The 72,089-nt window shown below is 40.6% G+C and overlaps 1 protein-coding gene and 1 long non-coding RNA gene across 3 annotated transcripts; both read left to right on the plus strand.

The window, feature by feature from the left end:
* Positions 1 to 6,175: 6,175 nt before the first annotated feature.
* On the plus strand, positions 6,176 to 32,069 carry panx1a (pannexin 1a). Of its 2 annotated transcripts, none has more exons than XM_082180677.1 (7): positions 6,176 to 6,393; positions 19,410 to 19,885; positions 23,204 to 23,328; positions 23,976 to 24,184; positions 24,453 to 24,954; positions 27,303 to 27,459; positions 30,824 to 32,069. In XM_082180677.1, exons 2-7 carry the CDS (start codon positions 19,702 to 19,704, stop codon positions 30,898 to 30,900), a joined length of 1,254 nt encoding a protein of 417 aa, XP_082036803.1. In that variant the 5' UTR covers positions 6,176 to 6,393; positions 19,410 to 19,701; the 3' UTR covers positions 30,901 to 32,069. The 2 variants fall into 2 exon arrangements, with proteins under 2 accessions (XP_082036803.1, XP_082036802.1); XM_082180676.1 differs by having other exon boundaries at positions 19,413 to 19,885.
* LOC309505361 lies at positions 17,998 to 18,441 on the plus strand. Its single transcript, XR_014208401.1, has 3 exons — positions 17,998 to 18,064; positions 18,163 to 18,227; positions 18,328 to 18,441. It is a non-coding gene; the product is annotated as an uncharacterized lncRNA (long non-coding RNA).
* Positions 32,070 to 72,089: the final 40,020 nt, after the last annotated feature.

The following is a 72,089-nucleotide window of genomic DNA, read 5'->3' on the forward strand; positions in this document are numbered from 1 at the left end:
TCTCAGACTTTCTCTCATTCAAAGTCAGTTAGATGCTGCTATTTGAGCCTGTGTCGTAAGTGATAACAAGCTATTTATAGTAAAGCACAGTGTCTCAGTTGGAAATTATAGACACAATAGCCTAGAAATCTAGACGCACCCTAGCGGCAGCAAAATGTATTTTGCAGCCAGGGCAGTCTAGCAACTCTCCATAGACTTTAAGGGCTGCAAAAACCTAAATTGGGTCAGGCCAATCACGTCGCATATAGAGTATGCGGGGCGGGCTTAATATATGACGACAGAGTTGCGACGGTTCCCTGGCTGCTACTTGAAAACAAAGAATGACGGCTGCTGGAGAACAGTCTTTCGAATCGGTTTTGGCCGCGACTCTGTAGGACTTGGAGTTAAGTTTTTCTTTGAGAAAAGAGCAAAGAACGGCACTTAAGTCATTCTTAAAAAAAGGAAGATGTGTTCGTAGTTTTGCCGGCCAGATATGGCAAAAGTTGAATCTATCAACTAGCTCCGCTGTTGGGAAAACGCTCTGGTTGGTTGAAGCGCTGTCCTATTGCGTGCAGAGGGAATTTGAAAGACAGCCGTTTATCCCGCCCCTCGGATTGAGCGTGTCTATGGTGAGTTGCCAGACCAAACATCTTGATGTAGGTCTGGCTTGCCAGGCTAATAGACACAGAGATGTTAAAAGAAATGATACAGGACAATTGGTGGTTAAATGTTTCAAGAAATAACATACAGACCTTAAATGACAGAAGTGACCATTTTTATTTGTTTATCCCATGACCAGTAACTTCTTTGTCTCATCTTTGTCTCCATGTACAGGGCTGATGGTTCCGGTTATTGATGTAACAGAAGATTATACTGAATGGACGGTTGTAATAACTAAATTCACTGAGTATAATCTCAGCATTGCTATGTTGATTTTTAAAGATGTCTAATGGATTTTAATGATTTAAATACTGCTGTTATTAATATATGTCTCCATGTTTTGACATTATTAGGCATTCCAAATGGCTTGAATGGACTTTCCTGAAAATTTAGTTCGGGAAAAGAGCGGTTACCAGTGGGCATGAGGTGATTTCTCAAAGAGGGGTAAGATCCTTTTTTGGCCAAACGGTTACAGCAGTCTGCCCAAAAATGTGAGCTCCTCCATGCCTGATCACCAGGAACCGCATTCCTTGGATGGCTTTGTTTTTCATTGCGACAAGTTTCCATAATTTGATGTAACTATGCCAGGGGTCAACACCCTGAGATCATGAGGGTCTTGTCATTAATTCTGTGGAGAACATGACAAAGCTTATTTTTTTAGATTAATTTATAGTAGAAACATGATGTTGGTTACCTTATGGACAAAATTTTATAGAAGTTTCAGATTCAACATTACGGTGAATACCTGAATCCGTGATGGCTGTGTGATATTGAATTAATATGTCTGTCATAGTTTTCACTTTTTGCAGATCATTAGACATGGCATAGGATAACTAATTGTTTAAAGATGAAGATCGCTTATGCCAATTCAAGAGAAGTCTGGATAACAGGGGATAAATTAATTCAGCATTCAAACTAAAGATAACTTTAGAAATGATCTTAGCATATTAACATATTGATAAAACCTAGAATGGAAATAAAGAGTGAAATAGGGGATTTTATACTACACCAAACACAACCTTACAAACAATGAACACCCGTTTACTGATTTTCAACCCCAAGGGATGGGATCCTTTAACATCAACGTTTGTTTTAGTTTGTTGTTTTGGCCAGGAACTGGTCTGGTATAAAAAATACTGCCTATGAGCATTTTTAGCACGCGTTCAAATGAAATATGGGGCTTGAGTGTTTGTAAAAAATAAAAAAAATAAAAAAATCAGATATTATAAAAGTGCCACAATTGTCCCACTATCACGTGCAGGACTGATGAGTGGTAATTTGCACCTATGAATGGGTCATAGAACTTCAAAATGAGTTTTAAATTCATGATTTAATAATGAGATTTTTATTCAAGTAAGGTTCTAATTCTAGATGTTTATGTATAATATGCAGTATACAATGCTTGCCAAAATGGGCTTCCAGCTGAAAGTCAGCAGAAAGCGATCAAAGGGACAACGAAGCAGTGGTGGGCTCGACACGCTGCACAACGATCTCAATCTTACTGGTTCGATCATCAAATGGTGCCAGCGATCCAGAAAAGCGGGCCCTGCTACTATGTGGGATAAACGCTAAAGAAAAAAAAAAGAAGAAGATGTAAAATAAGAAATAAGGACAACTGAAGCATTAGAAGCAGACAATTTATTGTGCGGTTTGAACAGTACATTAGTAGTAATAGGCCTAATAATAATGAACAAAACTACAATAAAAACATCTGTTTTAAACCAAGATTAAAAATACAAGTTAACATTAAAATCATTAACAATTAAAAATCAGTCAGCACTCTGAATTAATAAAACACATCGAAAAACACAAAAGTTTCGGTAACGCTTTAGATTACAGCCCGGAAAGTACTGCGTAATTAAAATGAAAGTACAGTGTAACGTTCGGTAATTACAGTGTACCTATAAAGTACTTACGTGTAAGTATAGGGGAACAATACGTAAAGTCTTGGGAATAAAGGTGTAACAACCAGGAAAATACTGCGTAATTAAAACGAAATTACAGTGTAACTTTCGGTAATTACAGTGTACCTATAAAGTACGTACGTGTAAGTATATGGGAATAATATGTAAAGTTTTGGGAATAAAGGGGTAACAACCAGGAAAATAACAAATTATTTAGGCAAATTATTTAGACTGTAAGTATTCCATGTAGTTACAGGGTAAGTATGACATTGCGGGCTGTAAATTAAAGTGGTGCTTCTTACCCTCTTGTTTCATGTAGTTACAGGGTAAGTATGACATTGCGGGCTGTAAATTAAAGTGGTGTTTCTTACCCCCTTATCACACAATCTGATATCACTCGGAAAACTTTATAAAAAATAAAAAAAACTTATTTCAAAACGGATTTACAGCACTTTCGCTTGCTTGGTTTCCTCCTCCTCTTGTTCCTCTTCTTTTTCTTTCTTTCCACTGATTAATCTTAAGAAGGAATCCCATGACATGTCTCTTGCTATTCTGTATTATGTGTTAAAAGAAAATAGCCTACAGTAGGCTACAGAAATGTCCTCACCATTTACTCATCTTTTACCCTGATGTCATCTGAGATGTATACAAATTTCCTTCTTCAGATTAACACAAACAAAAGTTTTTAGAAAAATAAATAATCTCTGTAAATGCATATAATGCAAGCTCATGTGTTCCTTAAAGTTGACAACAGCACATACAACAATAACTACAGTAATCCATACGACCCCAATGGATGAATCAATGTCTTCTGAAGTGAAACGATAAACGTTTTTAAGAAAAATACCAAATATTTAAAAATTTTAAACTGTAGACTATCGGTTCCGACCACCTGTCACCCTCATGAGAGGGTTGAGTTAGTTTACGCTTGAAAATTTAAAGCTTGACGTAAGCGTACCGAAAAACCGAATGTCGAATTATTTTTTTTTTTAATGTTTTTATTATTGCTCACAACAAAATACAAACAAAAACAGATAATACTAATGAAAAACAAACCATGCAGAAGAACAGAGACACCAGTTCTCGCGCGAGTTTCACATCAAACTCCCGCGAGGATGCATTGGACGCTTAAAGCTTCAGCAAACGCGAAGCCATTCAAGCCGACCCTATGAAGCCGACTCTCATGCACTCGCTGGTGACAGTTGGTCGGTAGCGAAAAGATGAGTAAATTATGAGAACATTTCTGGGTGTACTGTATTTTCTTTTAATACATAATACAGAATAGAAAAATACTCCTTCTTATGATTAGGCAAATCAGTGGAACGACAGAAAAAGAAGAGGAGGACCAAGAGGAGGAGGAAGCCATGCAAGAGAAACAAAACAGGACAAAACATGCTACTTTCTATCAGGACTTTAGTATTTGAAATGAAAAGTTGATTTAAAAAAAAAAAAAAGAATAAGAAGTGTAATATGTTGTAAATCTGTTTTGAAATAAGTTGTTTTTCAAATAAAGGTTTTCCAAGTGATGTCAGATTGTGTGTGTAGGCCTACATGTGTTTTTATTGTACTTACCCTGTAACTACATGAAACAAGAGGGTAAGAAGCACCACTTTAATTTACAGCCCGCAATGTCATACTTACCCTGTAACTACATGGAACAAGAGGGCAAGAAGCACCACTTTAATTTACAGCCCGCAATGTCATACTTACCCTGCAACTACATGGAATACTTACAGTCTAAATAATTTGCCTAAATAATTTGTTATTTTCCTGGTTGTTACCCCTTTATTCCCAAAACTTTACATATTATTCCCCTATACTTACACTTATGTACTTTATAGGTACACTGTAATTACCAAAAGTTACACTGTAATTTCGTTTTAATTACGCAGTATTTTCCTGGTTGTTACACCTTTATTCCCAAGACTTTACGTATTGTTCCCCTATACTTACACGTAAGTACTTTATAGGTACACTGTAATTACCGAAAGTTACACTGTACTTTCAATTTAATTACGTAGTACTTTCCGGGCTGTAATCTAAAGCGTTACCAAAGTTTCTACTCTAGATATTATGGGTGTGACATCAATAGATGAGGGTAGTGGCGGTGGGTGCTGGCAGCCACATAACATGGAGCAGGAGCAACAGCACTTGTGAAAAATCCTGCAAGAAATGACAAGTACAAATCAATCACTGAGGCAAAAAGTCAACAAATTATCTAAAACTCACATTATCAAAACACTTTTAATTGAACCTGTCTGGCCACAGGAGGGCTGCAGTTAGTCACTTGGTCTGTACATGGTTAAGTACTGTACTTGGTTACACCTGATGGAGTTTGAGTTCCTTGCCAATGTCTTGCTTAGTCGGGGACACTTAATATTCAACAATATTATTGATCTGACTGCGTTGGCACCATTGTTTGAGACCTGAACTGAGCTGGATGATGACATCACTGTTTTCTCCAGAGCTGCTGTATAGATTAATGAACTAAATTAATTACTTATTGTAAATAATTCAAAAGAGACTTCAATGAATACTTTGTATAGTTAAATAAACGTGCAGGTAACATACAGGCAAGTACTAAACTTAACTCTCCACAACTGCGTGAGTCTCCCCTAGGGGAACGCCCCTCGTACATCCATAAGGGATGTAGCAGAATGCCCTTAAAGGTATAAAGCCACATTTACATGTGCACATGTATCTCCCCTTTTAAGTTTTGTTTCTTTCTCTGAGAATACACAAGATACCGAAGATATCCTGACTTTCTTTTTCAAGACTCTCACAAGTCTGTCCAACAGGAAGGGAAGGGTAAAAGTTTGCTTCTGCATGTTTACAGACACCTCTACACACCCCTGCATTTTGAGTTGGGTCCTGTAATTTCCCATTTTATACTTCAGTCGCTGTTTCCAACCAGACCATACACTGGAAGAGCCAGGTTCTTTCAGACAAGGGTGCTTCTTGATCAAGGCCTCTGCAATTGAGCATCTCTGGAGAGACCTGAAAATGGCTGTCCACCAACGTTTACCATCCAACCTGACAGAACTGGAGAGGATCTGCAAGGAGGAATGGCAGAGGATACCCAAATCCAGGTGTGAAAAACTTGTTGCATCTTTCCCAAAAAGACTCATGGCTGTATTAGATCAAAAGGGTGCTTCTACTAAATACTGAGCAAAGGGTCTGAATACTTAGGACCATGTGATATTTCAGTTTTTCTTTTTTAATAAATGTGCAAAAATGTCAACAATTCTGTGTTTTTCTGTCAATATGGCTGTGTGTACAATAATGAGGAAAAAACTTAAATGATTTTAGCAAATGGCTGCAATATAACAAAGAGTGAAAAATGTAAGGGGGTCTGAATACTTTCCGTACCCACTGTATATACATATGTGTGTGTCTTGCTATTAATATATTTAAAGAATGCTTTGTCTGCAGAGCATGGGTGGTGTGCGGAAGGGTAGCACATGATGTGGGCATTCCTGCTCTTCATAAGGCTGAGGAATTGTAGATAAAAATTACCACTGTGCGTGTGCCCATCGAAGATTAGAAGGTGGGGCCGGGGGTCCTCATTTGGGAGTGCTCGGATAGCGAGCATAGATGTGATGGGTTGTCCTCAATGCCGAGTTCCTTCAATAATTTTTCATATTGATGAAACCATTAGCTCAACACTTGCTCATTTAGTCCTGCAGCTCTTGCAGCTGACAGCGCTTCTGGCTTTCTCATGCTTAGATTTGCATTGCGTTTCAAGAAGTTTTGGAACCAATAGCAACCTGCCTTGCCGGTTTTCTGTGAAAACCCACTGATGTTATTCTCTTTGGCGTACTGGAGGGCTAGCTGCTGGACATCCTTTTTGGTAAGTGGGAACCCTCTCTCGGACATTAGCTTCAGCACTGTGGCAAGCTCTTTTTCAGCTGCTTCTGGGAGGATTGTTTTTTGACCAAAAGCATGGTCTATGCCAGCGATATCTCCACTGATACGCCTTTGCAGCGTGGCTCGTGGGATATCCCAAGCTCTCGCATAGTGTACATTTGCTTTTAGGCCTCTTTCAACTGTCTCCCTATATTTACCTAATGCTCCTGTCATCCTCTCCTCTACCCACTGATTGTATTTTTTGCCCTTTCCTTGGCAGACATCCTTTCCATATCCTTTATGTGCCTTTTGACCCTCTTCTCTCCTTTCTGATCCTTTCTGTTTGACATGATCTCTGTAAAAAAAATAATAAAAAAATTCAAAGATTACTTCAACGCCTGTCACTTCGATATTAAAATGTATTTTTCCCTTTTCAGGGAGTGTGAGCCCATGTCTGCACAACTATATTTGTGTGTACACATACCTCACTAACATGTACACACAAACATAGTTGAGCACACATAAACACACATCACATACAAACACATTTAGAAGGTAAAATGCGAAAAAGGTATGTCACAAATGCAATAATACAATATATGAAGTACTGTATATAGTACTTTTCAATAGAAACTAGTTCTTTTTTTATTCAATACTAGTACCTATTAAAAAGACAATAGTACTTATTCATTAGATGCTAGTGCCTATTAAATTGGTACTAGTACTTATGTATTAGATACTAGTACTTATTAATTAGATACTGGTACCTATTAAATAGATACTAGTATTTATTCATTAGTACTTATTTCAATAGTGACTAGTAACTATTCTTTTGTTACTAGTAACACTTTTTTTTTGCCATTTGTCATTCAGATATCAACTATTCAGTTCTGACAAGTATGTATTCCAATTGTGTCTAGTACGTATTTATTTGATACTAGTAGTTCTCTTACGAGAGGTACTCTCGTACTGCGTAAATCTTACGCTAGGGGAAAATCTCTTTTCCGCGAGATACTGAAGCCAAAAAATTATCCTTAATTTTGAAATAATGTAAAACGCGTTGCGGCAGCATGCAGACACAGGCGAGACGGCTTGTGCGCCTATTGGCTGCCCTGCGGCAACTGCAGCAGCCTATCGATAAGGCCCACTCGTGACGTCAGCTCCAATGGGGGCGCTTCGCGCCCAATACGTCACGTCCCGCCAGAATGGGCGTGGTCTAGGGCTATAAACATAGCTTCGAGAGGCTAGCTCACTGATTTTTCATCTCTTCAGCGAAGCTCTCGCATCGCTGGATCCGGAGAGAAGCCGCGCCGTCTGAAAAGCCTTTCAGCGGGACGAGTCGACACTCTGAAGCCGCTGGCCGCGCCGCCTTCAGTCGCCTTCCTGCTGCGCTATCCGGCGTTATATCCTTTCTCTGCTACTGTGTTTTGTGTATGTGTGTGTGCTCGCCGCCGCGACACACACTCTCATTGCACTAAAAGAGCAATTTTTCAAGACGCCCCTTTCCTGAGGATCACGCAGCTCTCGCGCTCGCGCTCGCTGACGGCGACCGCCCTCACTGCGAGCCAGTTACTGCCTGGTGACTCTGAGGACTCACCTGGCATCCTTCTCCGAGACTGCTCCTCCGCCCCCCCCAACCCGCAAAGCTCGCCGGTGCGCCCGCTTGCCTTGCCTGCTTGGGGGATGATACCTGCTCTCCCTCTGTTCGAGCCGCGCAAACCGCGCCGTTCACAGGGGATGTCAGGAGCGGACGGTCACGGGGCTAGCTTTCTCTCTCCCTCTGTTCGAGCCGCGCAAACTGCGCCGTTCACAAGGGAGGCTGGAAGCGGACGATCGGGGTTAGTTTTTCTTTACGTTACAAGAAAGCTACCCTGCCCTTGCGCCCCATTCACGCGTCACTCACCGGCGAAAAGACAACTCAGTTCCCTGATTAGGCGACTGGAAATATCAATATTGCAGCAAACGAGCCTGTTGTAACACGCACGCTTGCAAGCAAACGCCGAAGAAAACATGTTGACGCTCTCTTATATGCTCATGCATCTATCTGTGGCTCAGTGGCGGAATCTTAGGTTTTTCGCACGAGAGACCGGGGTTCGAATCCCGGTCTAACGGCAGATATATTATGCCGCCAATGCTTCGCTCTGTCAGTTCCCTGAAAGGCGACTGCAGATGTGCATTTTGCAGCCAACGAGCGCGCTGTACAACCCGCTCGCCTGCACCCAAACACCGTTTCTATGGTTCCCGTGCGTCACTGGCGAAAGGAGAAAAGGGTGTTTTTAGCCCCGCTGCGGCCGGGCCGACCTCCACTCCTGACACATTTCTCATTCCCCTCTTAAGTTCAGGTGACTGGAAATGTCAATATTGCAGTGAGCGAGCCTGTTGTTTTGCACGCACGCCTGCAAACAAACGCCAGCATGTTGACGCTCTTTGATAATACTCGCGCTACTGAATGTCTATGTGTCTTCCTCTGTGGTCCAGTGGTAGATCGTCAGATTGTCACGCGAGAGACCCGCGATCGAATCCCGGGTCTACCGGCAAAACACACTTTTTGCCGTCAATTCTCGCTCTGGCAGTTCCCTGAAAAGGCGACTGCAGATGTGTATTTTGCAGCCAACGAGCGCGTGGTACAACCCGTTCGCCTGCACCCAAACTCTGTTTCTATGGTTTCCGCCTCTGAAGTTCAGACGACTGGAAATGTCAATATTGCAGTGAACAAGCCTGCTGTAATACACGCACGCCTGCAAACAAACGCCAGCATGTTGACGCTCTCTGTTTCTATGGCAACTTCTCGCTCGTTCAGTTCCAGTAAATGCGACTGTTCCAGTGTATTCTGCAGTAAACAAGTCGGCGAAACAGCCCGCTTGCCTGCACACAAACGCCGCTTTTACGGCTACCCAGATAAATCCCATAAGAGTGTATTTTCTGGTGTCCCGGCCACGGCCGATGGTGTTACGAATGTAGACGAAATTCCTACACACAAACACAGCCCGTCCCACAGGGCTCGCGCACATGAAATCGACCCAGGTCGATTGCGTATTAAACGTGGTAAATGTGCCCACTGCCCAGTGCCCACACTACGTTCCGCATATCTAAAGGTTTCTGTAAAAACAAAACCAACGTGCATTCGCTCTGCTCAGGCGGACAATGCTCTCAGTGTTGTAAATGTGCCCGCTATCCCGCGCCCACATTCACACATAGACATGACAGGTCCTACGGGACTCGCCCAGCCCTCCCCTCTCGGTTGACCACCGCAAAGGAGTCGAGCGCGGGCAATCTGCCCGCTGTTATCAGCGCGCCCCCTGCCTCGAAGCGCGACGCTTATGTTACAGCACACCGAAGCCCCTCTGTCGCTGAGCGACCAGAGCGCGCTCCGCATTCAGCCCCTAGCCATTCGTGCAGATGCATGGGCAAGGCTACCCGGGGGTTTTGAAGTGGGTGCTAGACATTATAGAAAGAGGCTATTCGCTACAGTTTCGCCGACGCCCTCGCCGCTATGTGACGCGCGTCGAAGCTACGGTAAAAACAGAAGTAGCACCACCTACTTCGAGCCGAAATTTTGAAACTGTTGAGCAAAGGGGCCATAGAGCCTTTATCTCAAGCTCAGAGTGAAGGAGGGCTATACAGCAGATACTTCCTGGTACTGAAAAAAGACGGGGGTCTCAGACCCATACTAGATCTAAGGCAACTGAACAGAGTGCTTGCGAAGCAACAGTTCAGAATGCTCACGACCAGAAAAACCCTCACGCACATTCGCCGAGGAGATTGGTTTGTGTCAATAGATCTGAAAGACGCATATTTTCAAATACAAATAGCGTCACGTCACAGGCGACGTTTGAGATTCGCCTTCGAGGGCCAGGCATATCAGTGCTCAGTCCTACCGTTCGGCTTGTCTATAGCCGCTCGCACCCCTCAGACTACAGGGCATGCGAGTATTGAACTACTTGGACGATTGGCTGATTCTAGCTCAATCTCACTCGGTGCTCATAGAGCACAGGACCATTTTGCTCGATCACCTCGAGAATCTGGGTCAATTGGGCGAAGAGTTCTCTGTCTCCCAGACAGATAATATCTTTTCTGGGCACAGAACTGGACTCGCTGTCTATGATAGCGCGACTGTCACCAGAGCGCGTACTAGACATTCAGCGCGCAGCGAGCTCTTTCCGCTGCGGCGCATCTGTCCCGCTCAAGAAATTTCAGAGGATGCTAGGTCTCATGGCCTCAGCATCATCAGTACTTCAGCTGGGCTTGCTTCGCATGCGCCCGCTACAGTTCTGGCTGAAAGCGCGAGTACCGCGCCGAGCGTGGGCTTCCGGTCTGCTTCGTCTCAAGGTCAATCAGAAATGCATCGCAGCTCTGAAACCTGGGAAAGCAAACGACTTGTACCAATCAGGTGTTAGCCTGGGGACTTCCTCGAGTGTGAAGGTAGTGTCTACGGACGCCTCCACCTTGGGATGGGGAGCACTGCTCAAGGGCAGACCGTTCTTCGGCCAATGGTCAGAACGGGAGAAGCTTCTACACATAAACTGCCTCGAAATGTTGGCAGTAGACAACGCACTGACGCGTTTTTGTCCCTAAATACGAGGACACCACGTCCTGGTCCGCTCGGACAACATGTCAGTGGTGTCCTACATAAATCGCCAGGGCGGCCTCAGGTCCCGAAACCTGCACAGGCTGACAGAACGCCTCCTGGTGTGGGCTCAGCGCAACCTGCTCTCGCCGAGAGCAGCGCATGTGCCAGGGCTCCTGAACGTAGGACCGGACAGACTGTCCAGAAACAATGTTCCGACAGGCGAATGGCCTCTACACCCACAGACAGTCCAGCTGCTGTGGAAGAAATTCGGCTGAGCGGAAGTAGACCTGTTCGCGTCTCAAGAAAACGCTCACTGTCTGGAATTTTTCTCCAAGAGCAGGGACGCGCTGGCTCACGTATGGCCCCGCCGCCCGCTCTATGCCTTTCCTCCCGTCTTTCTCCTGCCTCAGGTGATAGAACGGATCAGAGAAGGATGCTCAGTGCTACTCGTAGCGCCGTTCTGGAAAAACCAACCCTGGTTCCCAGTTCTGATGCAGCTAGCAAGCACTGCCCCATGGCCAGTGCCAGTGAGGAGGGACCTCCTCTCTCAGGCCAAGGGCTCGTTTTGGCATCCGCGCCCAGAGCTGTGGTCCCTTCATGTTTGGGCCATCAACGGGTACCCGCTGACCTCCCCAAGCGGAGTGTTAAACACGATCACGCAGGCTAGAGCTCCGTCTATGCGACGTCTCTATTCCTCGAAATGGTCAGTGTCCTCCAGCTGGTGCACAGCTCGTGGCGTGTCGCCCCTAGACTGTGGGGTGACGGAGGTTCTCTCCTTCCTACAAGAGCTGTTGGACAAGGGCAGGACCCCTTCCACGCTCAAAGTGTATGTGGCGGCCATAGCAGCGTTCTCAAAAACAACGCTGGGTCAGTCAGTAGGAAGGAACGATTTAGTCATCGTCTTCCTTAGAGGAGCTAAGAGACTGAATCCTCCCAGACCTCCCTCAGTCCCTGTATGGAACCTTTCTACAGTGCTGGAAGCCATGAAAGGTGACCCATTCGAGCCTTTACAGACGATTGATCTTAAACACCTGTCTTTCAAGACAGTGTTTCTTCTGGCTCTCGCTTCAGTGAAGCGCACAGGGGACTTACACGCGCTCTCAGTAAGCGCGACGTGTATGGAGTTTGGGCCTAATGACTCAAGAGTTATACTCAAACCTAAGCACGGTTATGTTCCAAAATCCCTCAACACACCGTTTAGGGCGCAGGTCATTCCCTGTCAGCCTTACCGGTCTCTGACGAGGAAGGAGACGCAAGCTTCCTTTGCCCAGTCAGAGCATTAAGAGCTTATGTGTCTCGCACGTCTGTTTTCAGACAGACAGAGCAGCTCTTTGTTTTCACTCTACGGACGTTCTAAGGGACTTGCCGTGTCGAAATAGAGCCTATCCAGTTGGATAGTTGATGCTATAGCGCTGGCTTATACCTCTAAGGGCTTACAGTGCCCATTTGGAGTCAGAGCACACTCCACGAGAGGCGTGGCCTCGTCGTGGGCTTGGTCTAGTGGGATTGCCTTGCAAGATATCTGTATGGCGGCAGGCTGGGCCTCCCCGTCCACATTTATAAGGTTTTATAACCTAGAGGTTCCCGCCTTGCAGGCTAAGCTGCTTTCGGTCTAAAATCGGTACTGTCTGCCCTGATGTGTTCGGGCCAGAATACTGAAACTGCTTGAGCAAATGCTCGCTGTTGGATCGCGCAGCTCTATGGGCAGTGTGTAAGACCCACTATATTCGTCAGTCCAGGCCGGGGGTCGCCCTGACTGTACGACACATCATCAGTATAACTGCTCCTTATAAGATGTTATATTATTACAGGAATGATGCTATTCTAGCCACTCTTTCCTGGGCTCTCTGTGAGTCCCTTATGATCATGTACTATATGAGCCCGGGCACTTGCCCTTGGGACTTTGGTGCTGGATCTTAGCATGCACGGCGTTTTACACTGTTTCCCCTAGCGTAAGATTTACGCAGTACGAGAGTACCTCTCGTAAGAGAACGTACTCGGTTACTAACGTAACCTCGGTTCTCTCTAGAGAGGAAACGAGTACTGCGTATCTTGCCGTGCCTGCACACGCTCTGGTTCGCTTCGGCGATGAAAAACCAGTGAGCTAGCCTCTCGAAGCTATGTTTATAGCCCTAGACCACGCCCATTCTGGCGGGACGTGACGTATTGGTAGTATCTAATGAATAAGTTATTAGATACTACCAAATTTTGAATAGGCGCCAAGCCGTCTCGCCTGTGTCTGCATGCTGCCGCAACGCGTTTTACATTATTTCAAAATTAAGGATAATTTTTTGGCTTCAGTATCTCGCGGAAAAGAGATTTTCCCCTAGCGTAAGATTTACGCAGTACTCGTTTCCTCTCTAGAGAGAACCGAGGTTACGTTAGTAACCGAGTACGTTATTTATTAGGTACTAGTACTTATTCAATAGATACTAGTACTTATTCATTAGATACTACTTATTCATTATGATACTAGTACCTATTAATTAGATATTAGTACTTAGTAATTAGCTACTAGTACTTATTCAATAGATACTAGTACCTATTTATTAGATTTATTCCAAATGTTACTAGTAAGATTTTTAATTCAACTCTCCAGTGGCCGTTCTGACTAGTCATAACATAAGATGAGTAAAAAAGCAGCTGTGACTAGTAAAATAAGAACTACTATAGTATCTAATATAAGTACTAGTCACAATTGGAATACATACTAGTCAGAACTGAATAGTTGATATCTGAATGACAGATCCCCATAGAAGTCAATGGCAAAAAAAAAAAAAAAAAGTGTTACTAGTAACAAAAGAATAGTTACTATAGTCACTATTGAAATAAGTACTAGTATCTAATGAATAAGTAGTATCTATTTAATAGGTACTAGTATCTAATTAATAAGTAGTATCTAATAATAAGTACTAGTAACTAACAAATAAGTACTAGTATATAATAAATACGTACTAGTACCAATTAAATAGGTACTAGAATCTAATGGATAGCTACTAGTATCTTTTAAAAAGGTATCTAACAAATAGGCACTAGTACCTAAAGAATAAGTACTAGTACTTAATGGAATAGATACTAGTATCTAAAAAATAAGTAATAGTAGCATGGAAATAGAGACTAGTAGGTTTTAAGGATTAAATACGGCTTGCTATATAAAACCCTGCGTCTGCCCTGCACCCATAAAGACAGTGATGCAGTGATCCATTGAATAGTTGTCCAATTTTCATGTGTGGATGGACTAAGGAATAGTCACTCAAAATTCATAATTATTTTGTTGTCTCTTCCTATAGTCTGTGGGCCAGTATTAATTGCAAAAACTGCACCTCTTCTGTGGCTAATATTCATTTCATAATGATCATTTCTCTGTGAAGTCAAGCAGCAAATGTTAAGTGGTAATGTGCAAATACTACTGGCCCATTTTGGGGTGAACTAATATACAAGACTAGTCTTACATGTCACTGTTTATAACACAGAGCGTTCATCCTTTGTTGTGACGCTTAGAAAAATATTGGGGGCATAAATTAAGAGTATACCCACTTCTCCAGGCACCGTCACTGAGCATATCGGATTATCAAAAATTGTTAAGTGTGTGTGTGTGTGTGTGTGTGTGTGTGTGTGTGTGTGTGTGTGTGTGTGTGTGTGTGTGTGTGTGTGTGTGTTGTCATGTAGGCTATAGACTGATTGTCTTGGCTTGCATCCATGAAATATTGTAATGTTATAGGCCTACTGCATATTGAGAAAATTAAGATCGGTATTGCCTTTTCGGTCGCATTTTACTTTACAGCATGTGCTTTTAAACGCTTTAAGGCGAAATGTATTCGCTGGTTATTGTTGTATTGTAGGCTACTACTAATTATTAAGTATAGGCTACTTTAACTCGTCAAACATTTATTTTAATATTTCCAATTGCAACATTTATTTCCAACTGGCACAAAAGTGTTAGGCTACTGAGATTTTACTGGTATGGCTATAATTGATTTTGTTCATTGATGAAATATGGCTAATATTCTGGGGAATCTGTTATATTCTATAGAAGTTCAGCTATGAAATGTAAAAGATGAAATCTGAATGAAGCTGTTGATGTGAAGCAATAACTGGTGTTATTGAATATGTGTGTAGCCTTCTTTATTTTACAATAGGCATATGCCTAAAACTACTGTAGTTAGTTTTACAGTAATTTTACCGTGGTATAAAATACAGAAGCTTGCTGGCTATTTGTTGCCAGTACTGTTGATTTTTTTGTCATTTTGTTTACAGTGTAATGATGAATGACTACTTGTTTGAAAATTTAACCTAAGTAAACCAATTAAAAAAATGTATGATAATTTAAAAAGAATAGTTTGACTAATGAAGTTTTGGTCTAAACCAACTAAATTGTGTCAAAGTAAATTAAATAGTGTGTAAAAATGTCTTCAATTAACTAAATGAAGTAAGGTCAGCCTAATTATTTGTGTGTGTGTGTGTGTGTGTGTGTGTGTGTGTGTGTGTGTGTGTGTGTGTGTGTGTGTGTGTGTGTGTGTGTGTGTGTGTGTGTGTGTGTGTGTGTGTGTGTGTGTGTGCGCGTTTGGTTTATATTACATTGTGGGAACCAAATGTCCCCACAAGGATAGTAAAACCTGAGATCACCTCCATTGTGGGGACCAGCCAGCCATGAGGGAAATGGGTTAATAAACATACAAAATTATATATTTTTGAAAATATAAAAATGCAGAAAGTTTTCTGTGATGGGTAGGTTTAGGGGTAGGGTTAGTGTAAGGAGATAGAATATACAGTTTGTACAGTATAAAAACCATTAAGTCTATGGAGAGTCCCCACAAAGATAGCGAACCAGACGTGTGTGTTTACATCAATGTGGAAAATGACTTTCATCATATAAAAAATAAAGAAATAAAGAAATATCAAACTTAAGTAATTTTACCTTGCCAGAGAAATCAGGTTACATCTACTGACAGTAATGCTTTAGTAAAACCTTGTTTTTCAGGTAGGGTTTCAGTTATTCAGTTATGCAGTTCAACAAAACCAGTCAGTGTAGATGTTACCACATGACATACATTTTCTAAGAACTGACTAAACATTTTTTTCAGTGTAAAGTGTTACCCAATATTGTCCCCATATTCAGATATCCCTCTTTGATTGACTAAATGAAATATCGAACAATAAACATAATAAAGGTTTGAATGTCTGGTTTGTTTGGGTTCCTGTGAAATGAAATGAAGAAGTAAACACTGTAAATGATTTCTGTTGTTTTCACAGTATTATTGCTGTATTTTCAGTGAAAGTTTACTGTAGAAACAGTTTACAGTAAGTTGCTGTCAATTTTATAGCTTTTACATTATTTTTGCTGTATTTCCAGCTTTGTCACCGTATAACTATTTACAGGAAAGTTGCTGTCAATTTATGCTTTTCTTTGGTGGGGGGAAGAAAATAATTACAGTAATTCTTATACTCCTGTTAAATTGATGACAGTATATTCCAACAGACAAGCCCGACAGAGGACATTTTTTGGTTTATTGAGGTTATTTCAGCTTAGGAATTTTATAATACATCGTTTCATAAGGTAACCCATATATTAAGGCATTTAGAATATAGTTAAAAAAAAGTTTAAGTTTGCTTGAGTGTTTTTTCTTCTTTTTTTTCTTTATGGTTGCCAGATTTGGTCACAAATCCAACTAATCTCAAGCCTAAAATGTTTGAATGGGAGATGTAGTCCCATCCAGTGATCAATAATATAGGCAATATAAAATAGATAGAAATCGATTTCCATGATTTATTATTATTATTATTTTGCTTTAGATTTACACACTTAATTACATAAAGAGCGAATCGCACGGGATATACACCTGGCAACCAATCATCTAACCGTCAGCCGTCAAACTCGAATTTTCCATTTCATCCTGACTGACTTCGAGGACGGAGCACGCAGAACCAGCAAGAACTAGCCAGGTAAGATGTAAAATTGTATTCAAAATCTTAAAAATTTGTATTTCTAAATGTTCCACCACTACAAATGTGAAGATATTCGTTTTACCATTAACTGTTAAGTATCCTAATCGTGGTGAGTTTGAAAGGTAAAGTTAAGGTAACGTTATAGCTTTTTAACGCGAACATTCTAGCCAGTAAACGTTAGCCAAATACTAGTTATCACAAGGTTTGATGTTAATGTCAGTTATTATTTTCAAGTTTAGAACAAAGTAATCGAAATGTTCTTGTTTCTGAACACTTGTGTGTAACTTAACGTTAACGTTACACTGTGTGTGTGTTGCCTGTCGCGATCGAGGCCTCATACAACATGTTAACATATAACGTTATAACATAACCCTACCGGTAAGTTATGTTCTACACTAATTGAATGGACAACCACAGTGTTATTAGTCATATTATACATTTTATAACGTCAGTACGATGCACATTTAAAGTGAATACACAGGCAGAGAAAGTCCCGCCCAATGAATTCTCGCGTCTCGGCATTTCAGTTATTGAATAAGGCACTAAAATTCAAATAAGTAATCTCTCTGTGTACGTCTATGCAGTGTTGAATGTGTTTTTCATGTCTTTCAGCGTGTACAGTTGTTCGAGATTGCAGTGTGCTGAGGATGAGTTTTGCTCCATTAAAAACAGAGGTAAGTCATTTTCAGTTATTGAATAATGCACTAAAATTCATAAGTAATCTCTCTGTGTACGTCTATGCAGTGTTGAATGTGTTTTTCATTTCTTTCAGCGTGTACAGTTGTTCGAGATTGCAGTGTGCTGAGGATGAGTTTTGCTCCATTAAAAACAGAGGTAAGTCATTTTCAGTTATTGAATAATGCACTAAAATTCATAAGTAATCTCTCTGTGTACGTCTGTGCAGTGTTGAATGTGTTTTTCATTTCTTTCAGCGTGTACAGTTGTTCGAGATTGCAGTGTGCTGAGGATGAGTTTTGCTCCATTAAAAACAGAGGTAAGTCATTTTCAGTTATTGAATAAGGCACTAAAATTCATAAGTAATCTCTCTGTGTACGTCTATGCAGTGTTGAATATATGTTTTTCATTTCTTTCAGCATGTACAGTTGTTCGAGATTGCAGTGTGCTGAGGATGAGTTTTGCTCCTTCATTAAAAACAGAGGTAAGTCATTTTCAGTTATTGAATAATGCACTAAAATTCATAAGTAATCTCTCTGTGTACGTCTATGCAGTGTTTAATGTGTTTTTCATTTCTTTCAGCGTGTACAGTTGTTCGAGATTGCAGTGTGCTGAGGATGAGTTTTACTCCTTCATTAAAAACAGAGGTAAGTCATTTTCAGTTATTGAATAATGCACTAAAATTCATAAAAGTAATCTCTCTGTGTACGTTTGTGCAGTGTTGAATATGTTGTTCATTTCTTTCAGCGTGTACAGTTGTTCGAGATTGCAGCGTGCTGAGGATGAGTTTTGCTCTTTGCTTGGCCCTGCCAAGTCTGAAGTGTTTCTAGTTTAATGAATTAAATTTTAATAAAGAATTTTAAACTTACTTCTGTGTGTTGTCATAATTGACGTAACATCTAAAAATCAGTAATGTAACTGTGTGAAATATTTTTTGCATACACAACTTTAGCTTTCATTCTTTTTTTAAGTGTGTAACAGATTGTAGTTGGTTATATGTTGTGTATATAAAAATACCATAATCAATTATACTGCATAGTAACTTTACAGTATTTTAAAATACAGTGCAAAAACAAGCACTGTAATTAATTTTACAGTATAAAAATGCTGTAAGTTATTATACGGTATGCTGTGAAGTACTGTTGTCAGATTTACAGTAATTTTACCGTGGAATAAAATACTGAAGCTTGCTGGATATTTGTTGCCAGTAAGTTACTGTTGATTTTACGTTAAATTTTTTACAGTGAATATGTTAGCTAAACAATCTTAGTCACCAACAATAGATTTATATTTTGCATTAAGGAAAGCTGAGGCTAAAGCAATCATAGACCAAAGATCAAACTCAAAGAAAAATATGGCAGGAATATTGGGATATTAATGACACAGGAAGACTTTTGTATAATATTCAAAGCTCTGTTGGTTTTGAAAGAGAGATGGTTAAACATCGAACTGAAGAAAGGGTTATCACTCATCTCACAGGATACTTCACACAAGACACTTCATTTTAGCCTATTAGATAGACATGTGCTTACATTGCAATTAACTAGAATCTTTCCAACATGTGATTATGGATTGTTGTGCAGTGCATATGAAAAGGAAAGATCGTTTTTTAAAGTGAAAACTAAACTTCAATAAAAAAAATAAAATAACAATAATAAACATCCTTGGAGCAGCATTGAGGAAATACACATTTTATTAAACTTTTGAAAGAAACAGGCCTGATGGAGCAAGTCTAAAAGCTTATGGTTAAATATTATTATTTTAATTATTATTATTTTCCCTTCTTCCCCCTTATCCTGCCAAATCTTCGGATCCACACTCCTGTCCAGTAGATGACAGTAAAGCACACAAAAACCCAAGAAGAAGAAGAAGAAGAAGAGGAAGAAAACGAAGAAGAACAACACATAAACAAGAAAGAAATGGTTTTGGAAATAGTGTCGTTGTTTGCGTTTTCACATCTAACGCCAATTACTGTATCCTTTCATACTTAAAGCTTTTTACCATTCAATGCCTGTTCAGGGGATGAGTACCTTTTGAACAGTGACCCGCTTTCTTCTTCAATCAATCGAAAGTTAGATGGATGTTTGTGATTAGATGTATGGATGCTAACAGAGGAAAGTCATGGCTATAGCGCACGCCGCCACAGAGTACGTGTTCTCGGATTTCGTGCTGAAGGAGCCCGCGTCCGAGAACAAGTATAAAGGCATCAGGTTAGAGCTGGCTCTGGATAAGATGGTCACCTGTGTCGCGGTGGGTCTGCCTCTGCTTCTCATCTCTCTAGCCTTCGCTCAGGAAGTGTCTGTCGGTATGTGCTCACACTCATCATCAGAGATTGTTACTACTTACTACTTACTACTTACTGTTTTACGTTACAATTTCCAACTGTTGATGCCGATATATTCAGTGTTAAGTGCAGTAAGTTAAATGCATATGACCTGCATTTTCCCTTAGTATTTTATCCTATGCTTTTGTTTTATCCAATATTGTTTTGTATTACATAAGCAATGACACATCAGTTTCCACACTGACTAAACAAAACAGGTTAAGTTATTTAAATGTATGTAAATGCTTCAGGGGTATTTGGCGTGTGGCCTTTTGACGAAGCTCCAGTGTGTGACAGCACAGATTGTTATGTTATTACATCAGGTTATATAATTATAAATCTATGAACTATAAAAAGTTCGATGTTTATTGTATTTTATCTCACAAAATTATCATTTTGTCATCTCACACATCTGCATTCAAAAGTTTTAACGTATTTTTATATCATCTCTGTAATACATCAAGTTCTGAAAGTATGGCATGGATATTCAACATTGATTGGAATTTAAAAATTGCAGAACAGCCCTGTAGGTAATGTACACTAAATGTAAATCGTAAAAATGTAAATGCTGTTTACACTGTTAATACTGGTAGCCAGTGGTTAAATTGGCTTTTATTGGGAGGGGGAGCCCTTGTTTACATGGTCATTATTCAAAATCGTGCCGTAAAATGACTTGTGAATGTGTTTTTACACCAAAGGGGCTCTTTTTCCAGTATTAATGTGGAAGGTAGGGAGTAGTTATTCAAACAAAGGGAAATACTTTACAATTCACTTACTTTATTATTATTTTTTACCTTTAATGTTAACAGGCAGGCAACGGATTTCACCCTCAGAAAATGTATGAAAATATGTAAACATCTTTTTAAACAAGAAAATTATGTTGATTTAAGAGAATCAGGGCCAATTTCTTTTTTAATCTCTTTCCAATTTCTTTTATGTTATGTTTGATTTAATCACACCGACACCTACGCAGAGTTTTATAAATAAGAACGTCCCAAAAATGATCCTACTAGGGGGGTTGAACCGAGAAAATGTTGATTTTCCTGATCTCGACATGTGCATTTTAAGGGGTTTTGAAAGGCCAAACAAATGGACAACAGTAGCTTTAAAAGCATGTCAGTGGTCAGTAGCATGACGTATTTTATCAGTGAACAGATTCTTAAACATGAGAATCAGTTTAAATGTCGCAATGAATGATCCACCCTACAAAATGGAAATGCATAATGTTTATGCTTATTGTTAACGATACACAATCACATATTCAAAACGGGAATGGCCTTAAAAAAGAAAGGATTCAAGGATTATTTTGCATAGATGTTACATTTCAAACAAACGCCAATGCCATCATTCTGTGTCCAGAGGCATATGAGCAATTAGTATGAGCATCAAAGATCAGTTTCAGCTACTTTTTCTTTCCTAAATTAATCTATATTTTTGGACTAATCTGTTCATTTAATCAATGGTTCAATTGCTCACTCATAAAGACAATCACTTGTCGCCGCCTTCTGTCTTAATGATGCAAGTTGCACAGACAAAAACAAGCGGAGTGATACAAACCGTGAAAAGTCCCAGTGCTGATACTGGAGAAATATTCCAACACATTCGTGGGAACGTTATATAAGTATATGTATACAATAATAATGGCAATATATTTAATAGGGTGCTTGTGTTGTTAAATTGAGCTTCTAGTATCCACTGTCCTTGAACAAACCTTGATTATTTCTGTCGGTCTTTTAAAACTTCTGTCGAAAAACAGCTGTTTAGTTTATATGTGTATTTTCTACTCTGAGGTGAATATCTCCGGACTGGAACTCATATTAGATAACATTCAGAATGACAGATGTGAATGCAAGAACCTTTTGTTATTGTGACAACCGGAACAAAATACAGATACTTATCTTTTATAGATAAGTATAATTGTGCTCTTGTGCGAGTGAGTTGCTGTGCTGACATTGTCTCATGAATGCGCAACTGTACACAACAGGCGGATAATAATAACAATAATAATACTATTATTACTAAATATCACCATTTAAAAAATAAATGAAATTCCTATATAAATAAGTGTTTCGATGTGGTCAGTAGGCATGAAGATGAGGGAGATTCAAAAACAAAAGAGGATTTATTAATTATCCACACACTCTGAATGAACACGCAGGAGAACAACGCAAACCACACAGTGCATAAACGAGAACTGACAAAGTACAACCGAAACACAGGACTATATAAGCAGCGGTAGAACAAAGGAAAGTAAACTAGACTAAACAAATGAGGACATAATCAGTAACCAGTGAAACCAACACTAAACAGAGCGAGGAAACAACAGAATGCCACAGTAAGGTTCCACATAACTGAACATAAACCTGACATTAAGCTTGTTGGGCGATTGTTTGTATAGCAGTCAGGCTCTCTTGGACTGCTGATGTTTCACCAGTATCAGTGCAGCTTTGTCTCAGCTGCTTCTAGACAGGCTGTCAGTCTGTTACGCCACTTGGTGGCGGTAAGGGACCATTCGTTCAAGTAATACATGTATTCAAAAACACTGATTCATTCATGAATTAAAAAAAAAAAGTTTTGAAATTATTTTAACATTGGGCTATTTTTGTAAGAATAAAGGATGTTTACATGAGAAATGCTAAGCAGGTGTGGTGATTAGGTTATTCTAAAATGCTACAAATTACATATTTCTGCCTAATCATATAACCAAAATCTACATTAGATTATTAATATCATAAATACATACATAGAGTATTAATATCATAAATTGTAGCTATAATAAGAAAAAAAAAAAAGTTTTCTAGAAGGATTTTTGATAATAGGTGGGTATGTAAATAGGAATCAAAGGGATGTGGATGGTCAAACCATGTAATGCCACAACTTGCATTTGACAACGCTGATCTATTCTCCTGACCTAATCAAAGTAATGGCAATAATTCCAGCTTCTAAATGTAAGCCTATCTATCCTTTCAAGCTAGTTTGCTGCAATGGTGACGTCACATGCACGGACAAGTCTTGAATATTACGAAAATTAATCTATGGTTGGATTGGTGGATTTCAAATCAGTAGGGGTTGAGGCAACAAAAAAAATGTTGTAACATGCTATTTTATGGATGGTAACTGTAATATTATTACTGAAATAGTAATTGTTTTACTTGTTTTACAGGCATTACTGCCCAACACTGATGAAGATCAATATTTCACATTGAGCTCCTGCTGATAATGCATTTCTGTCTCACTCTCAAAACACACACACACTTAGTCTCCATCTACTGTAAAACTGTTGATTCTCTTTTTTTCTAGGTACACAGATTAGTTGTTTCCCCCCTACAAAGTTCTCGTGGCGTCAGGCTGGTTATGTGGACTCGTACTGCTGGGCGGCAGTGCAAACACAGGACACGGGAGGCCTGCCGCTGTGGCTGCACAAGGTAAAGCCATAAACACATCTTCTCACACTTTTTACCAAGCTGTCCCTAGTGTTGTAGTCTAGGGCTGTCACGATTACTCGATTTAAAAAAAAAATCCTACATTACTTGTGTCGAGTAATCGGTCAAATTCCACAAGCGATGTATTTCACTGACATTTACATTTATTCATTTTTGCAGTGATTAATGTGATTATGAAATCACAAAGGCTGTGGTTTAATTAAAAATATTTACACATGTACAGCTAATCACACAGTGCATTTGGAAATGCAACTTGCAACTAATGAGAAGCATTTATACGTTTTCCATCAAAATAGAAGATCGATTGTTTAACATAAAAAAAAAAGAAGAAATTATTATGGTAACGCTTTATTTTGATGGTCCTGTTGAAAACAATAATTCATTTTCCTTGTTGATTAAATGTGGAATTTGTGCATTACTCAAATAAATTGTTAAAATAATGTTTTTCTCAACATAATACAGAAGTATAAAGAGGCTTAAGAGATTAGTCATAGAATTCACAAAATCCACCTTCACCTCATAATAATAATAATAATGTTATAATACAGAAAAATGAAATAATGATGATCATTAAAGTGTTTTAGGACAAATGAGCCTTTAAAATGGAACCCCTCTCCCTCTCTCTGCAGTTTTTTCCTTATATCCTGCTGCTGGTGGCTATATCAGTTTACTTGCCAGCGTTGTTTTGGCGGTTCACAGGAGCCCCTATGCTTTCTTCTGATCTGACCTTTATAATGGAAGAACTGGACCGTTCCTACAACAGAGCCATTAAACTGGCCAAATGCTATCACACTGCAGGAAAACAGGACCCACTGTCAGCCCGTGTGGACTCATACAGGTGAACTGAACACGCAAAGAGCAGAGAAAATGCCTGGTGGTCCTTCTTGACGTTTCACACTGCACAGAGCTGTCACACACTCACATGGCTTCACTCTGTGAGAGTTACTGGCATGCATACACAAACTAACCTTCTATCAGTAACTTTCTATAAATATCTCTGGCATTTTCACACTTTTTTTTTTTACAATAATCTCTCACCAATAATTCCTATAACATTCCTGTAACATTTAAATACTGTTATGCTTGCATGTTTGTTTTTTCTTTAGCTCTGTGATAGACGTTACCGAGAGCTGCTTTAAATATCCTCTGGTGGAACAATACTTGAGGACCAAACGCTTCTCTCGAGGATTACTGATCCGATACCTCCTCTGCCGCGCCATCACTTTCTTGGCCCTCATATTAGCCTGCATCTACCTTTGCTATTACATCCGTCTCTCCATCACAGATGAGTTTCAGTGTGACATTCGATCCGGCGTGGTAATCAACGACTCCTCAGTCCCTCCGGCCATGCAGTGCAAGCTAGTTGCCGTTGGCATCTTTCAGCTCCTGAGCTACATAAATCTTTGTGTGTATTTGCTGCTTTTGCCCTTGTGCTTGTACGCCATGCTGGTTCCATTCAGAAGGACCATGGGGTTCTTGAAGCCTTACGAGATGTTGCCCACATTAGGGGTGATGCAGTTTGGACAGGTGACCTGGGATGATCTTGCGTTATATCTGCTGTTTCTGGAAGAGAACCTCAGTGAGCTGAAGAGTTATAAGTGCCTGAAGGTGTGTTGATCAGGTTTGCTCTATTTGTTGTGTAGATTTTGGATACGGGGTGTTCATTTAAATTAACTTTTAATTGGATCGATTAATCTCAGATTTAGAATTTTAAGTCATTTATTTCACATTTTTTATAATTGCGTAGAAAAGTGTCAGGCTAAAGGGCCTTTCACACTGAGCACGATTAAGCGATGCAAATGTATGTCATGATGATGCCCTTGAATCGAAACAATAGATCCCTATGAAGCTGTTTACACTGGGCGCGATCAATCGCAGCGTGACCGGTGTTGTCAACTATTTTCAAAGGAAAGTAGCTAAAGCCTGCCCGAAAAGTCGCTAAATGTCGCTAGATGGCGTCATGATGACATCATCACGTCACTCTTGCATTCTTTCTTGCCTAATCCGTGCTCACATACTGTATTTTAATATAATAAAATAAATATAATATAATATAATACAATATAGTTGAATGTCCAATAAAGCTGTTCTCATTTCCTATGTTTTCTTTGTCAGACAATAGAACGAGTATTTTTTATGTGTAAAATGATCTGAATTGAGAGAGTTCGCAAACTGGATGAACTAAAGCTCTGTGATTAGTGAGTAATACAAGTGATAAGCACAAGAGAAGAATGAAAATCAAAATGGTCGAACTAATTTCTTGAAATATAAAACAAAGGAGAAGCAGATAAGTGATGCGTCCATTCACGTCTGTCAGCACTGTCAGATAGATTTGCCGCTAGGCGCTTTTTTTGAAAAAAAAAGTCACTAAGTTGGCAACACTGAGCGTGACAAAGCTAGATTTTTTTGACCAGTGTGTCGATTCTTTTCTTCATCGCCCCGCGATGAAACGAACCATCCAATTAGATTTGAGCTTATCCGAGCCTCTGCTGTTACACTAAAGTGTGAGAGTGGTGGTGCTTTTTTGCAAACCTGTGTAAACGCTGAAGAAAAGTATTCTGGAAGAGAGAAGAGAATGATGTTGAGTGTTATTGGTGTCTGAGAACAGATTTAATCTTACATATACAGATTATCATTTTCTATAAATTTTCCATAAGTCAGAGAGCTCATTCGCTCTAGAGCTGTCAATCAGATTATGTGATCATAACTCCTGTCCTTCCGAAAGACAACGTTGTGTTCATTTCTGAGTTCCGCACAGTTCTGCACATAAACAACTAAGAGAAACGTTTCTCCAGATGAAACATAAAGGCAGATAATGTTCTGTGTGTGTTTTTCATGCGGCATTTTTTTATATCAATGAAGAACGAGAAATGCTTATGTAAGAAATGCTAAGCATGGGTAGCATTCAGTTTGTTGTAAACCACTACAATTAATGTCCTTCTGCCCGTTATCTAATCAAAATCCACTCAATGATTACACACACTCAATGATGGTTTCTGTGTAGTACCAAACTTTATCTTAATTTACTGTTGTATGTTGTGCAGCGGACGAGGTTAAAGCCAAATGGGTAAACCTACGAGATACATACATGTGTTCTCGGTCAGTGCCCCCTATCGTACAGGCGTGAAGGCAATCAATCGGTTCACGTTCAATGAGAAAGCTCTGTTCGTCTGCGATTCGCTTAGCTTTATCGCATCGTGCTCAGTGTGAAAGGGCCTTAACACTATCAGCTCTGATTGGTGGGTATCAGAACATCTGCATATTTGAAACTTCGGTAACACTTTATTTTGATGGTCCCTTTAGAACATTCTGTAATTTTGCAACTACATGTCAACTAACTCTTATTAGAGTATTAGTAGACTGTCTTAATATCTGCCAACTCTTTATTGTGATGGTCCTGCAACAGACATTCAACTACATTAGTCAACTTATTCTAACCCTACCAGTCTACTAATACTCTACTAACACTCTAATGAGAGTTAGTAGACATGTAGGTGCAACGTTACTTGTAGTCAACAGAATGTGTTAAAGGGACCATCAAAATAAAGAGAAACCGAAACTTCAAATTGAGTTCAATTTGGCAGCAAAGACTTCAAAAGCTTGAGTGCAAGGAGCTAAAATGCTTCATCAAATGCACTGATGAATTTGGCTTTTATAATCTTATACTCTTAAGGCAGTTCATCCAATTACTATAAAAGCACTGTTCCTTAATTTACTGATTAGTTATAGTAAATTTGTGTTCCTGAATTTATAAGAAATTTCAATGTGAAGTGAATATAGTTAAGAAGTTACCATACTTTAAGCATTAATAAATTGTATTAATGCATTTGTTTAAATATATATTGGCTATTATTCTGGATATTGAACGAATCAGATCTATTGTATGACTATCAGAATTTATGTATTTTTTGGTTTCCTAGAGAATGTCTTGTAATAAGTGTGCTTTATGTATGCAGGTGTTAGAGCTGTTGAAAGAAGGGGGAGACGAGTCTTTTGACACCATGCTGCTGTTGCAGACACTGGGACAGGTAAAAACAGATGTGGTGGATGGCAGATTGCTAGAAAAGAACAGGAAAGTCTCCAGCAACATCAATGGTGACACAGAGATGAAAGGTATGTGTTTTTGCTGATTACTGTTACTATTTGATTTACATATAAATTCTCAAATTAAGACGGGCATTGTCTCTCTGAAGATGCCTGTGTTACCGAAAAAGGAGCGTGGAAGTGTTTCTTATGTGGCAAAAAATAAATAAAATCGGGCTCACAAGGCATTTAAGAGGGCAGCACATTCTAGTGAAGTTTTCCCAAAGATGCTGATATGTGAAAATAGAAAGTGTATTACCCTGGCCTGTTGATTCGGGTTTATGTTAGCTTACATGCTATCCATCATGCCATGCTCAATTCAAATCAAAGTTGGATATCCACTTTGTATGCTCTTTTGCTTCAAATCTCACACTTTCAGTCAAATACTTTATTTAACTTTAAAATGAAAAGACAATTTATCAGGATTTTTGCTTTTAATCTGGTCAGGTTTATTGTTATGTATTATTGCAATTATGGTGTTGTTTATCCACTAAATTAAGTATATGCTACAGCAGCTTCTCAGACCCCCCACTACTGCACATTTTGTAGGTCTCCCTCATTGGTCACACCCAATTGTTAGATGAGGGAGACATCCAACGTGTGTTGTGGTGGGGTGGGGGTCTCCAGGATGGGTTTGAGAAGCACTGTGCTACAGGAAGATGATGTCCTGAGAGATGCCCAAAATAATGTTTTTCGTTCATCTTTGAAACCCAAATGAACATATTTTAATGAAATCTGAGAGATTTCTGACCCTCCATTGACCGTCCAAGCAACTAGTCAAGTCAAGTCACCTTTATTTATATAGCGCTTTTTACAATACAGATTGTATCAAAGCAGCTTCACAGTGATAACATGAAGATAATACAACAAAGTTTGTTTCTAGAAGAAAATTGCGTCATCGTCCACCTTAAGTAAGGCAGATCAATAATATTGTTGAATATTAAATGTCCCCAACTTGGCAAGCCAAAAGCCAAGACAACAGTGGCAAGGAACCAAAACTCCATCAGTGACAGAATGGAGAAAAAAAAAAACCTTGGGAGAACTCAGGCTCAGTCGCTCAGTTCTCCTCTGGCCAACGAGCGAACAGTGTATGATTATGATTCAAGCATTACAGGTCAGAAGTCAGATTGGATCAGAACATTCAGAATATTATCCACTTCCATCTGGTTGGAAGTCGGGAGTCATCACGCCGGTGTGGAGACGAGGTTCTACCACTATGACTCTTCAAAAAGTTCATAAAGAGATCGTAAAACTAATCCATATGAATTTGAGCGGTTTAGTAAAAAAAATTTACGAGACACGATTGCTTTATATGAATAACAGATTTAGTTTCGGCTTTATATTGATCTCTGAACCTGAACATTTACATTGATTTCTGAACCTTTGATGTAAACAAATGTAAATTTTAGAAGTGTAACAGATACACTCATGTCACGATTTGATACAAATGGCAATAACTCTCGATACGATACTTTGATTTTAAGCCAAAATATAAAAGATAGTTTTTTTTATTATTATTATAATTAAAATAATATTTTTGTTATTATATTATTATCAGGGCTCACAAATATCCCCCAATTGCATTATTATACATTATATTCAACATTATATATAGTAGTTTAATGTAGTAATGTCACTGAAACTCCGTAAACTTAATTTTTTTCCTCACGCAATACACTCGCGCTTTCAATGCAGGCATTCGTTGAATCTGTCAAGTTTACTTTGACAAGTACGCTTCTGATGATCAGTGCAATCCATCACAGTTCGAATCGCAAGAAAGCATGTCAAAATGACTATTCCCAAACTGTAAATGGTTAGTTCATCCAAAAATGTTAATTCTGCACCTACTCACTCTCATGCAGTCCTGATGACTTGCTTAATTTAGTCCTAATTTGTAAGTCGCTTTGGATAAAAGCGTCTGCTAAATGACTAAATGTAAATGTTGTTTTCACGTATCACGCAAGCATTTGAACGAACGTGTTTACTACAGCAGGGGTTCCCAAACTTTTCCATGACAAGGCCCCCCAAATACCACTAGGTTCTGGCCAAGGCCCCCCTTTTGCAGGATGTGTTATTGAACCCATCGACAATACTAGGGCAAATGTAGAAATAAATAAATAAAACATCTAGGTGAACATCAGATTATGTGATGGTGTTTGATACCAGCCAATCAGAAAGATTATAGAGATGAACCTATTACAATTTTCAAGGCCAATTCCGATTTGTCATTGAGTTTGACCTGCCAATACAGATTTTAGCCGATTCTGATTTAATTTTTTCTAACCACTTTACAGCACACACAAATATTTATTTTCTATATATTTTTTTTTTTATAAAACACCACTTTTATCCAAACTGATTAATAAAAACAAGTTTAAATGGGTACATTTTCTATAAATATTTTTGAGTCTTCATTTTCTTGAAGCCTACTGAAGTTCTTGTTAAAACACACTATACATGCAAATTATGTGCATTTTTGGTACTTTTTGTGTGAAATCATAATTTATTTTGTCCATCAAAAGTGTGCTTTCACTTTAATTGAGCGTGAGCAGCGCAGCAAAAATAGACTCGCCGCCGAAACCCTCCGCTTCACTACGGCTCACAGCACGCGACGCTCCTGCTTGACGCTCACGCGCTGCTCCTGAACATGCACGGCGAAAACTCGCTGCGCTGGCTACTCACGCGCCGCTCGCGGTCTGAAACGGCCGTAATTCACAAGGTTTCCTACATGTGCGTTCTGTGTGCACGTGTGATGCTGATGTTGCGCGATGTTAATCATGCGGCGCCCGAGTGCATTTGAATCAGCATTATGTCAGACTGAAAATCACGTGAAAATCGGCCAATTCTGGTCACCAGCCGATCAATCAGTTAATCTCTAAAAGATTAGCATTAAAAGTATAATGTTCAGATAGGCTATGTAACAAATTATTAAAATGTTATTTTATAACAATACTCATATTAACACATTTTTTTTCCAACTTGCTGCGGCCCCCCTGGCGCCCCCTGGCGGCCCCCAGTTTGAAAACCCCTGTACTACAGTATGCGCTTCGTTGTAAATCTGGTCATCATATAAAGCCATAGTGTCTCTTCAGAGGACATGGATTTGGATTAGGCTGCACTCAGTTGATTATTTTTTACAATGCCTTTATGACGTTTATTGGATCTTTTAAGTTTTAGAGGAATAAACTTTAAATGGAGGGACAGAAATCTCTCAGGTTTCATAAAAATATCTTCATTTGTGTTTGGAAAGTAAACTTTGGAAGTTTAACGAATATCCCAAATCAAATTGTTTACATCAACGATACATATGGTTGCATTTTTGTATCGCAAATTAACGATGTATTGTTAAACCCCTAGTAAAAAAATAATAAAATGTATCCATGTGTTTCCTCAGAGATTTCTCCACTGATGCAGGGGGACTGCTTGAAAAAAGATGAAGATGAGAAGGTTGTGCGCCAGAGGGTGATCTGAATTGCCCATTTACAGTCTGTGGTGACCGGCTGCATCATACTGAGGCTCCTAACTTCTGGAAAGAATGGAGGAATACAATTTAGGCTAAAGGAGGAAAACTGTGGAAGTCTCTTCTTTTCATAAATGCATAACTAAGAAGATCCACTAAGATTGCAGTCAAAATTCTGTTTTGGTTCCTCTTGTTGTGGCGGTGATGTGCTAACTGTTTTATTTTACTTTAGTTTTCCACATTCGATTTTATAGTACCTTTTGCAGTAACGTTTTTACTGCAGACAATTTTTCTGGCTGGAACAGTTATTCTGTTATTATCGTTGTAACAACAATTTAGGCTGATCTGGTAAAATTTATAAACACGGCCCCAAAAAAAGTCACTGTTTGGATTTCAAATAGGCAAATTGCTTAAGAGTCTTTGATTGGATCATCATAGCAGTGACCATTACTCTTGCATGAGAAATAAATGTTGTGATGTTATTTCCAACAAGAGGTGCTTACATTTCTGGTCAAGATCTTGTATTGACAATGAAGAAAACTAATTTAACCCTTAGTCTCTGTAAAGTCTCGCCAGCACATCCTAAAGACTTTCAATGAATTTAAGGTCTGGACTCAGAGGAGCCAATTCATGTGTAAACTATTTTCTTGCTCCTCCCAACCATTCTTTTACATTTTGTGCTTGATGAATCTTGAATTTGACATGGAATATGTTCCTGTTGCCAAACATATAACATGCTAGAAACAATAATCACTGCAATAATGATCCAATCATAGACTCTTAAGCATTTTCCTATTTAAATCTAAACAGCAACTTTTTTTTCTTCTTCTTTTTTTATGGCCGGGCAGTGCATTTACATGCATGTTTACATTGTCACCCATAATTGCAACTCAAAATAATCAGTTGAAGCTGTCTGAGCATTGGCTGATTCTTTCAGTCTAAGGTAATGGGGAAAAACATAATAAACTGAAAGAAAATGTTAACCTACAGAGCTTCTCTTAGAAATATGAATTGTGGAAAGAGATATTAATTCAAATATTAGACCATGGATCATCTGTGGTTTCTGCCAAAAAATTATACTGACATTTTGTTAGACTTTCTGAATTCATTTGTTTGTTTTTTTAATACAAGATTTATATTCTCTCTGCTCTGGAAATAAAGTTGATTGATTTTTACACTAGTTTTGGAATTCTCTCATCATTTACTTTCCTCATGATTATTTGTCCTAAAGCAGTTAAACTACCCACTGTTTTTCAGAAAATCCTCCAGGTCCTACACATTATTTGTTTTTTCAGCATTTTTTGCATATTTGAACCCTTTCCAACTGTGACTGTATGAATTTGAGGTCCATCTTGTCACACCGAGCCCCGTACATAACTATTATAAAACATTCACTGCAAATTAAAAAAGGGTCATCGAATGCTCAAAATGAATCCCTTGTGGACACCTTCAGTATGCTGAGACAACCGAAAGCATAAGATAAAATGTTAAAACTGTTGCACTTGCAAATCTTTTGCTCTAGAATTGAATTATCTTCGCCCTGGATCACACATTGTCAGTAGTTAACTAATCAGAACAGACTTCTACGACTGTCTGATGCAAATGTTACTTCATTAAATTTAATTGCTTGAGAGTGAATTTTACCTGGAATTATTTGACAACAAAAAAATTATTTTTATTTCTTTACAACATAATACTATTTAATAATATTAATCCTCTGGTACTGTTCTCGTGTCTGTCAAAAATGACCGAGATATATACTATATTTTAGTTTGTTAATGTTTTTTATTTAATATTTTATGTTACTAAATTATATTTATGCAGTAGTTATAATCCATTTATGCACTTTTTGAGCATAGACCTGAAAATGACATTTTCAACTTAAACCGTTATAAATCTTGAATGCTTTGGAGCACAGATGTAAGTTTGGTCTCTTTTTAAAGACGGCACTTGTCAGATTATTGCTGAAGTGAAAAAAAGTCTAACCTGTTAGATAGCACCCCCGCTTTTGAAAAAAATCCCAATAAATGGCATACCCAAACTAAAACAGATACAGTTCATGAACCCTTTCCACTAAAAACATAAGTATGGTCTAATTTGAAATCAGATACTTGGCAGTTTATTGTGAAGTCAGAATTAATTATTGTCACAATAAAATAAAATAATCAAATTAAATAGTTTCAAAGTTTTGTAAAGTTATTAGAAATGTATTTGTATAAAATTGGATTTATGAAGTTGGCATTGTTTTAATCTAGAAATGCACAGCAGTAAAGCCACATGACTGACTATGTTACATTTCAAATCTGAAGATGATAAGTCTAAAACTCAAGATCATGTCATGTGACTTTATTTTGAGAAGACTCTAAAATGCTAACTGATGTTTATTGTCATTGTCTAAGCATCCATTCAGTGTTTGTCTCTATTGTTTTGTGGTGCAAACAAGCCCCATTCAGTCTCTGTCTTTCCTGCACACATTCACAGCCATTGTCCAGGTACTAACTGATGATTAGGTAACCGTTAACTGAATGATTTGAATAAAAAAGTTGTGTCACCTTTATTTATTTAATGCAATATACAATACAGATTGTTTCAGATATGAATTTATTACATAGGCCTACAATATTTACTTTTGTATTACTATTTAGGTTTCTATTACAGCAATTTCCACATTCCACTACATTTGGATGGCACCCAAAATCCTATACATCAAAGACAATCAACAACTGAGTACTGAACTCACTGAACCGAACAAACAAACAAGAGACACAGAAATTACATCCACAATAGTCACAGCAAACATTACAAGAAAAAAAGAAAGAAAGAAAAAGGGCAGAAAAGACATCAAATGGGAAGCAACACAATATAATACAAAATAATGCAAGCCACTACAGTAGTACAATCCTTCCTGCAATTCAACAATCAATGCAGCTGTATATTTAATACACAATCCACCTATTTGTTTTGACTTCTTATATATAAAAAAAATTCCTAACTATATACAAAAGGAACCCGAGGATGGTATATTTGTACTCTCATTCCCAGTATGAGTATTTTTTATTTTTATTCAAACTATTACTTCTTTCATTCCTCATTTCTTTTGTTACCCTATTTATCAATAATTCTCAAGATTTCCCTACTCTTAATTATCATAATTTCTATATTAGGTCTGGTCTTAGTGGGAGAATGTAGTCTATCCATTTTCCCCATAACTTGACAAATTTCTCTGACTGTAACCTAAGATTCATTGTTAAAGGAATAGTTCACTTTGAAATTAAATTTTGGTATGTTTTAGCTTACCTCAAGGGCATCCAAGATGTAGGTGTCTTTTTTTCCGCAGTAGTTTCAATTTTGATATTTTTAGGTCAAACCGTTCGTCTGTCAGTCATATAATGCAGGTCTATGGTCACTGTCTCAAAGAGCATGCACAGAGTCCAAATTAAAACAATTCCCCGTCGTCCAAATTAAACAATTCCCCATCGTAAGTACACATTGATGGCCCAAGACACGAAACGAGCGGTTTGTGTGAGAAAACGAACAGTATTTATATCGTTTTTACCTCTTGTACACAGCCACGTCCAAGTGATCTGAGAGCGCGGGCGGGTAAATAGATATATACACTAGATGTCGCCTTGGCTACGGTTTCGTTCCAATGAACTACAGTAGCCAAGGCACAAGGTGTACATGTGTCCTGTCATTTCATTGACAACTGGCAAATGCAGGAATTTGTGTTAGAACCCTGCCATTTCAGTGCACAGCACACAGCTGACAATATTAGCTTAGAACTGAAAATTATTTCTGAAGAATGGGGTATAACTCAAAAGCTGCTTGCAGTTGTCACAGACAATGGTGTTAATATGGTTTCTGCAGCGCATTAGCACTACCCATGTTTTACCCACACTTTAAACTTGGTGGTCAAAAAATGCGATTAAAGCATCTCCTGAGATGCATTGTATCCTTTTTCCACCACAGCACAAAAGCCACAGAGAAGCTTAAACGATACAAAAGCAACTGAAGATGGCAGAAAATAAATTGATTGTTTCAGTTGAAACCAGGTGGAATTCAGCTTTCACCATGTTGGAGAGGCTACATGAACAAATGGATCCAGTTGTGCTTATTCTTTTAAAAATAAACTCAGTGCCAAAATGTATACAACAGAGTCAACTTATCAACTTAATGTATACAACAGAATCAACTTATACCACCATTGTTAACCTTAATGGCTAAACCGTATTGGGGGCTAAATGGTACGTTCAGGGTATCTCTTAGTCTCTTTGTGTGGAGTGTGTAACACCTCCCCTGTTTCACTTGGGAATTAATCTGCAGGTTGTGCTGACCCAGACTGGATTGGATCGAGACTAGGAAGTTCTTCTGACATGGGATGTTCACAAAGATCTGCCAGATTTCCCTCATGAACATCAATGACCTCTGGTCCAATCTCATCTCAATTGTTACAGTCAGTTAAACGTGCCAACATCTGATCAACATAACATCTCCAGTGAACTTAAAGTCCCACATCGACGTGTGTGATACAGGGCCTGTCTTTACTGAAACAACACCAGGCGTCCACTTCTTTCCCATCCGATAATCACAAACTAATACTTTGTCACCCACTGCAAATGTTCTGTATTTAGCATGCACTTGACGTTGCTGGCATAGTTTGCTTTGTGTTTTTTCAACCACTGACGCAAGTCGTGGAGGAGTGAGATGTCTAAGTCGCAACATCTAGCTACAGGGGTGCCTCAGGGATCACTGCTTGGACCTCGTCTCTTTTCTATCTACATGCCATCACTAGGATTTGTCATTCAGCAACATGATTTTTTATATCACTTTTATGCTGACGACACACAACTACCTCTCATTCCAACCAGAGGATCTGACAGTAGCTGCTCGCATCTCTGCCTGACTGACAGACATTTCTTGCTGGCTGAAGGACCACCACCTTTAACTAAACCTTATAAGACAGAGCTGCTTGTGGTCTCAGCCAACCCAACACTGCACCACAACTTCTCCATTCTGCTAGGTTCATCATCCATAACTCCATCAAGGTCAGCCAAGAACCTTGGAGTTGTGATAAATGATCAATTGAACTTCACAGACCACAACTGCCCAGTCCTACATATTGCCATTAGGAGGATCAGGCCCTTCCTATCAGAGCATGCTACACAACTCCTTGTCCAAACGCTTGTTCTATCCTGACTGGACTATTGTAATGCTCTCTTGGCAGGCCTTTTTGCTTGTACTGTCAAACCTCTGCAACTGATCCAGAATGCTGCAGCTAGAGTGGGTCTTTAACGAGCCGAAGAGAGCACACACCTCTCCTCACAAAATTGCACTGGTTGCCAGTTGCCGCTCGCAAGGCACTGATGATTGCCTACAGAACAACTACTGGGTCTGCCCCCTTTTACCTAAACTCCTTACTCCAGACTTTTGTGCCATCCAGAAGCTTTTCCTTGAATGTTCCCTTCTGTTGAAATGATCTACCTAACTCAACCTGAGCTGCTGAGTCCGTAGCCATTTTCAAGAAACGGCAACACTTGATCCATTAATACTAACACTTTCTTTTCTTTTTTTCTCTTTCTTCCATATTTTCCAGTATTTTACAATAGTCATATAAAACTTGTACTTCCTCCATCAAGATATGTTATAATAAAGCTATTGATATTTATTTTTTCTTTTGTTTCATAATATTCCTCCTTCTCCAAGCATTAACATAAAATTAACATAAAACACAAGCATTAACATAACATAAAATGCTTAAGAGCATACTTGTTTTTGGCCTTTCCATCAAATCCAAACAAAAGCAATACATCCCATTCTTCCAATGTAATCTTGTCATCATACAACAAATCACATACCATCTTTTTTTTTTTTTTTTAAATCACTTCACTTTCCGCATTTCAAAAATAAATGCAAAACACCTTCCTTTTTCTCCAAACACACTTTACACATTTCATCTTGCACTAATCTGCTTTTACCGGTCGAAGCGCCGCCGGAGGTGGAAATTGAAGATTTCTCTGACAGAGGACTCGGCCAAACGTTCCCAACAGACCCTCACAGTATGTTTGGGTCTGCCGAGTCTGTCCAGCTTCCTCCCCCGCAATCAGATCCAACTCACCACCAGGTGGTGATCAGTTGACAGCTCTGTCCCTCTCTTCACCCGAGTGTCCAAGACATACGGCCAGAGGTCGGATGAAACGACCACAAAGTCGATCATCGACCTACAGCCTAGGGTGTCCTGGTGCCACGTGCACTGATGGACACCCTTTATGCTTGTACATGGTGCACAGAAGTCCAATAACAGAACACCGCTCGGGTTCAGATCAGGGGGGTCGTTCCTCCCAATCACCCCCCTCCAGGTGTCACTGTCGCTGCCCACATGGGCGTTGAAGTACCCCCCCGACAGAGTCCCCAGTTAGAGCACTTTCCAGCACCCCTCCCAGAGACCCCAAGCCTCTTACGGTCCCTCCTGCAGGTGGTGAGCCCACGGGAGGGCGCCCATGGGGGGGGCCCGGCCACCAGGCGAACGCATACGAGCCCAAACCCCGAGCCTGGCTCCAGGGTGGGGCCCCGGCTGCGCCATGCCGGGCGACGTCACGGTCCTCATTTTTAATTCTATCATAAAGGGTTTATCAAGTGCTATGAGTGCTAACTTTAATTTTGTATATTGTTCTTCAATTTTCCTTTTCTCTTCTATATCTTCCCTTTCCTCCAGAGAGTCCATTATCGCTTGGGTAGGTACAAATCCAGGTTTCACTTCATATAATATGTCTTTAACCTGTCTAAAACCTACTGTGAACCAATTCCCGTAAAACATTTGTTTTTTGCCTTTATTATTAAAAACAGGGGTTGCCGTTGCCGTAAAACTTTGTACTTCTTTCTCCTTCCACTGTATTTCTTATCTTGCTTCTTATTCTAGCATCGGCACATTTGTCTTCTTCCATTTTTTTTTTTTTTTAACTTCTAGCACTACTATTTTCCTAATGTCCATGTTTCCTTCGGTTACCTTTTGCATTTCATTTCCCCGTTCTTTATTTAATTATCTTTCTTTAGCTCTTTTTGCTTTCTGTATTTTCTTAATACATTCAGATAATATTTTAATGTTTGATTGTATATTGTAACATCACACACACATATTGCTTCATCATATAAAACATCATCTACACTATTAATAATAAAATTTTCCATTTCCATTTTATAAATATCATTCTTTAAGAGTTCTGCGTTAGCCACCCATACACCTGGTCCTCTTTCCACTCCACTGAAATCCATCATTACGAATAAAAAATCATGGTCACTCCAACTATACATTTTATAAAAATCTCTTGAAATAAAAACGCTCAAATCTTCTGTCACATAAAATAAAATCTATTCTTCTTTGTTTTTAACTGTTATTCACCCACTGTCTTCTTGAATATTCTCTTTTGACTGTGTTTCTATCTCTCCATACATCTTCTAATTTGTGTTTATCCATCATACATTTCAATTCGTTTCTTTCAACATCAGCTCTGTACACCATATGATTTTCGACATCTATTCATTTTAAAACAGTATTAAAATCTCCAATAACAATGACATTCTTCCATCCATTGATTAAAATACTCAATTCTTTAAAAAAAGTTACTCTTTCTGTATCTTCATTTGGAGCATGCATGTTACATATTTATTTTTCCTCCCCCCATCCATGATTTTGACAGTTAAAATCCTTCTATGGTTATCTATAAATAGAACATTTGTTGATTCTACTACTCCCCTTCTGATGAGTATCACCAGACCTTTTTTCCTATTTACATCATTACTATTCCATATTTCTCCATCCCAACATTTTTTTTTTAAATCCTCTAGTATTGTTTCATTCCATCCAGTCTCTTGAATACATATAATATCACTTTGTTTTGTTAAAGTGATCACATTTTCAAACTTCCATTTAGATGACAACCCTCTAACATTAATCGAGACCAAACATAAATTACTCATAATGAAATAAAAGAAAAAACACAAACCAAAACAACCCATCATCCATATGTGGTCTCTCTTAAGATCTAAAAATATAGATCTACTTTATCATCATTTATCCTTGTTCTTATCTTCTCTTCTTAACTTTTGTTTCTTTAATACTTGTTCAATATTTGTTTTCGCTACTCTTGTCGTTTTACGTCTTCTGTTCATAATGTCCAATGTTCTATTTTCAAACTCAGTTTCCTCATCTATTACCTCATCCTCATCTATTTATTCTGCCCATCTTCAATTTCACTCAATGTTGCACCTTCCATCTCTTCAATTTGTCCATCATTAACAGTAGTTTGTTGTATCTCAGTCTCTGCCGTTTGCACTTCCATTTCTTTATCTCCGTTGTCCTCTCTCCTCATGCAGTCCTCCTTTTCTTGTTGATATAAATCCTCAGAAATTCCAGTCACCTCCTGGATTTCGTCTGTCCTTCTACAACTGCTTGTCTCCTCCATTTGCTCCTGCACCTCTGTCTCCATTTCTGAATTACCCTCCTCTTCAGATTTATTTATTTTTTTATGATCTGTGCTTGCACATATTCTGCAAGTCTTAAGTTGGTCATCATGAATTACTCTGAAGCATTTCGGTCCTTCCTCTGTGTCAAACTTCATATTGTATGGCAAAGTCACAATGTCCTGTGGGAATTTTACTCTTAAGAACCTCGTTCCATCCGCAACAGTAGTGCCCGGATAATATCTCCTTCTTTTATGTAGTTGGGCAAATGCAAGAAAGAGACCATTCTTTCAATTTCACATAATTTTTTGATCTTACAAAATCGTCCATCAACCATCAGTCCATCCTTTAGCTTGTCACAGTCCGTCTGATTTTCCATCCATATAATATCTTGATTGTTTACCTTGACTTCTTTGTAGCTCTTCTGTTTCTCTACTCCGTACATCCATTCCATTATTTTTCCTCCTCATGGCAACCATTGCCCATGTTTCTTTGTCATCTTTGTCTTTTCCATTGTCCTTTTCTTTGTTCCTTTCAGTGTAATCGTTGTCCTCAGTCTCTTGGTCTAATATCCGTTCCTGTTCCATAGCCGTAGTATCAGTCATTATGAAAAGATAAAACCTCAGACAGTGAAACTTGTCTGAGGTTTAAACAAAACAAAATTAAAATTAAACATATAAACTTTAAGAAATTATCAAATGAAAACACAATAAAGAAAAACAAAAATATAGGAGAGCCTTTCTCTCCAAAACTGCCACCTCACACTTCCTGGATCATACCAACTTCAGGCGTTCTCAAGGTGGTATGGCCAGCGAAATCTGCTTACGGCTTTTCGGCTTTTTGAAGAAATTCATAGACTTTTTCAGGCTTTCTGAAGAAACTCTGCTGCCAAGACCAGGCTTTTTGAAGAAACTCACAGACACTTTTTTCCCCCCAAAATACTTACAGCACCTGGTATTCTCAGGCGGTCTCCCATCCAAGTACTAACCAGGCCCAATCCTGCTTAGCTTCCGAGATCAGACGAGATCGGGCGTTCTCAAAGTGGTATGGCCGTAAGTGAAATCTGCTGCCAAAAACGGCATACTGTGCCCTACTCCTTACTATTGCACCCTTACTTTTTTCTTTTTCATACTCCTATATTTCTGCTTTTATCTGCAAGAAACATTCTTTTGCATGCTCAGGATCACTCTCTATTTTCTCTGCTTCCTTCTTCAATGCATTTTCCATTGCTTCTACTTTACTCCTTCTCATGAAATCCCTTTGTTTTGAATATCTAATACTTCTTTTCTTGATTTTCCCTTTCATTATTTCCCACCATTCACACACATTTTTATTAAACATTTCATACCTTATACATTTCCTGATATTTTCTTTGTATGCCTGTTCCTTTAGCAGAGATGCATTCAAACACCACACTCCCCCACCTCTCTCTTCCATATTTACACCAACCTTTACTGTCATAGCATGGTCACTTATTCCTTTAAACTTATATTTCACGTTTTTCACGTATCTTAACATTGCCCTTTTGATTAAACATTAATCTATTCGGCTTTGTTTCAAACTTCCCATCACCATTTGCCTTCTAGAAAACTCTCTTTTGTAAGGATTCTCCTCTCTCCAAGCATCAACCATATCTTCGCTTTGCATCCATTCATTTAAATATTTCCTAGACACATCTGATTTAAAGTTCGCACTGCTTGGTGCGTCTAGTCTTGTGCACCATACATTGAAGTCTCCAACCACTATACATTTTCCTTGAAACAACGGCTTCATTTCTTTGAAGACTTCTTTTCTTTCAGTTTCTACATTAGGTGCATAAATAATTATCAACCTAAACAGTTCATTGCGAAACATAAATTCTATTACTAACAATCTGTCACATGCCTGTCCTGTCTTGTGTTGCACATGGGTGTTTTGTTATTTTGGGCCATGTGCTCTTGTCATTGTCTGATCCCTCCCACTTGTTATCTGATTATTGTTTGAGTTCTCCCACCTGTTCCCCCTTGATTAGTTTCCCTTTATTAGTTCCCACTTGTTTGCAGTCTGTGTCGATCGTTGTCTTTGTTTTCCCCTGGTGATGTACCCGAGTTATTCCTGCCTTGTTTTGTTGTAGTTTGGTTTTTGTTTATTGTTTATTAAAATTTCCTTTACCGCACTTGAATCTTCGTTTCACTTTCTGACCAACCGTGACAGAACGATCGACCATGAAGAGGATTCAGCGGAAGGATTCACTCCAGCCTCCTATTTCCTGCCCTCATTTTGAGCGCATCGAGAGATTTTGTGTGTTGAGTTCCCTTCGTCAGAAGGGGACTGACATCCGAGAGTTTTCATTGAGGTTCTGCGCTGCTGCAGAGGGACTGGGGCTTGGGGTTATGGCTATGAAGGATTTGTTTAATTACGCCCTTGATGAACCCATCGACTTTATGGTCATGAGAGCCCTGAGACATCTGACGTTTGAGGAATTAGTTAATTCCTTGGAGCGTCACTGTAAACCCCCTGCTAAGAAGGTTCCAGTGCCGGTGATCCCAGTTCCGGTGGTCCCAGTTCCGGTGGTCCCGAGTCCAGTGGTTCCAGTTCCGGGGGTCCCAGTTTCGATGGTCCCGGATTCGGTGGTCTCGAGTCCGGTGGTCCGGAGGCGGAGGAGGAAGAGGAAGCACGTCACGTCTGTCCAGTCAGAGACTGTTCACGTCACGTCTGCCCAGTCAGAGACTGTTCACGTCACGCCTGCCCAGCCAGAGACGGTTCACGTCACGTCTGCTCAGCCAGAGACTGTTCACGTCACGTCTGCCCAGCCAGAGCCAGTGTCTGTTCCTGAGCCGGAGCCAGAGCCAGTGTCTGTTCCTGAGCCGGAGCCAGAGCCAGTGTCTGTTCCTGAGCCGGAGCCGGAGCCGGAGCCAGTGTCTGTCCCTGAGCCGGAGCCAGAGCCAGTGTCTGTCCCTGAGCCGGAGCCAGAGCCAGTGTCTGTCCCTGAGCCGGAGCCAGTGTCTGTTCCTGAGCCGGAGCCAGAGCCAGAGCCAGTGTCTGTTCCTGAGCCGGAGCCAGAGCCAGTGTCTGTTCCTGAGCCGGAGCCAGAGCCAGTGTCTGTTCCTGAGCCGGAGCCGGAGCCAGTGTCTGTTCCTGAGCCGGAGCCAGTGTTTGTTCCTGAGCCGCAGCCAGTGTCTGTTCCTGAGCCGGAGCCAGTGTCTGTTCCAGTTCCTGAGCCGGTGGTGCCAGTTCCAGAGCCGGAGCCGTTGGTGTCAGTTCCAGAGCCGGAGCCGTTGGTGCCAGTTCCAGAGCCGGAGCCATTGGTGCCAGTTCCAGTGCCTGAACCGTTGGTGCCTGTTCCGGTGCCTGAGTCGTTGGTGCCAGTTCCGGTGCCTGAGCCGTTGGTGCCAGTTCCGGTGCTTGAGCCGTTGGTGCCAGTTCCAGTGCCTGAGCCGTTGGTGCCAGTTCCAGAGCCGGAGCCGTTGGTGCCAGTTCCAGTGCCTGAACCGTTGGTGCCTGTTCCTGAGCCGGAGCCGTTGGTGCCAGTTCCAGTGCCTGAGCCATTGGTGCCAGTTCCAGTGCCTGAGCCGTTGGTGCCAGTTCCAGTGCCTGAGCCGTTGGTGCCAGTTCCAGTGCCTGAGCCGTTGGTGCCAGTTCCAGTGCCTGAGCCGTTGGTGCCAGTTACACCGCCCGAGGGGTCGTCGCAGCCCGTGCAGCCCGAGGGGTCGTCGCCGCTCTGGCCGCCCGAGGGGTCGTCGCCGCCCTGGCCGCCCGAGGGGTCGTCTCCGCCCTGGCCGCCCGAGGGGTCGTCTCCGCCCAGGCCGCCCGAGGGGTCGTCTCCGCCCTGGCCGCCCGAGGGGTCGTCTCCGCCCTGGCCGCCCGAGGGGTCGTCTCCTCTGTCCAGGCCACCCGATGATCTGTCGTCTCCGCCCTGGTCGGCCGTTGGACTGTCGTCTCCGCCCTGGCCGCCCGTTGGACTGTCTTTGCCCTGGTCTGTCCCTCCCGTCCCGCCCTGGTCTGTCCCTCCCGTCCCGCCCTGGTCTGTCCCTCCCGTCCCGCCCTGGTCTGTCCCTCCCGTCCCGCCCTGGTCTGTCACTCCCGCCCCGCCCTGGTCTGTCCTTCCCGTCCCCCACCCTGGTCTGATGGAGCGTCTGGTAGCCGCTCCGTAGGGAGGGGGTAATGTCACATGCCTGTCCTGTCTTGTGTTGCACATGGGTGTTTTGTTATTTTGGGCCATGTGCTCTTGTCATTGTCTGATCCCTCCCACTTGTTATCTGATTATTGTTTGAGTTCTCCCACCTGTTCCCCCTTGATTAGTTTCCCTTTATTAGTTCCCACTTGTTTGCAGTCTGTGTCGATCGTTGTCTTTGTTTTCCCCTGGTGATGTACCCGAGTTATTCCTGCCTTGTTTTGTTGTAGTTTGGTTTTTGTTTATTGTTTATTAAAATTTCCTTTACCGCACTTGAATCTTCGTTTCACTTTCTGACCAACCGTGACACAATCTTCCTTTACCATCTTTATATATTTGCTTTACATTATGCACTCTATCTCTCTTTATCAAAATCACCACACCACAAGCTTTTTGAATATCCATGGTTAACAAAAATATCATCTTCCCACAACTTTTTTATATTGCCCATTATATCTTCCGACCAATATGTCTCTTTTAGACAGATTACGTCTGCTTTAAGCATTCCCTTCACTTTCTAAAACTTACTTACTTCTCTTAGTCCATTGCTGTTCAAGCAGGCAATGTTCATAATGCCACACATAACATAAATTACAGTTTTAAGGAAACTCAAACTCATTTCAGTAAATCCAATCCCATCCCAATCCATCCCTTTCTTCTTTATTTTCTTCTGTATACTCTTCCCTCACTTATGTCCATTTGACTCTGGGTTCTCTGGCACCTCCTTCTCTCCTCTCCCTCCTTCGTCCTTCTCCTTCATACTTCTCTCCTCCCTGAGTTTTGTACCTCACCTTTCGATGTCTATCCATCTCCATCTTCATTCTCCCATTCCTTCGATATTTTCGCTTTTCTGGCTCTTAGACTTAGCCCTTCACTTGGTTCCGTTTTCTCACCTTTCTTTTTTTCTCCTCTCTCTCTCTGCCGCAGTCCCAAGACCACCACCTCTTGGTCGCTCTCTCTCTCAGCAGCTTTCTGTTCTGCTGTTCCTTCTTTTTCACTCCAAGTGTCCCTTCTCAACTCTTCTCCAGCCACTGCATCTTCCTCCTTCTCATTCTCCTCCTCCCCATCCACCTTGTAAAGGTCTGATGACTTTCCTTCGCTGTCCTCTTCTCTCATCTCCTCCGGCGTTTCGCATACACACATGTTCGCATGTCCTTGCTTGTTACACTTGAAGCACTTGAAGCTTGGGCAGTCTCTCACTATGTGCCCCGGTTGAATGCACAAGCGGCACACCTTCACCTGTCTATCGTGTATGACTCGGAAGTGCTCCGTTCCTCCTATCGTCTCAAACTTTGTAGAATATGGAAATGATTTTATCGTATCTGTGAACTTGACTTTTAAAAATCTTGTTCCATCAGCAATGTCAGTCCCTGGCCACATTCTCCTCTTTATTCTTGAGACCGCCGTCACTCCCCATTCTGTCAGCTTTCTCTTTATTTCTTCATCCTGGATGTACGTAGGCAGACCCTGGAATGATACTACCATCTCAGTGCTGTTTATTTCTTTCGCCATAATTCTACTCTCTTTTATCTTTAATCCATCCAATATTTTCTCCTTTCCTTTCTCCTCTTCCATTGTTAGTTCATATTCCCTCTGAGTTTTGTACCTGCATCCGATCACCAATCCTCTTCCCTTTTCCATGTTGTCGGTTTGCATTTATCCCCAAACGGCTTTTTGAGTAAATGACTTCACAGATAAGCACTCCTTATTTGTTAAAAGGATGTTTTACTACAAAACTCAGCTCTTCCAAACAAACACTCTCCACCTGTTCTTTCCACTGGCTTAACCACTTCCTGCTACCACTAGGGGCGTTCTGAAAGTGGTATGGCCGTAAGCGAAATCTGCTGCCAAAAACGGGCTATTTAAAAGGTTAGAACATTAGTGAAGTAAACTAAAAAGCTTACAGCACCTGGTATTCCCAGGCGGTCTCCCATCCAAGTACTAACCAGGCCCGACCCTGCTTAGCTTCCGAGATCAGACGAGATCGGGCGTTCTTTTTTTTCTTTCTTTAAAAAAAAAGAAGAAATTCAATCAATAAAATACATTAAAAAAAAAAAAAATACAGTTTTTCTTTTTACAATCATCTCTACATCACATATCTTTCTTTTACATATATCATTTAAAAATCTCCTTCGGTTTCCCGGCAGCTTCAACATTAAATCTTTTAAAACACAACAAACTTTTGGGGTAAAAACATCATAAAAAGCATCTAACATATTTTCATATTTAAAATACTCATACAATCTTTCAATATATAATTCAGTTTTCCTTTTAAACACAATCCAAACATCCAACACAATTTTTTTCTTTTTAGCTACAATTCTTCTCTCCCATATTGCACTTTTCATTAACATTACACACAGATTAATAAACTTTTGTTTTTACCCTTTTCTTCCACCCCAAACATCACCACTCTATTCCATTCTACAGTTTTCTCATGTTGTTCCCCTCTCAGCATTTCAATCAGTCGTCTACCATTTTCCTTAAAATCTTCCAATTCTCTACAATTTAAAAACAAGTGTAAAAAAATGTAATCTTCAACATTACACACTTTACATGTTTCACTTAGTTCCATTCCGATTTTTTTCAATATAATGTCAGTGAAAATTGCTCTGTCTAATTAAATACTCCAAACTCTCCAATTTTGCCTCTATCATTATACTGTACCTCTCATGTTGTTCCATATGTCATCTTCTTTTAGATCGTCATATTTCTGTACCCAGTACTCATTAACCTTTGGTTTCTTAAAAAAAAACCTCTCTAAAAAAACAGTAAAGCATTTTCACAGTGCATTCATTAAAAGCATATAGTTTTTATCTCAACTTTACATACACTTCTTTCCCTTGTTTCTTTTCTTCCATATTTTCTATTCTTTTTATCCACTCTTTGGGTATTGCTTCTTTCATTATTTCATACTTATTTTTTAGTTCTTGTTCATTAAAATCCTCTTTTGCCACTTCCATTGTATCTATTATATACTGTAATGGTAAAAATCCCTCTTTAAATTCATATAAAATATCTCTGACTCTTGTGATCCCAACATCCCTGTCATAATGACTAGATGAGACAGGAAGCAAGTGCAAGTAATATTTATTACGGCAACACAGTCAACAGTACAAGCAGAAGTGAGATGGGTGACGCAGGGACAAGATGGTCAGGATCCGTGATGAAGTGCTGTGACGGTGACGGTGAGACGACGACAAAATCCACGAAGAACGGGAACAGGAACACAAGGCAGGAACGGACACCGGAACACCAACACAGAGGACATCAACCAACGATCTGACAAGGATGATACAACAACGGTGAGTATTTATAGAAGAGTGGATTGCTTGCAGCTGGTGAAGTGATGATGATCAGCTGGAGCGGATCAGGTGATGTCATACACACACCCACTGCACACGCGCTCACACAACAACATAAACACGAGACTAAAAGGAACAGAGAATACGTCTACCGTGACAGTACCCCTCCTCCTAAGAACGCCTCCTGGCGTTCCCAGGCCCCCCTACCTGTCGATTGAAATCATCGATAAGGGAGTGATCCAGGATGTCTCTAGCAGGTACCCAACTTCTCTCCTCCGGACCGTAACCTTCCCAGTCCACCAAGTACTGAAATCCGCGTCCCCTCCGCCTAGAGTCCAGAATACGATTAACCGAATAAGTGGTCTCCCCATCTACGAGTCGCGGTGGGGGAGGAACCGGGACAGGCGGATTAATGTGAGAATGAAACACTGGTTTAATCTTAGACACATGGAAGGCGGGATGAATCCTCCTGTACGCGGGAGGCAATTTGAGGCGGACTGCCACCGGACTAATGATTTTGGTGACAGTAAACGGGCCAATAAATTTAGGTGCAAGCTTATTAGAGACGGTACGCAAAGGAATGTTCTTAGTAGAAAGCCACACTTTTTGACCCACGACGTATACGGGAGGCTTCGACCTGTGGCGATCGGCCTTGGCCTTGGTGCGCGCTCCCACTTGGAGTAGAGTCTCACGGGCTCTAGTCCAAGTACGATGACACCTCTGGACAAAGGCGTGAGCGGAGGGAACCGCAACCTCGGATTCCAGACTGGGAAAAATAGGTGGCTGGTAACCTACACTACACTCAAATGGAGAAAGGCCCGTGGCCGACACTGGCAACGTGTTGTGAGCGTACTCCACCAAAGAGAGTTGCTGGCTCCATGAGGAAGGATTCTTGGACACCAAACATCGCAACACCCTTTCCAAATCTTGGTTGGCTCTCTCTCGGTCTGACCATTGCTCTGGGGATGAAACCCTGAGGACAGACTAACCGTCGCCCCCAGTAATCTACAAAATTCTCGCCAAAATTTGGACACAAACTGGGGACCCCTGTCAGAGACCACGTCAATCGGGAGGCCATGTAAGCGAAAGACGTGGTCTACGACGGCTACCGCTGTCTCCTTAGCTGAGGGTAATTTGGGTAAGGGGACAAAATGGGCTGCCTTCGAGAACCGGTCCACCACGGTCAAAACGACCGTGTTCCCTTGAGAGGGTGGGAGGGCGGTAATGAAATCTAGAGCGATATGGGACCAGGGTCTCGAAGGAACCGACAGCGGTTGAAGTAACCCATCAGGAGGTCGATTGGAAGTCTTACCAGTGGCACAAACCGAGCAAGCCAAGACAAAATCGTGAATGTCGCGAGCCATACGTGGCCACCAGAATCGTTGCTTGACTAAAAAACTAGTCCGATTAACTCCTGGATGGCACGCCACGTTGGAACCATGACCCCACTGGATAACGTCGGACCGTAATCCCTCCGGCACGAATAAGCGGCTCGGTGGACACCCGGGCGGAGGCGTTACCCCTTCTAAGGCCTTCTGGACCCTCGATTCGATCTCCCATGAGAGTGTGGAAACGACTAGAGTTTCGGGCAAAATGCACTCGGGAGTAGTCGGGCGTGCGGAAAAATCAAATATGCGAGATAGAGAGTCGGGTTTGATGTTCTTAGAACCCGGGCGGTACGAAATAGAAAAATCGAAACGACCGAAAAAAAGTGCCCACCGAGCCTGCCTGGAGTTCAGTCTTTTAGCAGTGCGAATATACTCTAAATTCTTGTGATCAGTCCAGACGATGAAAGGTACCCCTGACCCTTCTAACCAGTGGCGCCATTCCTCCAACGCTAGCTTAACTGCCAACAACTCCCTGTTGCCAATGTCGTAATTACGTTCTGCCGGGGACAACCGATGAGAAAAAAACGCGCATGGATGCACCTTGTCGTCTACAGGGGAGCGTTGGGACAACACTGCACCTACTCCCACCTCTGACGCGTCGACCTCCACCACGAACTGACGTGATGGATCAGGGGCGACAAGAATGGGGGCTGAAACAAAGCGGCCTTTCAGTTTAGTAAACACAGCCTCGGCTGTGTTAGACCACCTGAACGTCGTCCTGGGGGAGGTCAAGGCGGTCAGAGGTGCGACTAGTTGGCTGAAATTGCGAATAAAACGCCGATAGAAGTTGGCGAACCCCAGGAACCTCTGCAGGGCCTTGCGAGAATCCGGGCTTGGCCAATCTACCACAGCCTTGATCTTCTCAGGGTCCATCCGCATCCCCTCAGACGACACGATGTACCCAAGGAAAGGAACTGACTGTGCATGGAATTCGCATTTCTCCGCCTTGACAAAAAGCCCATTCTCTAGCAACCTCAGAAGCACTCGTCGGACGTGTTGCACATGTTCCTGGAGAGAAGAAGAAAAAATCAATATGTCGTCCAGGTAGACATATATGAACTGATCGATCATATCTCGCAACACATCATTGACCAGTGCTTGGAAAACTGCCGGGGAGTTGGACAGCCCGAAGGGCATGACCAAATATTCAAAGTGCCCCCTGGGGGTGTTAAAGGCAGTCTTCCACTCATCCCCCTCCCTAATGCGAACCAAATGATAAGCGTTACGCAAGTCCAATTTAGTGAAGATGGACGCTCCCTGCAACCTCTCGAAGGCTGAAGACATCAACGGCAAAGGATAAGTATTCTTTACCGTGATGTTATTCAACCCCCGGTAGTCAATACAAGGTCGCAGAGAACCGTCCTTCTTCCCCACAAAAAAGAACCCCGCCCCCGCTGGAGAAGAGGAAGGGCGAATGAACTTGGTTGCTAGAGAATCAGAAATGTATTTCTCCATAGCCTCCCTCTCCGGAATAGAGAGTGAATATAACTTGCCCTTAGGCGGAGACTTACCTGGCAGTAGATCTATCGCACAGTCATAGGGACGATGCGGAGGAAGAGAAGCAGCACGAGACTTACTGAACACTTCCTTCAGGTCCAGATACTCCGCGGGCACGTTAGACAAATCCCCTGTTTCCTCCTGAAAAACAGAAACAGGCACGGACGAACAAGCAGACACGAGACAAGACTTATGACATTCCTTGCTCCACTCCAGCACGACTCTATGATGCCAGTCCACTCGAGGGTTGTGTTGAATGAGCCAGGGATGTCCGAGGACGACGGGTGCCAGAGGTGAATCCATGATGTAGAATGAAATAGTCTCAGAGTGGTTACCAGAAGTGATGAGGGTTAATTCTTCAGTGGATAGTGAAATGGTGGGAAGTGTCTGTCCATTTAGAGCGTGAACTGCGATTCTGTGGGTGAGAGGTTTGAGGGGAATTTGTAACTGTTGTGCGAATGAGTGGTCCATAAAATTACCTTCAGCCCCAGAATCCAGAAGTGCTCGACAGTCGTGCTGGTGGACTGACCATCTTAGTCTTACCGGGAGGAGCGTGGAGGTAGATGTAACAGCTGATGAGGTCTTCCTGGCGGAGATCCCACCCGATAGTAGCCTCAAGTTTACTATCGGGCTTGGCCTTTTACCGGGCAGTTGTATGAAAAATGTCCCGCTCCTCCACAATATAGGCAAAGGCCCTGGGACCTCCGCCTCTCCCTCTCCTCCCGGGAAAGCCGAGCTCGACCCACCTGCATGGGCTCGGGATCGTAGACTGGGCTGACCACGTCCCTGCCGTTGGATCTTGAACCGTCGACCCCTCCGAAGGTACGGGTGGACGGGACTCGACGTTCGATCCTGGATAGCCGAGCGTCCACCCGCAGAGCCAAGTCAATCAACCCGTTCAGTGTGGTAGGTAGATCCAAGGCGTAGATCTCCTTCTGGACGTGGTCAGCCAACCCATGCAGGAACATATCCCACTGCGCCTCCTCGTTCCAGCCGCACTCCGCCGCCAGGGTCCGGAATTCGATAGAAAAATCTGAAACTGATCTTTCACCTTGACGAAGATCCGCCAATGTCCTGGCAGCCTCTCTCCCCGAAAGCGCTCGGTCAAAGACCTTCTTCATTTCGGCGGAGAGGGTCTGGAACGAGGCGCAGCATGGATGTTGATTCTCCCACACCGCCGTTCCCCAGAGTGCCGCCTTCCCAGTCAGCAAGGTGATAACGAACGCCACTTTGGCCCGTTCCGTACTGAAAGTCTGTGGTTGAAGAGCAAAGTGCATTGAACAACGCGTCAAGAATGCTCTACAAAAAGCTGGTTCACCTGAATAGGTCTCCGGTGTGGGCAGACGAGGCTCGGACTGGGAGGGTCTTGCAGGTGTTGCGGGGGGAACAGCCGGTGTGGGCGGCGCAGCGGGAATCTGTAGGCGCTGGATCTGCTGGGTGAGCTCGGACACCTGCGTCACCAGGGCTAGTACTGCGCGACCCGTGTCGCCGATCTCCTGTTGTTGCGAATCCATTCTTCGGATACTGTGATGAACAAACTCCTCGAATGATCCAGAATCCGCGCTCGCTGCTTCCATTCCGTGGTCAGATCGTTCTGTCATAATGACTAGATGAGACAGGAAGCAAGTGCAAGTAATATTTATTACGGCAACACAGTCAACAGTACAAGCAGAAGTGAGATGGGTGACGCAGGGACAAGATGGTCAGGATCCGTGATGAAGTGCTGTGACGGTGACGGTGAGACGACGACAAAATCCACGAAGAACGGGAACAGGAACACAAGGCAGGAACGGACACCGGAACACCAACACAGAGGACATCAACCAACGATCTGACAAGGATGATACAACAACGGTGAGTATTTATAGAAGAGTGGATTGCTTGCAGCTGGTGAAGTGATGATGATCAGCTGGAGCGGATCAGGTGATGTCATACACACACCCACTGCACACGCGCTCACACAACAACATAAACACGAGACTAAAAGGAACAGAGAATACGTCTACCGTGACAATCCCATCATTTCTTTTAAAAAATCACTTTCCCCTGATTTAAAATACCGCTGTTTAAGAATAAAGGCTGGTTTAAAATGCTCTCTCTACCTTGTGGATTAAAATTAACAATAGTTACAAATTTCCCCCAAGCACTCATCAATTCTTTGTAAAAATCTGGCATTCCTTCCACCATCCAATTCGTAGTTTTCATCCATAAAATATTATCTTCCAAATTAAAATTCCCACATTTATTTAAAAAATATTCCATTGTCTTTTTCCATGCTGTTTTACTTTTCTCATCAAGATACTATTTTATTACTTTAACTCTTAAGCAATTTTTTCTTTGTTCCACATCTATCAATCCCATCCCTACCTTTCCTGCTTCTCCTATTATAGTATTATATGCAATTCTTGGAGGTTTTCCATCCCATATAAAATCCCAAAAACATTTTTTCCACCCACATCGGCATAGAAGTCACCTATAAAACATACCACAACTTTGCTACCATTAAAACATTTACAATTAAAACCTTCTCTTTTAAACTTAAAGTCCTCAATTTCCAAAAAGTTAACCTTCTTTCAATTCCTCCTAATATTTCTTCCCACATTATTTCTTTAACATACTTTTCGTCTTTCCCTATTAAAACACCTAAAATCTTTATTTCCTTTGATTCTTTAAAATTAAAATCATTTGCAAAAATTTTTCCAAATCTCTCTTTTCCAATTTCCAAGTTTTTTCTTCATTTATCTTGCTCCCAGATCCCCTACAAAACGTCTGTACTACTTCCATTGCCTTTTTAACACTCTCTATATCCTTAACCATTATCGTTGTATCATCTGCGTATTGAAATATTTTTTTTCATTTTCCCCACTCTCTTCTTACTTCTTTATCTATTTTTACAGCTTTTGATAGGTTACGGTTTCCTTCTCTTCCCCTCCGTGCAAAACACAGCTGTATGTCAAACCAAACTTTTCTTACAAGTCCTGTGAGTGTGAAAGGGGAGAGTGCAGGTGCATTTCTAATTTTCTCCAAGTCAGACTCAGTAATACGCGGATGATGAACGCTGGTGTCTTTTCCATTTTTCCTGTAGCGCTTTAAAACTGATTTAAAGACGGCATTGCTTGACTTGAAGTCTTTATCACTTATGATGTTGTATTTTGTAATGTGACGGTTTATACCTGCTCTGAGACACATCAAACTTGCAACACTGTATTCGCGTCCAGCGGTATATTGAACAGAGGCATAAAACTCCCGCAATGTCTCATTTAAAAGAGAAGCAGAGTAGGTCTCGAAATCACAATTGTTCTGTCTTTGGCGCAAAAAGTCACTGAAAGTGTTAACTGCCCATTTAGTTGTCTTTTTCGTATTGACCTCATCTTTGTCGTCTTCGATCTTATCTAGCTCTGCCGGTGTTAATTCTTTGTGCCGCTTTTTGTCATTCAACGTCTTCTCCAAGTCTTCTATTTCGTCTTGTGCCTGGGCCCATTTCTCAAAATTGCCATATTCACCATACAAATTATCCATTTAGCCAAATAAACGTTTTCATGTGTCTCTCACTCTGTTTGCAAGTGTAACTTTGTTACTGTGTAACTGTGTTACTATGGTTACCAATGTTTACAGTAGCGGATTAATTTCGAACTGTAATCAAACTGACTGGAACTACCTGTGCATTAAACGGTTTTACTGCACACCTTCCAGCCAATCAGAATCGAGTATTTAAACAGCCCGTGGTATAATTACGTATGAACAACTCTACCGACGTACATATTTGTAAATTGTAAATTTTGTAAATTCACAAAATACATCAATTTTATTATACTTGATATAATCCAAATCTTTAGAATCCATACGTTTGCAAGAAAGAGATCCAAATTCAGCCCTTTATCCAGTGAGTGATCTTCATCTCCATTTCACAGGCTATCACAGCAGCGCAGTCCGTAACTGTCAAATCCCGCGCTCGTGATGAATTCAAATTAAAAATTGCGCCCTCAAGAAGCGTTACGACATGTTTTACGGCAGTGATATCAAACGCTCAATGGCTCTCGCCTGTTCGTCTATGTTCGTCACAGATTGCGACATGCCGTATTTCAGTCGGTAAACTACATTTGAAATGGAGAAGCGCGCACGCGCCTTCACACAGAGCGAAGCCGGATTAACATTTTCATGGATTAATAACTTAAATTCTGCTCTGTACCTCATTCAAAACTATTATATACTGAAAGAGAGTACTGTGACTGCAACACATCGTCATGTGAACGACTTCTGGTACCGGTTTTGACATTTTCGCAATAAATCAATTATTGTGATTACACGTATGTTGTTTTTCTTCATAATTGAAGCCTATGTAGTTTTAAGAAATTGTTATGGGTAGGTTTAGGGGTAGGAGTTAGCCTGGCTAATGTCAGACCTCTTTCTCTTTGAGACGTGGTCTGGGAACCACATGTTCATTTTCTCGTATTTGAGGCGTGGTTTACGAATGCCCAGAGCCGTTTATTGGGCGCTACAAATGTCTATCAAATGCTCCTGTACGTAGCTCATAGCCAATCGTTTCAATTATACCAGATGACATATGTAGAGCGACAGATATTCAATGAAGACGACGACGATGGGTCAGAGATTTATGTGTACACCAGAGTCCTGCACGGGTCCGATTTTGTAAATCCGCACCGGCCCGTACCCGCAGTGCTTAAAACCGCACCCGACCCGTTTTCCGACAGCAGCACTAATTAAAGTCTGCACCCGACCCGCACCCGAAATAAAATCAGTTTAGACTATCACATTATAGACACACTTACAAAAATGTTTATTGCCAGGTCATACAGAAGTTATTACACGACAATTAACACAAAGACAACTTCAGCCGAAGCTGTCAAAAGGCCGATACATGAAGAACATGGCTAACGTTACCACAAAACTGAGTAGCCTTATAACATTTTACCAATCGAACAGTTGCGGCTACAACACTATATGCCACGCAATTTCGTCTAGCCTACATCTGACCATTTTGGGTTCAAACACGCCCTGCACACCACACATACTGAACAGTGTTAAATATGAAAAATACCGTTCGATAGAACTGCTTTGTTACCACAGTTATCTGCGTACTTCCTCAGGGATGAAGTTCCACATTTGCGGCTATCCAACACGAAAATGTTTGCAGCAAAGCCTTTCACAATATTTTCTTCAGATAACTCCAAATTTCTCCCACACACTGGACTTGATTTTTGATGACGTATTGTCGACAACTTTACAATCTCCACTAGCTATTCTTTTCTTCAACTCCTCAGCATCCATCTCGACGACTGCAAGCAGATCGCGCGCGCGATTATGAGGAATTTTTAAAAGTGAAAGTAGCCTAGGTAACGTTATAGATCCTGGGAGGGCGTGGCGCGTCGGCACAAATAAACTGATGTGGATTTTAAATTATTTTATCAACTTGAAATACGGGCATATTTTTGTAGATGTGTTCCTAAAAATATGCATATATTTTTACGTCTGTCATGTTGGATCCATAGATATAAACAATCTGCTTCGGTGTGTCGCATAGATGTCGTCATCGTCTTGCTGCTCCCTCCCCGTTCTGTGATTGGTTCCCTAGCTGAGGCGAAAATCTGGTCCATGGAATCCATGCTGACTAGCAGCGTGAATAAAATCGCGCTGCGCTCAAGGAAGCATGGAGAAACCCAGGCTAGGTAGGAGTAGGATTAGCTGCTAAAAAAAAATCTTTTAATGCTATATTGTTAATAAAATTGCCATTTCCCTACACTCTGTACATTTTATCCTTTTTATATTCAGTATAAAATGGGTAACGTTATGTTTAGTTTTCTATCTTTGAAAATTACGTATTAATACTACGTATTAACAATGAGACCAGGCTGGAATGTTTTAGTTAAAGCTGCAGTCGGCAAGTCTGGCAGATTGGGTCGATTAGCCAAAATTTTGAATGTTTACAACTCTCATGCCCCTCCCCACTACCAGCGAGCACCCTCCCATCGAGGTCGTGCTCGTCAGTGCGTCACTGTGCGTGTGTACCTGATTTTCTGTGAACGCGTCCGTCTCTTCAGCATCTATCAACACCATGGACTCGGAGGTAGGCTGCCCTGGCTAATCTATCCATAGATAGCAATAACCGAGGAATTGGAAGCTTGTTAGTAGATTTTCTCTCCGCCATCACGCTTCATGCAATCTCCAGGCGAACTTCAGGCGTGGCGTGTGCATGTGATATTAACGTGCGCGAGTGAGGGGGGATCTGTGGCGTGTGCATGACCTGTGATTGACAGTCAGATCTCACACCCCCCTGCTGATTGGACCAGATGAAGCGGGAACGGTGGATTTTTGCAAAACAAATAACACGCTCCAGGTGGAGTTAGAAGCTCGGGTTTTTTCCTAAAACCATCTTATTTATGTTGTTCTGTCGGATAATAGTGTCAATTTCACTGAATATGATCAAAAATGTTTTGCCGACGGCAGCTTTAAGTTGCAGAACACACATGGTAAAAGTTTGTGATTTCAAAAATGTTTAAGCAGTAGCAAAGGATGTGGTAAGAGTCTGGTAGTACAATGGAAATAAACAAGGCTTCATTTTACAGTACAGTTTCACTTTACTTACCGAGTAAATTGTCATGTTTTCCTTGGTAACGTTGCAGGACATACGAGGTAAAAAAAAAAAAGACTATGGAAAAGGGAATGATCAGGTTATATGGTACAATTCCGGTAATACCATGGAAATAAACAAGGCTTCATTTTACAGTACAGTTACACTTTACTTACCGAGTAAATTGTCATGTTTTCCTTGGTAACGTTGCAGGACATACGAGGTAAAAAATTGTGACTATATGGAAAAGGGAATGATCAGGTTATGTGGAACAATTTTTTTCCCTGGTAGTTTCTCTGTAATACCATGGAAATAAACAAGGCTTCATTTTACAGTACAGTTGCACTTTACTTACTGAGTAAATTGTAAAAACATCTGCAAGAACATACCCAGTATTTAAGTTGTGCCATGACATTAGGGAAAACTGTTCCTGCGGGGTAGTTACCAGGTAAGTGTAAGGTAAATTATTTGATAAACCCTCTATAAATGGGTGTAGCAATGAACAACAACTATGTAAGACAAGGTAATTTATTGGAAACTACCGTCTTAATTTCTAGATAGTAATAAATAAACATGGACTGTTACCAACATAACCCTAGGATAACTACAAACCTAACTTGAATTGATGGGTAATACTGGAGGTGTTTCTAAAAATTGGCTGCCGACATTCTGAGGAAGTACACAATTAAATCTGAGTTATTACCAACCTAAACAGGTAACAAGTACACAGCACTTTGTTGAGTTGATATTTAACAGTGGTGTTTTTTTCCCCTGGTAGTTTCTCTGTAATTGCATACTATTCACCTTAAGTAATTACACACTAAAATACTATAATTTACCATATGCTTACCAGGTAAATACTTATGGCGCTTTTCCACTACACAGTACCAGCTCGCCTCGCCTCGCCTCGGCTCGGATCGACTCGACTCGACTCGACTCGGCTCTGTTTGGTTTTCCAATGTGTAAAAGTTGTACCTGTACCTGCTTCCAGGTACTTTTTTTCGTACCACCTCCGGCGAGGTTCTGAGCGAGCTGAGGCGAGCTGAGGCGATACTAAAATGTGACGTGAAAACACAGCAGACTGCTGATTGGTCAGAGAGAATCGTCACTATTCACTGCGTCATCATTGCACGCGCCAGACGGAGTATCCTGAATAAAAAACAGCAAAAAAAACAACAAAAACATCCAAAAACAGCATACACTCGATTTCCTCCATTGTCCTGTGTGTGTGGGTAGCGGGTGTGTCTCGCGCGTCTTGCGTAAAAGATTAAGTCACGGCAGTATCCTGCGGCGTCGCTATGACGACCAGGTACTATTGTGGAGGTACTATCTGCAATGGAAAACGGAGCGAAAAGCGAGCCGAGTCGAGTCGAGTCGAGTCGAGCTGGTACTGGTAATGGAAAAGCGCCATTAGTTTGTAGTTTCTCTGCATTTACATACTTGTTACCTGTGGTAATTACCAAGAACCAACTATAACTTACCTTATATTTACCCAGTAAATACCTAGTAATTAGGGGACTGTAAAAGGAAGGGTTACCTACAGGACACCGTGGGAAATTCAAGCCTCCTTATGGGTTGAACATCTGAAGCGTGGGAAAATTTCCCATGCTCAGTAGTTCTAAACGGTGTATATTAAAACTTTTAAAGAAATGTACAATAAAGACATAGTCAGAGTGTGAGATCAGTGTTTTTATTTATTAAAGAAGACAGATATACATTCATCACTTTTAAAACATCAATGAAATAAGTTAAAATTAAATTTTTCTCTAAAAAGAGTTATTAAAAATTAGTTAGTGTTATTTTAAGATGTTAAGACATTTTTTCAAATGTTGATTTGTAAAACTGTTACATAAAACACAAACTAGTTTAAAAAGCATTACGTTTTTACTTACCCAATTGTTAAAGACTCGGAGTTTAAATATATAAGTGTTTCCTAGTGCTGGAACAGTGTAAAAGAACGTCCATTCAGTCCGGAGATTTGTCAGGATTGAAACTCTGTGAGGCCTGTGCAGAGACCCACGCAAACCCCGCCCCCTATCCCACCCACAACAGGTGCGAGTGTGGGAAAAACAACAGTGCCTTTCAGCTCACAAATAGAAAAAAGCGACCGGTCACTTCGCTGCCCGAACTCAAAAGGCCACTGAAAGACGGGGTAGGAGTGGCTCAGACCACACCCCCTAATACACCCCTCTCAAAGCTGAGAGGCCAATTTCGATATAAGGACGTCCCTAAAAAATGACATCACTCTCGGGGGAAACCCCCTCCCACAGTGACAACTAATGTTTAAAAAGGATCGCAAACTTAGAGTGAAATACTACTTGTGATTTTTGTACATCTTTTTGTAAGCACTTTGAGCATCCATATGAAATGTGTTAAATAGTTATGCTTTTCCAATGTCTAAATGTCACAAAGTTATCCTATATTTTAAAGTTTCGACCATAGAGTTTTATGGTTATACAGCGCAAAAAAAACCTACATCCACACACACACACACACACACACACACACACACACACAAACGGTTGATTCCATCAGGTCTGCAATTGCTCGGACATCATGCTGTTTTATGTTTGTAGTGAATTAGCTTTTTATTACAGGTTGTATCCGGAAAGATTATCCGCACATGTCAACAAAACATATGTTTTCTAGTTGTAGAAATCACGACGCAGAATTCACGTCGTGATATTGTGTTTTTCTTAAAAAAAAAATAAGCGGGAAAAATGTGTTTTTTAAATCTCTCGTACAATCTTTAAAAGGAACAAACTAACTCATTCATTCGCGCACCAAACCTTTGAAGGAGGCAGAACGTCGAATCGCGAATCCTAGTCTACATTATGTCTGCAAATCATCATGGAACAGAAGAAGCAGCTTTACCTGACCAACATTTTGATGCTGAATTAGCGGAAATTTTGAACGAGATATGTACGTTTGTTTTCATCATACATCCAGAAATCCCAAGTCTCCCGGAAGTTCCGGGAGTCTCCCGCATATTGATAGCGGCTCCCTGATGCCCGCAAATCAGGGCTGCGTTCAGCCCCGGCAAAACGTTGCACAACGTTTTTTAAACAGAAATGGTGATGCGTTGAACACACTGTTCTGATGACGCAAGAGTTGCAACTATGGCAGCTGAGAAGGCTCATTCTTTGTGTTCTTTGTGAAGAATTTTCTGAGCCTGATGAAGTCGGTATAAATATGTGTTTAATACTACAAAATATGCTCAATGTTACAGTTACTGCACTTGCCGCCCAGAACAAAAGAGAACATCCCAATCGAGTGAAGGGATTGCTGAAACTGAAATGGAAGCACACATCTTACCTAATTCAGACTAAAATACATCTATTTAGCCTCACATACTGACTTTATTTGTAGGTCATACTGTTTTAATACCCTGTATTTTCTTTCTCATTTTTAGGAAAAGCACTTAATTACCATTGTTTATTTCTATACCAAATGTCATACACTTGCAATGAAGCTAAAAATATAAACAACTACATCATTATGTTGATATCCTATATTTTTACAATAAAACTTACGACAAACATGTCTTCTAATATCCTCAGTTGTTGCGTATACCGAGCTGCATCGAACACATTTGTAAATTACTTTCCTTGAACCCATTGTGCAAGTTCACTTTACAGTTTTTTTCAATTGTTTAAGCACAATTTTGAAAACAGGGCCCGGTTTGTCACAACACTACACACAATTAGCACATCCCTACACCAAAGTAGCACAACACTTCAGATCATTTGCAAAATGGAACACTTTTGTCAAAACTATACACAACTTCATAAAAACAATATTTTGTTACCATACGAAACACACACATTTCATATAACTTCAATCTTTTTGAACCAGTTACACACTGCTGTTGCTAACCTAAAACACTTTTAGCAAGTCTAATTCCCAGTGATTAGAGTACTGTAAATGAAGTACACAGAGAAAGTGTAACAATAGTTCACCCAACACTACACAAGACCAATGCTGCAGACTGAGGAAAATATCATTTATTTCTCTCCATATACCCAAATCAGTCAACATGTCAACATGGAGAATCACAACAAAACATGTCCCAGTTTGCATGCTACTACAGTAGTGTGCATAACACTGTAAGCTCAGCAAACAACAGACAAACGTAAAATACTGTATCCAGTACAGGTTACAATTACAGTAAATAACAACAACAACAAACATAAAAAATAATCTAAAAAAAAACTGACAATATTGTACAGAAAATACTACAGTACTGTAAACATACTATACATTATCTCTTCGCCTAGCTGGATCTGGCCAGAGAATTTCATCAACATCACAAGCAATATCCTCATTAGCAAGACAACGCGGGAAGAACCGTCTTGAATGTCGAATCCATCCTTGCACAGCTGCGGCGTCCTCCATGGCCTGAATGAGCCTGGGCTCCAAGGCTGGAGATCGTAAACCTTCCACCGCCATGCAGAGAAAACCTCTTCGATAGGGTTTAGAAACGGAGAGTATGGTGGAAGGTATAGTACTGTAGTCAACTGTGGATGGTGTTGAAACCAGTTCTGGACCAAAGCAGAGCGGTGGAATGACACATTGTCCCAGATGACAGTGTATTGCATCTGGTGCATTTCATTACCTGCTGTGACGATGTGGTGCAATCGGTCCAAAAATGTGAGAATGTGAGGTGTGTTGTAAGGGCCCATTTTGGCATGACGGAGGAGAACCCCATGCTGTGAAATGGCAGCGCAAAAGGGTGATGTTACCCCCCACGTTGCCTTGGGACATTGATTATATTTTATATATTTTTATCACATTTTATAGTGCTTAAACCTGATTGGTGTGTCTACAATTTAGCAATCATGTGTTTGTGCACCTGATGGCTGTGTTTAACAGATTGGCTCATATGTGTGGTAATTTGACAGTCAGTGCTTTGGAATTGAAAGGAAGTGACATTATGATATACTTCTGTGTCTGATGTATACAAGTGTGTTTAGTGTTTTGCAAATCACTGTGTGTAATGTTTTGCAAATAGTGTGAAGCTGACAATGTGCTTACAGTTGTGCAAATCTAGCCTTGTGTTTTGCTCCTTGAGTGTAAGGTTTTGCTAATTGTGGGAAAAGTTAAATTTTAGTGTGTAAGCAATCGTAAAAAACTGTAATACCCCGTGTTTTATATACATGTTGCTGCTGATTGGACTGCAGTTCTGACACACCCACCAAACAAGAGAAAACGTATCTCAAACCCCGTTGCACACCGGTGCACGCCGTTTCCAGGAAACATGACGTTCAACCCGGAAACCGTAGCAAAACGTTGCGCACCGTTTTGAACTTGAACATGCCCCAGTTAAAATCTCCCGGAAGCAAGAGCGCGCAAGCGTAGCGCGCACACGGCAGAGAGAGGGAGCGAGAGACCTTGCGTGTGTGTGCTAGTGTGCGTGTGTGCCTCGGGATTTTATCTCTACTCTCGAACCTGAATTCATCAGCACCCCCGGAGATTCAGGTTGGGATGTCTGTACATCATACATTATACATTATAGCCCACAAAATTGAAAAGATATTTCAATAAATGCTTTTATTCGCAGATGATGCATCATTTCCAGAAGGGGTATCAGATGTTTTTTTACAAGGTACGGCATATATTTTGTTATGTCTTTTTAATATTTTCTAATTATTATATTTTTTTAAGAAAAAAACAACTCATTAATTCAACAGAAATTACAGGGGACGTACCGACGCATAGCAATGCCCATCCAGAGGAGTCACCAATACACCCTTTGGTCGTTGTTCCAAATCCGTCCAAGCAGATGTACGAAGACGTCACGCCACACACAACACCACGATCTCAAGCCTCCGGAGAGGCAGAGAGCATCGAACGCCGAGTTTCACCAGCATCCGAAGAGAATTCTCCTACTCGCTTGATCAACAGAGGCGCTGCTAACATCATTGCCAGTTCACAAGGCGTGAAACGCCTTCGGGAAATGTATGGAGAAGAATTAATCGGTAAGGGAAAAAACTTTTTTTTTTTGTCTAATCATGATATTTTTATTCGTTGAATTTTTTTAATAATATAAATGTTGTTTTTTAGAAGAAAACACTGATTCTGTTACATCAACAACTGGATCGAAGAAACGCTTCGAGAAATATTCGCACGAGAAATATTCGCACGAGAGTTTGATTACGGATGAAGACGGTAAGATTTCTTGTTTCATTATATTTTATCTATATTAAATAATTCATATAATTCATATAATATATTTTATGGTTTTTGCTCTAGAAATCTGAGATGAAAGAGGGGCACAGGTGTTTCTGGATTCACAAGATTTTGTTCTGAGCACCATCAATTCTGAACGGGACCCGTTTGATAGCAGTGATGATGAAGGAAATGATCAAGCCTTCACACCTTTATTTAACGCGGAAGACCTGCGAGGTTTGAGTTATGCCACTTTACGCATAGCCAACAAAAACTTCCAACGTGTCTTGGAAATAGCTACATCGCCTCTGACATATCATCAAACGGAGGAGATCATCTCCGAGTCACAAAGAGAAGTTATAGCGCTATACTCCACAGAATCTCAGATCAGCAAAATCACCACACAGCAGAACTAAGACACGCTGTGGAGTTTTTCGGAAGATGCCACGACCAAACATTGGACGAAAACAGGCAATTATGCATTGAGCTGGTATCACTCCAACAAGAGCTTGCGGAGGTGAGAAATGATGATTAATTACATACAACTGTACTATCTATGATTTCTGAAAGATTGAACATTATTCAAAGACATTGGATCGGCTCACAAAATCCAAGAAGATGACTTTTACAAAATATCATCATGTGTGAGATTTTATATTTCGTTATATGCATCTGTGTTTAGTTTTAAATGATTTTCTCTGTTGTTTTTATTTTTTATTCATTTGGGACTGTTATTGTTTTTAATTCATTTAATTCATTTAATTCATTTAATTCATTTGAGTGAGGCTTTTATAGACTTTGTTTTACTGGTAGACTGCTTTTAATGTATACCTATTAGCAACATTGTGATCTATATTTGATGGTACGCTTCTGTTTCACACAATTTTAAAATAAAAAAATTAAAATAAAAAAAACATCAAAATGCTTTCAAAAAGAGCACATCCCGATTCTGAAAATGAAAATGTAACTCGCACAAGAGCAAGACGTACGACTACTGAAAATAACAACAGACTCAACTTTTTAATACGCGAACAACTACATGTGCTAAATACTACAGATCTATCCGATAGAGAGAGATTAAATAATATCTTGGTTGAACAGCGAGCCTGGTTAGATCCATTAGCGGATGATGGAGATGAGACCATACAGACAGGTGGTGATGGATCAGCTCAAACGAATATGGGACGTACGAACTAAGTCAGGAGGAAATAGACAGATTAATGACCGAAGGAGGACGCGTGGCTGATTTTACAATAACACAGAGACCCCGTTTCAATGGTGTGCAATTACACAGACCGCTAGATCTCCGTGGAATAGAGGCTAGTGATTTTGCAGAGTACAATGTGCGTTTGCATAATATCTTGAACGAGGTTGTAGATTTTTCTCAACAGTTGGCAGGGCGAACAGGATATATAAACGTATCTTTAGCTGGAGATTCGCTAGCAACTTCTGTAAATGCTGTTTTAACACCGGATAATAATCATGACCCCTCAATTTTCATAAGCCAGATAGAACAAGCCACTCAAAGTAACCGTGACGTATCGACTGATTCGACTTTGACATTACAAATTTCAATCGTGAGAGATAAAACAGCCGGAGCTCATAGGAAAATCACAGACATAGCAATCAGTAAGAGTATTAGTCGGAATAAAATGCACTTATTTAGTCCAGTAAACATCGGTAATGAAATGTGTTTGAGCTACTGTCTGGCACATTTTCTCAATCCAAAATTCACCGATCAGGAGCTACAAATGCCAGCGACGCAGATCCACGCACAATGTGGCTTTACAACGTATGATAAAATAGGATTTCATGATCTAAACATTTTTGAAAGAGAATTAGAAGTAAATTTTTTTGTTTTTCACAGAGACTGTTCAGGGAAACTGCAGGTGTACAAAAACACAGACGAAATTCACCCAAAGACCGTACATCTATTTAATCACGAAGGACATTACCATCTAATAAAAAATTTGAAGGGATTTCTTGGAGCTCCATACGTCTGTCCATACTGTTTTAAAGGATATAGAGATAGGAGAACACATAATTGCAAGTTTGTTTGTAAAATATGCATGACACCCGAATGTCACATACATCCAACCAAAAGTGTCCAGACTGTCTCAGATTCTGTAAAAACACCTTCTGCTACAAAACAAATAAACAATAGCGCATATCTAATGAAAAATCGCAATGTGACACGATTAAATTCTGCTCAAAATGTCACACCATTTATAGATCGTCAGGTGAGGGTGAAAAACCCCACAAGTGTAAATCTGACAGATGCAGGCACTGCGATGAGGTTTTGGTAAGTGAAGGTAGTCATGAGTGCTACATCCAGCCTCTAAAACCTGAACTACATAGCGAGAAATACATCTATTATGACTTTGAGATGATGTATCAGAATGATAAACATGTGGCTAACTATGTTTGTGCCATAACACAGGGAGGCGAGACGTTTGAAGCCGGCGGAACAGATTGTGTGGGTTGTCTAATTAAACATTTTAGACGTCCAAAATATGCAGAATACACATTTATAGCACATAATTCATCCGGTTTTGATAATTATCTGATTCTAGAACACCTCACCGACGAAGGTTTAACTCCTAAAGTTATTCTGCAGGGCTGTCGAATTCTATATATGTACGATAGGGTGTTTAAACATCGTTTTATAGACTCTTGGCAATTTATCCCATTTAAACTCGCAAAGATACCAACAGCCTTAAATCTGTGCGCCAGTGAAAAATGTTTCTTTCCACATCGTTTCAATAAACCAGAAAATGCGGGATATATCGGACCATATCCTGCAAAAGAGTTTTACGGATATGATTCGATGCGTACAGAGGAGCGCGCACAGTTTGAGGAGTGGTACGTAGGTGTGGCGAGTGACGTATTTAACTTCAAAAAGGAGCTCGCATTTTACTGTCGCAACGACGTTGTTATTCTGCGAGAAGCGTGCATACGTTACAGAACCGAATTCCTTGCCATTACAAACATTGATCCTTTTAAATCAATAACACTGGCAGGGACATGTATGAAAACGTTCAAAACCAATTTTCTTCCACGCGACACACTGGCTCTAACACACAGCCACGCCTACATAAATCAGTATAAAACGTTCTCAAACGTATCCATACAGTGGCTAGAGTTTATTAAAACGAGTCAAAACATTAATATAGAACATGCCTTAAATCACGGAGAGCGTGCCATTGAACCGTTCCATATTGATGGATTTGAATCTGATTGTGGGGTAAAAACTGCTTACGAATTCTTGGGCTGTTTTTTCCACGGGCATAACTGCCGTTTTAAACCGGATGAAATTAATCCTTTATCAAAAGTGTCTTTTGGCACTCTTAGGAGGCAAACGGATGCAAAACTAGAATCACTCCGTAAAGTTTATGGCCTGCGTGTTATCTCTATTTGGGATTGTGAGTGGGAGGGGTTAAAACAAATCATACAGTTTATGGAGTCTTACGCAGCACCAGAGAGACTAAATCCTCGTGACGCAATTTACGGAGGAAGAACAAATGCGTACAAGCTGTATCATAAAACAGATGATGATGAGAGAATCGACTACTTCGACTTTACATCATTGTATCCGTATGTACAATCGAGCAAAACATATCCTGTCGGTCATCCTAAAATCATTTTTAAGGATTTTGAACCGGTGGAGAATTATTTTGGACTCGTAAAAGCCATAGTTCACCCCCCACGAGGATTGTATCACCCTGTTCTGCCTTACAGATGTGCTGGCAAATTAATGTTCCCTCTATGCAGAACGTGTGCAGAAAATCAGATTCAGGAGACACAATGCTGCCACACAGAGGCTGAGAGATGTATTACAGGCACATGGGTAAGCGTCGAGCTCCAGAAGGCTGTTCAACACGGCTACCGTATAATAAAAATACAAGAGGTCTGGCATTTTTCACACACGTCTGACACCTTATTCACCGGGTATGTCAAGACATTTCTAAAATTCAAACAGGAATCCTCAGGATTCCCTTCACATGTTGTGACAGAGGCAGACAAACAATCTTACGTGGATGAATATCTCAAGAAAGAGGGCGTTCAGCTAGACGTCTCTAAAATAATAAAAAATCCAGCAAAAAGATCCATAAGCAAATTGATTCTGAATACATTGTGGGGACGCTTCTCCCTGCGCACGCATCTGCCAACCACAGAGCTACTGACAGACCCGGAAGAGTTCACACAGCGTCTCTTTACCTTTTCTCTTACGTCATTTCTCTTTTGTATCTGATACGGTGGCCTTGATTCAATGCTCTAGCTCGACGCAAGATCCTGCTCCCACGCACAACGTGAATATTTTCGTGGCCGCTTACACGACTTGTTATGCTCGACTCGAGCTATATAATATTTTGGACAAGTTAGACAGAAGCGCGATTTATTCAGACACGGATAGTGCAATTTTTGTATCAAAAAAAGGTGTTTGGATTCCTGAAACAGGACCTTATCTCGGTCAGCTCACAAATGAGCTATATCCAAATGACAGCATTTTGGAGTACTGCTCCTCGGGTCCTAAATCGTATGCATTTAAAACATTAAAAGGTCATACATGTCTCAAAGCGAAGGGTATTACACTCAATGCAGAGAATGCACAAATAGTCACATTGCAGAGCCTGATCGGTCATGTGCGAGGCTATGTCGAAAGAGGTGTCAAATTACACCTGTCAGCAAAAACAGACACCATCGCACGAAATAAGAGGGGGTTCACATTACACAATAGATCAGATGTGATGAAATGTTCCGTTGTGTACGACAAGAGAGTCCTCCAACCAAATTATACAACTCTGCCTTACGGATTTTAAACAATATTTTGAAAATGTGTGAAACAGATGTTTTTGACTGCAGAATGCATCATCCTTTTTCGGGAGTTATTTCAGGGCCAAGTAATAGTGGGAAGACTTTTTTTGTGAAGACTCTAATGTATAATTCAGAGAAAATGTTTTGTCTATGTGTACACATCATGGCAGCCAATGTATGATCAAATGTTACATGCTTTTGATATTAAATTCATTGAAGGCATACCAAAGAAATTGGATGACGACTCATTATTTCCTCCTGGTAAAACATCGTTGCTTATCATGGATGACGTAATGACTCAGGCTGCTTTTAACGATGAAGTCGAAAAGGTCTTTATGCCTTTATGATTGTACATCATAAAAACATGAGCTGTTTGCTACTGATACAGAATCTGTTTTTCCAGGGGAAATCTACTCGTACTGTAAGCCTTAATACAAATTATTTAATTATATTTAAAAATCCTCGAGATAAGCAACAGATAGGCATTTTGGGTCGTCAAATGTTTCCAGGTAATACAACAATTTTTATCGAAGCGTACCAGGATGCAACCGAACGGCCTTACAGCTATTTGTTGATAGATTATAAGCCACAAACCCCTGAAAGATTCCGCCTCAGAACGGATTTACTGTCAGACTATCCGGTGGTGTACGTCCAAAAGTAACAATGAGCACGAGGCTTTCCAGAAATCTCTACCTCTTAAAGTTATTATACAAGAGCTCACCCAAGCAGAGACGTGTTATTCTGCATTCAGCCCCCGATGAGCTAATATTAGCTCTATGTGAACTGGCTCTCAATATTCTTCATGGCAAGGTCCCTCTAACTGCGAAACAGCACGGGACTTTAAAAAGAAGGAAAAAGGAGATAAAGTACGTTGCAAATAAAAATATTAATATCACCAGGAAGAGACGTATGATTAATCAAAAGGGAGGTTTTCTGCTTCCCCTACTCAGCGTAGCACTTCCCTTCATAACTAGTGTATTCTTAACCTGAATTAGGACTGTTCATACGGTATGGGCAACACCAATAGGTATCATGTAACACAAAATAAACATGTGTTTTCTTCATGATACAGGGTTTGTTTTTTCACAATCTTAGTTTGTTTTTTATTTTGTTACCATTAGACATATGACTGTGTTTTAATTTGAGGTATGAAAACCTGACGATACCACATATTGAAAACTAACCTGATACAACATAAATTGGGTAAGCATTTGTTGGACTATTTAAATGTATAATAAATGAAATAAGCTCAAAAGAACACCGTGCAGCGATGAAGGTGTACCTGCCCAGATCTGCCGATCCTTTCTAGCGATCAATGGGCGGGTACAGTCCTCATCGCTTTACACGACAATAGATGAGTGCGCGCGGGGGCTATTTATAGCGCAGAGTCAACCTGTCTTTCTGTACGACGGTAACTGGAAATTCAAGCTTGGATTTGTCACGATGGATATACTCGCGACATCAAGTATAGATTGTGTTAAACACGACAAGAACACTACAAATTCTACGTTTGTTGGCTAAAACAGTCGGTATTTCCGGCAATGCTTCTGATTTGCAGCTGCTGTTGGCGTACGTACGTCACGACTACCAAGCGCTGCTATTGGCCTACGTAAGGTCAGTTGTATTTTTAAATGTTTTTGAAAGAAGTCTCTTATCCTCTGCGTTTTTTTGATTAAAATATAGTAGCCTAGGCTATGAACAACAGTATTGTGATGTATTATTACAATTTGAAATAACAGTTTCTATGTGGACATTATATTACAAGTATTTTTTTTCTTCTTTTTTTCTGATTTCTAATTTGAACGATCTCATGGCTTTATTTCTGCAATTGTAAATGCAGTGAAAATATATGAATGCCTGATCTGATGCCAATTCTGTGTATGCACGCACTGCAAAGATGGATTTTCCTTTAACCTCTTAGGGCCTAGTGGCCACATACGTGGACAGCACATTTTAGCTCTTATGTCCACAATTGTGTTCACTGCTGAATTGGTGTGGTATGGACATGCATGGGGGTACTTACACTGCCATCTGGTGGTGTCAGAAATTAAAAACACACTACGGTCAAAATTCAAAATGGCAGAAGGAAAGGCAATTATTAAAATGCAAATGCAAAAAGTTTGGCAGGAGTATTGGGATATAAATGAGACAGGAAGACACTTTTATAGCATACAAAAACTGGTGGGGAAGGGAGGAGTGGTGGGCGGAAGCAGGAAGGAGGAGGCGGTCATCACCCGCCTTAGATTAGGACCCACGGAGCTTAACAGTAGAGGTGGGCAGATCGATCCTTGAGTATCGATATATCGATACTGACGTGGTATCGAAAAGGATCGATCCTCACATAAAAATATCGATCCAAATGTGTGTTTTTTTTTTTCCCAGTAATTTTTTATTAATTTAGCACGCAATTCAGTGCGTAAAATAAGCTTCTAAGTGGAAAAATAAGCGAATGTTAGCGGATAATTGTGTAGGCTAGAACTTTTTCTCCTAGTCATCTGGATACAAGACGAGACCAATCAATCACAGAGTGTTCGATGCTGGTGCTTCGCTGAGCTCACAGGACCAGTGCGTTTGGGAAACAAAGCCTTGCTTAGATGACAGAGAAACAATCGGGTATTTTTTTTTTTTATAAACAAAGCAAAAGTGTATATAACGGTTCAAAATGTTGACGTCAGTAAGATTTTTTTAATGAAATTAATATTTTTATTCAACAAGGAGCAATGCATTCAATTGATCAAAAGTGACAGTCAAGGGTTTTTCACTGTTAAAAAAAACGACTTCATATAAATGCTGTTCTTTCAACTGTGTTCATTAAATAATTCTGCATCATGGTTTCCACAAAAAATATGAAACTGTTTTCAACATTGATAATAATAAGAAATGTTTCCTGAGCTGTAAATCAGCATATTAAAATGAATTATCATCATGACTGGAGTAATGATGCCGAAAATTCAGCTTTGATCACTTGAATAAATTACAGTTTAGTATGACATAGAAAACAGATAGCCTATGTTAAATTGTAATATTACAGTTTTTACTGTATTTTTGATCAAATAAATGCAGAAGAGAATAAAAAATCTTACAGACCCCAAACTTTTGCAGTAGACTAGTACTAGTAGGCTAGTAATATAATTAGGGTAGTTTTGTAAAAGTCACTGACTAATAATTACAGGCGAGTTGAGAGCACAAATCACAAAATATTTAGTAGTCATGAAAACGTATTCAGATTTAGCATATTAATGATGCATTCACCTCATAAATCATGACACACTGCTCTAGCACAGGAAAGTGCATAAGTTCAAGTGCATGCTTTTAAAACGAAAAAGTATTGGTATCGGTATCGATATCGGCGATACTGACCCTGTATTTACTTGGTATCGGATCGATACCGAAATTTGGAGTATCGCCCACCTCTACTTAACAGCACGTTACAAAGAATTGGGAAACATCCTACGGGGAAATGTAGATCATGTGAGCAATCTGAATCTGTACAGCATGTTCTTATGGAATGTAAGGAATATGAGAGAGAGAGAGGAGAGAACTAAAAGTCGCACTGCAAAAGGAAAGTGTTAGTTTCACAGTAGAAAACATGTTGCAAAGATCAGGAAACATTAGGAGGCATGTATATAAATACTTGAGGGAAACAGGGTTAATGTATAGGGTTTAAGGGTGTTTTTTTTTTGTTTTTGTTTTTTTTCTCCTCTGCCATCGAATGTACCACACTCCAGTCCGGTAAGTGGCGGCAATGCACTTATAAGCTGGGTGCCAGCCGCCAACCAAATCCAAAAGAAGAAGAAGAAGAATTCAAAATGGCGGCGAACACAAGGGAAGATGCAAGTGGTAGCTCCATACACAAACGTCGACCAGGTAAGAAGTTCTGTTATATTTCATGGCTTATTCTGATTTAGATATTTATAAAAGCCTTGTATATTTGTCATGACATGCAAATTTAAAAAAAAAAGTGTAAAACTAGCAACTTTGTAGGTCGCTAAACATGATGTACACATACGTGTACTTATGGACTGAACCTCCTCGAAACAGCTAATATGCTAGTAAACATGCACACACATAAAATGGGAAAAAGCAAGCTCTGATGCAGCTAAAAAGCTGTACATGGTCCCAATGAAATGAATAACAATCAAATCACTAAATACATACTTAAATTAGTTGGGTTGAAAATGTTAGTCAAAAAATGTAATATGCAAGTAAAAATGTGCACATGTAAATTAGCTTGCATATTATCCCATTGGAATAAATAAATAAATAATGCAAACCTACATACATAAATTAAATTAATTTGTATTTGATTTTATCATGTTTTTATTTCCAGAGTGTTTTTCTGTGCAAAGAGCATTGGAGCTACTTGGTTTAATTGATGGGGACAACTCAGATTTGGATGTGTCTGACAACGATGATCCCATCCTGGATGGCAATTACCAACCATCACCACAGGAGGAAAGCAGCAGTGAGGACAGCAGTGATGATGAGGACCCCATTCCTGAGTCCACTGACCACAGCAGAGGACGCAAACATGTAGATAATGGTTAGCCAAGACCTGTAGTTTGCGGAGACTCAGAGGAAGCGTGAGGCCAAGGAGAGGAGGAGGACACTCACTCTCTCTCACACACACACACACACACACACACACACACACACACACACACACACACACACACACACACACACACACACACTCATATGATGTTCTGTTGTTCCTGTAGTTTGCAGAGGCTCAGAGGAAGCGTGAGGCCGAGGAGAGGAGGACACTCTCACACACACACACATACGCACACACACACACTCACTCTCTCACACACACTCACTCACA

Source organism: Leuciscus leuciscus (assembly GCF_965113295.1).
Source record: "Leuciscus leuciscus genome assembly, chromosome: 9".
Lineage (NCBI taxonomy): Eukaryota > Metazoa > Chordata > Actinopteri > Cypriniformes > Leuciscidae > Leuciscus > Leuciscus leuciscus.

Excerpts from the sequence above, each read along its gene's own strand:
- panx1a (XM_082180677.1), top strand. The coding sequence starts at position 19,702 with ATGGCTATAGCGCACGCCGCCACAGAGTACGTGTTCTCGGATTTCGTG. Across the intron at positions 19,886-23,203 it reads CGCTCAGGAAGTGTCTGTCG|GTACACAGATTAGTTGTTTC; the intron begins GTATGTGCTCAC and ends CTTTTTTTCTAG. Across the intron at positions 24,955-27,302 it reads AGAGTTATAAGTGCCTGAAG|GTGTTAGAGCTGTTGAAAGA; the intron begins GTGTGTTGATCA and ends TTATGTATGCAG.